Source organism: Rhinolophus ferrumequinum, chromosome 6 (assembly GCF_004115265.2).
Source record: "Rhinolophus ferrumequinum isolate MPI-CBG mRhiFer1 chromosome 6, mRhiFer1_v1.p, whole genome shotgun sequence".
NCBI lineage: Eukaryota > Metazoa > Chordata > Mammalia > Chiroptera > Rhinolophidae > Rhinolophus > Rhinolophus ferrumequinum.
In genome coordinates, this window is record NC_046289.1 from 55,908,958 (window position 1) to 55,968,721 (window position 59,764).

Sequence of the window (59,764 nt, forward strand, 5' to 3'; positions counted from 1 at the left end):
AATATAAATATTAGGACCACACAAAAACCTTTCTCTGTGTTTAGAACAATTTCCTAAGCAAAAAATCAATGAAATGTATATCAAATTAAAAAAAAAAATGCCAATAGAGCTAAGTACAAAAAGAACCTTTTAACTCCTAGAGTTTTAAAGTCATAATTAAATTAAAAGTTAAACAACAATCAGGCAAACTATGAGTGACAAATACAGCAAAAGGTAATACCTAAAGATATAAACATTAATATTAAATACAAAAAGCTCATATGGTTCAATAATAAAACAAATCCCTAAAAAATAAGGCAAATATATAAATTGACATATCACAGGAGGAAAAAAACAAATGGCCAATACCTGTGACAATTTTTATAACTTCTTTAAAAATCAGACACATGGAAATTAAAATGAAAAATAATTTTTTTGCCTGCAAATTAGCCAAGATTAAAAAGAGGATATATTCAATGCCATCAAAACTTGGGTGAGACTGGGTATCTATTATATCATACAAGCATTGGGGAAATCAACTTTGTATTGGCCATTATGAAAACTTTAAATATTACTACCATACAACTCAGAAATTGACTTTCTAGTAATGTACTCTAAGAAAATAAAAGAAATGCGAACAGAGATTGAAGTACAAACAGGTCTATCAAAATATTACGTATCATGATGGAAAATTATAATCATCCTAAATGACATACAATAGGGAAATGGTTAAATACATCATGATATAATCATAAAATGGAATATTATAGTTTTGATTATTATGTATGTTTACAAATAGTTTTAGTAATGAAAAATGGAAGATAGGTAATCTTAAGTCATCCTTCCACAAAGAGTTACGTAGCACCTACTATACACTTGGTACTGCTCTAGGCATTTGGGATACACACATCATTGAACAAAACTGACAAGATCCGGCCTTCTTGGACCTTACATTGAGAGTGTGAGAGAGAGACACACGATAAACAATAAACAGAAGAAATAAGAAAATTGTATAAGTTAAAGGTGATGTGTTGAAGAAAACAAGATGAGAACAGGATAGGGGAGCTGGAAGTGCTGAGGGGTGGGTGAGGGTAGGTGCAGGGCTACGGGGCTCTCAGACTTGAAGACATAGGGCTGAGCCACACTGCGGCCCAGAGGTGCACTACATCTACGTACAAAAATCTATCTATGACCTCACCTGTTAAATTCTGTGTTACATATGCAGCCTTACGGAGATTCTTTACATAGCTCATATATTTTCATAGAAAAAAATACACCAAAATAACAACAGTGACTCTCTGTGGAAGGTGAGATTGTGGTGATTTTTTATTTTATCTTTTTTATAGTTTGCTGTATTTGCTAAATTTTATAACATGAGTAGGCCAAGTTTTATTATCAAGAATAAAACAATATATGATGTTACATGTTTTAAAAAGCAGAGTTACTCCACCCTTTCAGCTCAGGAAAGGCTTTCCGAAAGGCGCGAGGTGTGGTTTAAAGGTGGTGTGGTGTCTGACCTGTCTGAGGAGACGGTGTTCTTCCACAAGGGGGCGCCTTGCCTTCAAGTAAGGAGCCACCTGAGCCCAGAGTTTGGAATCGGATTTTTTTTCCTCCATTTTATTTTTTTCCTTTATTTTATTTACTTACTTATTCATTCATTTATTTATTTGTATTATTAGTTTCAGGTGTCCAAAACAACATACTGATTAGACATTTATATACCTCACAAAGTGACAACTCCCCCAAGTCTACTACCCCTCTGATGCAGTTCATAGCTGTTATACCATTGACTATATTCCCTATGCTGTACTTTACACTCTTTGACTATATATTTTTTTGAATTATAGTTGACATTCAATATTATTTTATATTAGTTTCAGGTGTACCGCGTAGTGGTTAGGCATTTATATAATTTATGAAATGAATCCCTCATAATTTGGAATCGGATTTTAAGGAAGCAGTGTGTAAAGGCTAAATCTTGCACAATTCCACCTCCACACATAAGAATCATACTCAGAGTGGCTCAAGAAAGCTTCTAGCACCCTAACACTTGCCTCCTTGGTCAGTAATAATATAAAAGTTCATTTTCCCTTAAATCAATTAGCAAATACAGTTTAACGAGGCTTGAGCTCAGCAAATACAAGAAGGAAAAGCATGTTGCTTGTCGTTGGAGAATTAACCCAACCAGAGAGGCCAAAGTCAGTTACCTTTTCACAGTGTAAATGCTGGGTGGGGAGGAGGAGACAAGGGGGCAAGAGAAGATCTGGCAGAGATTAATCGCTGCAGAAGTAAATGTGAGTCAGCCAGCTGGATGTTATCACATGCTTGAAAGATGGACTCATAAAGGAGGGAAGGACCCAAAGGGAGGAAGGCAGGTAGAAAGGGAAAGAGGCAGAGGCCAGGGTGTATGCGGTAGTGCTGTGAAAAGCCTCTGACCTGGACAGTGCTGGGGATTTTGCACCCTAATGACCCCAAGCACCAGGTTACCAGGAATTGCAGTCCTGGCGCTGGTCTCCACAAACCTGACTTATATGAAACCAAAGAGACGTCTGTGGCTCATGGTGCTGACGCAGCCCCTCCAGGGCTGCTGGCCAGTTTGGCTTGCAAATGTTTACTTATCTGGTCAGAGGGAAGCTGGATGCACCCCTACTTCCATCAGCAGACTTGCTTCCCTGCATGCTTGGGAACACAGTGGGGCAGTCCCTGGCCAGAGGACTAGGGAACCAAGGCAGACACGACAGGCTCCTGGGGGGAAATGTACCTTATTCATCCCAACACACAATGCAATGGGAAGAAAGAAGAGGACTACCCAACCCAACCTGGGGATCAGGGAAGGCTTCCTGGAGGAGATGGTATTTAAACTAGTAAGTAAGAACATATGGCAGTTTGAAAGGAGGAAAAGGTTCCAGGGAGAGGGAACAGCACAGGAACGAGAGAGAATATGACATCTGTCCACGCAAACAGCTCAGCTAAGCTGGAGCCTGGGGTGAGTGGGTGGCAGTGGGGAGAGTTGATGCTAGAGTGAGGCCACTTTACCTGGAGGGCCCTGGGAAGCCTTGAGGGTTTTAAACAGTGACGTTACCTGATCACTGACATGGAAGTTTGTTAAAGTCACCAATAACCTTTGTGTTGCCGGATTCATTGGGTACTTCTCAATCTGTATCTTATGTGAATTCTCTCAGTAGCACTTGGTACTACTGTCTCTCCCACCATCCTGGAGCTTTCTCACGTCCTGACTTCTCAGTCACCATGTTCTGCTGGCTTTCTGTCTACCTCTCTGGTCCCTTTTCCTCCCCTCTCTGGCCCTGAATGTCGATGTTCCACAGGGCCCTGTCGTGGTCCCTTCTCACCATTCACCCTCGCTCTCCACCACCTCATTTATTCCCATGGCTTCACATGCTTCTATAATATACACTAGTGTCGGGAGAGCAGAGTATCCAGGAGCAAGCATAGGGTCACATCTCCCGGGGGTCAGTGCTGAGTGAGAATAGAATGTTCGTGCTGAATCCTGGGCACCCGTGGGACGAGTCCAGAAAGACAGGGTCAGAAGGAGGAGCTCGGGCATGAGCAGAGGCAAGTACCTGGAGTAAGAAGAGAACTGCTAATTAGTATAGTCAGTGTCCTGGATCTGAAAGAAAGCAGAATCCAGGGCTCACTGTTCCCAAGTGTGGAAGGAATGGTAAACACTCTGCTGTGTGTTGAAAGACCAAGTCCAAGGTCTGAGAAGAATGTGAATGCAGGGAGTTTCAGGAAAGATGGGTAGGTCTAACGGCAAGCTGACTCCAAAGTACAGGAAGTCACTGAAGGCCAGGATCCAGGCCACGAGAGCAAGGCCAGCAGACGGGGTAGAGGCCTCTGGCCTGGCTGGGATCTCTGCTGCAGTATAGGCAGGCAAGCATCCAAGATATGCTTCCAACCAGGGGAAAGGTTGAGGGGTGACGGTGGGCTCTGTGAGCTGTCCAGGCCACACTGGGAATCCTTGGTCATTTAGGCAAGTCATGAGCCATTCTTGGTCCCTCTGTTTTCCAACCTCACATGCCAACAGGACAAAGAATTTCTCAAGGCACCAACACTACTGCCACTGATAAAGCCAATTCTTTTGGTGTCTCATCAGGAGTAACGTTGCCATCAAAATTCAAAATGGACTAAAGAAGTTTTTGTGGCATTTGCAATTAGTAGGAACAAGTAGATTATTCAGTAATAATCTGGTGTTAGAACAATTGGCTATCTTTTTTATTTTTATAATTTAAGTTAGGGTCTTACGTTAACATCACCAAAATAAATCTGATAATTAGTAACTCATTAAAAACTTCCCACAAAGAAAAACCCAGATTCAGATGACTTCACTGATAAATGCTACCAAACATTAAAACAAAACAAAACAAAACTAATACTAATCCTTCACAAACTCTTCCAAAAAATATAAGAGGAAGGAATATTTCCCAATGCATTCCATAAAAAAACAATACACAGAATGGGAGAAAGTACTTGCAAATCACATATCTGATAAGGGATTTGTATCTAGAATATGTAAAGAACTCTTACGATTCAATAATAAAAAGACAAGCCAATTTAAAAATGGGCAAAGGATCTGAATAGACATTTCTCCAATGAAGACATACAAACAGCCAATCAATATACCCATGAAAATATCTCAACATCATTAGTCCTAAGCGAAATGGAAATCAAAATCACAATGAAACATTATTTCATATTTACTGGGATGGCTGGAATGAGTGTAAAACAGGCAATAACAAGTATAGGGAAGGATGTGGAGAAACTGGAACATTCGTACATTGCTGGTAGTAATGTAAAATGCTACAGCCACTGTGGAAGAGAAATTGGCAGTTCCTCAAAAAGTTAAACATATTACGTTGGTGTAAAAGTAATTGCAGTTTGAAAGGTTGAAAATAATTGCAAAAACCGCAATTACTTTTGCACCAACCTAATAGCGTTACCATACCCTCCTAGGTATATACCCAAAAGAAATGAAATCATACTTCCACACAAAAATCCTATGCCAAGGTATGTAGCAGCATCATTCGTAATAGGCAAAAGTAAAAACAAACCAAGTGTCTACCAAGTGATGAATGGATAACCAAATTGTGGTATATGTATACAATGGAATATTAACTATTCAACAGAAAAACAAATGAAGTACTGACACATGCTACAACACAGATGAAACTTAAAACCATTATGCTGGGGTGGGGGGGTGGGAGATGAGGGTAAGGGGGATCAAATATATGGTGATGGAAGGAGAACTGACTCCGGGTGGTGAACACACAATGGGATTTATAGATGATGTAATACAGAATTGTACACCTGAAATCTATGTAATTTTACTAACAATTGTCACCCGATAAATTAAAAACAAACAAACCATTATGCTAAATGAAAGAAGCCATTCACAAAAGACCACATATTGTATGAATCAATTATATGAGACGTCCAGAGTAGGCAAATCTAGAGACAAAAAGTAGAATAGTCCAACTCAGGGAAGATGTAGATGTCTGATCACTGCACTGTACACCTGAAGCTGAAGCGGAACAATAGTGAATGTCAACTACAAGTTTACATATATATATATATATATATATATATATAGAGAGAGAGAGAGAGAGAGAGAGAGATAGAGAGATAGATAGATAGATAGATAGATAGATAGATACATTTACATATATATTTATATAGTTACTATATATATAGTTACAAGAAGTGGAGTACAGCATTAAGAATAGAGACAGTGGAGATGTAATGGCTCTGTGCGATGTCAGAGGAATAGTGGATGGGGGAGGGGGATTGACACTGTGTGAGGGATATAAATGATAAATGTCTCATTACATTGTTTTGTGCACCTGAAACTAATAAATAAATAAATAAATATTTAAAGTAGGTCACAGCTGTCTGATTTCCTGTTGCTAAAATTATAATTTATAGTGGAATATTGTTCATAGAAGAAGCCACTTAAACTAATTCCTTGAATATAATAATCTTCATAAAACTCATAATTTAAAGCCACTGTTCATCGAAAAAAAAAAAAGTAGATTAGTGGTTGCGGGGGACTTGAGATACATTTGTATATACGTAAAAAAAAAAAAGAATTGAGAGAGGGTAAAGGTCAGAGAGTGACTACTAGTGAGCATATAGGGTTTCTGTAGGGGAGGTGAAAATGGTCTGAAATGAGAGTGTGGTGATGGTTGCACAAACCTACGAATATAGTAAAAAAGCATTTCGTTGTACAATTTTCAAAGGGTAAATTGTATGGTACGTAAATTATATCAAAATGAAGCTGCTAAACAAATAAATCTGAGGTGGATTAATTACTTCCCTAATGTAAAATAAACCTTAAAAATAAAAGGAAATATAGAATACTGGTTCAATAATTTTCATATGACGAAGGCCATGCTAAGTATGATACAAAACTCAGAATATATAAAGGATAATATTGACAGATTGAATACATTGAAATAATCTTCAATGTGAAAAGATGCTATACAATTTTTAAAAATGTATATGTAAATCCTGACTGACTTTTGCAACATATGTAACAAATATATTTAGAGAATGGTCTTTGAAATCATTATGAAAAAGATGAAGTCCCCAGTAGTACACAGCAGAGTGAGGGGTATGTGGCATCCATGTGGAGAAACAGTGAGTGTTAATTGGTGCAGCCCTTTGGTATCGAGGAGTTACCTGCAAAACATCTCCGATGTGTATGGCACAGTCCGCATCAGAAGCACCCGCTGAGAACTGGCCAGCCACACTGAGACAGACAGGCTGAACATCAGCCCTTGGGGGGATCTAGCGGCATATTCAAAGTACTCAGACTTTTGTCCCAGGATGTCTACTTCTAGAATTGTATCCTCAGAAGTGCTGCAAAGGCACACAAAGAATGTTTGCTACAGATATATTTGTAATAGTAAACAATTAATGTCTACTCATAGGAAAATGGTTATATAAATGACACATCCTCACCATTGGATGCGAGGCAGCCATTAAAAAGAAAAACATAGCTCAAAAACTACTGACATAAGAAGGTGCTTAAAATGTATTGTTAGAGAAAAGTAAGTTGCAGAACGGTATGTAAAATATGATCCCATATTTGAAAAAAACAATTGTATATATGTTTGTATATACGTAAAAAAAAATTCTGCATAAATGCACAACAAACTGTTAATAGCGGTTACCTGTGGGGATTGGAATATTTGAAGGGGAAAGAGAGTAGACAGAGGGGAAAAAAAGGAAATTATTTTATGAATCTTTGAATTATTTTTAAAATATTGTAGATACGGAAAAATATGCAATTAGCTTCAGAGAAAACAAGGAAGGAGAGAGGGAAGGTAAAATATATGAATAGTGATTAATTGTGATTATACCTATGAGATGGGATTATTTCCCCATTTTCTTATCTGCATTCCCTAATTTTTCAACAATGAGTTATTACTTGTTTAAAAATAAAAGTTAGAAATAACACCCTCATGCTTTTCTGCTCACCACTGGACAGATAAGGCTTGGTGATGTGGGTGCCAAAGGAGGCCGATTCTAAACAGTGAAGCCATTTAGAAGATAATGCTACGAGAATGAAAACATTTATAAGAATGAAATCCTAAGTCACAGATTTAGTAATCGTGAGTATGTCTCCTTGAGACATCAGGACTTTAAATTTTTAATGTATATTTTGGGAAACATGGACTCGAACCTCTAAAGTTCTATTACGCTAATTGATCATATGGACAACAGAACTCATAATATCTGAGTCTAGATGGTACATAAATTAACATTTTAATTTGTTAGAAGTCTTAGTACTCTTTTTTCTTTTCTTCTGTTGTGCATGAAGAGCTAAATCCATGAGTCAGGTAGGTTCCTTCTTAAAGCGTTATGTACAAGAAAGTTTATTCCAACAATGTGGCATTTTTAAAAACAATCATTTTTTAAACTCTAAAAAGTCTATATGCATGTGTGTGTGCATGTATATTATGTGTATATATATGTATATAAAATAGGAACACTATGTATGGATACATATGATTACCTGGTGTGTATGGTGAGGCTGAGAGGGAGAGGGAATACCGTGTGTCCCCGAAAATAAGACCTAGCCAGACCATCAGCTCTAATGCGTCTTTTGGAGCAAAAATTAATATAAGACCCGGTCTTATTTTACTATAATATAAGACCGGATCTTAAATAAGACGGGGTCTTATATTAATTTTTGCTCCAAAAGACGCATTAGAGCTGATGGTCCGGCTAGGTCTTATTCTTGGAGAAACAGGGTAGAGAACTGGGGAGAACTGAGCAAAGAAATTAAATGCACTAAAAATGTGTCAAATTACATTTATCCATTTGTATTCAATTAAAGATAGATTCAAGAAATATTTGAGGGTTCATGATGTGCTGGCCCTGTTCTAGGTGTTGAGGTACATCTGTGAACAACCCTGACAAAGATCCCTACTGTTGTGGAGCTTACATTCCAGAATAAACCATAGACATGGTAGTAAATCATGAATTACACAACTCTGGTGATATATAAGGAAATTCAGTAAGTAAAAACATTAAATGAATGTGTAGAAGACGTACACTTCTCCTGTCTCTCTCCTTTACTCTCACACCACTGCCACACTCACAACACTCTGACACCAGGTGTGTGGGTTTTTTTCCCACACCCAGCAATTGTGCAACACCAGCCGGCCATCCTCCTATTTAACGCAGTTCTGCGGTTATCTACCTGGAGACAGCCTCAGATCCCACAAGAGAGCCCCCCCACTTCACATGCCAATCGCAAATAGCAGGTCCCAGATTACTTACAACTTCTATCTGGCTTGGCTGCAAATCGGGGGTTCCCACGACCTCCTCCCCCTCGGATTTGAGTATTTGCTAGAACAGTGCACAGAACTCAGAGAAACGCTTATTTGCATTTACCAGTGTATTATATAATAAAGGGTATGATGAAGAATACCGATGAAAAGGTACACAGGGCAAGGTCTGGGAGGGTCCCAAGCACAGGAGCTTCTGTCCTGTGGAGTTGGGGTGCACCACCCTCCCAGAATGTGGATGTGCTCACCAACCTAGAAGCTCTCTGAACCCCACACTTTTGGGACTTTTTATGGAGGCTTCATCACATAGGTATGATCCATCATTAGCTCCATTTCCAGCCCCTCTCCCCTCTCTAGAGAATGAGGGGTGGGGCAGAAACTTTAAGTTTCTAATCATGGCTTGGTCTTTCTGGTGGCCAGATCCCATCCAGGAGCCCACCAAGAGTCACCTCATTAGAACAAAAGACACTGCTATCACTGAGGAAATTCCAAGGGATTTAGGAGCTCGGTGTTAGGAACTGAGGTCAAAGACCAAATATTAGAACAAAAGATGCTCCCGGGGCTCTTATCACTTAGGAAATTACAAGAGTTTTAGGAGTTTTGTGACAGAACCCGGGGCAGAGACCAATATATTTCTTCTATTATCTCATAATTAACAATAATTTTAAGAATTATAATTAATTGTAAAATAAATATTTACAATTTAAATTAATATACACACGTTTTTAAATTAAATATTAGACAATTCTAAATTAGTAATTTAAAATTTGACACCACCAACAAAAAAGAAATGTATTGAATGTTGTGACACTTGGCAGACATTTAGGTAAATCTTTATTCTAATAAAAAAAAAAAAAAAATCTGAAAAAACACCTAAGAATTAGGTGGCATGAATTCTAGTCTTGATTCCATCACTGCCCAAACTTGGGCAAGTTACTTAATTTCTCTGTTTATGTATCCTTAATTTGCAGGTGCGGGTAATAATATCTGAGCTACTTGACCTCTAAGGTTATGGTGAAAGTCACAATGAAGTATAATAAAAGTATGCTTTAAAAATCATAAACACTATACACAAGTCAAAAAATTGTGATTAATAAAGCTATAGATTGACCTGATGAACACAAGAGACAAGCCAGTGGCATCAATGTCTGGAGGACCCCAATGGGTCCTCTTGGCAAAGCAGTGCCCTCAGAATGGTCAACGGGTGACTAAAAAATAAGAGGAAAGAGATAGATTATTGCCACGTGTTGTAGGTAACTTTTGGGGACAATATCCAGCTAAAAACGACCCCCCTGCCTGCCTTCCATTCTCTATCAACAAGAGTGGGCTCCCAGCAGCAGTGTTTCATCAACATAACACTGCCACCTGGCCACAGGTACCTGGACTAGGGGTGGGCCAATATGGCTTCCTTCCAGAGAAACTTTGGGAGAAACAGACAGAGGGGTGGACAGCCAGACAGAATAACTGTACGTAACTGGGAGTTACATTTGAAGTTAAGAGCATGAGCAGCCATCTTTGGACCCCGAAGTCTGGTTGGTAGAGAAAGAATGAGGAAGAGATGAAAAACGGCCCAACCTTCCTTGAGCTGCCAGGGCTCTCCAGACTGGTTTTGGTTCTGTCTAAGGCTCAGTTCTTGGGCTGCATGAGTCACCCTTCAACCCTGATAAATCTCCTCTAGCATGAGATGGTTTCTCTTGCCAAAGGTCCTTAACTAAACATATAATCTAGGCCTGGCACATTTGGCAGAGTTAGGATTAACAGGAATAGTAAAGAGGCAGTTAAAAAACAAACTGCCTTGTACTCCTAACTGGGTCATGAACAGATCGTGCAAGCCTGACAGGTACAGTCATTCCAACACAGCGAACAGGAAGAGAGACAACCAGCTTAGGCAGGAGTAATAGTCATTAACCTAAACTGCACCCACCTTGGAAAAACATGATTCAGGATAATAAACCTGCCAGACCAGACTGTTCCCTGAGACTTTCTAACCGCTCTTAGGACTGCAACTTAGAGCTTGCTGGTTCTGAAGTCACACCTAAGGAACCCCAAAGTTAGAGTCCCCCTGTAAATTACAGAAAGTTGGAGAGCCATGCATATTATAACTTAACCTCAAAACTAATAGGCAAACCCCAGAACTATCAGAGCCTCTCTGCTCCATCAATCCAGAAGGAATTTAGAAAACAGCACTCATCATTAGTTTCTTTCATGCCTTCATTCATCTACCAAATGCTGAGTTTACTATGTGCCAAGCACTGTTAGGGGCTGGGGGTGCAGCAGTGGACAAAGCCAGTGAAGTTCCTGCCTCAAGGAGCTTATATTCTAAGTGGAGGAGAGAAACAATAAAATAAAGTAACACGTCAGTGTTGTGTGCTGGCAAGAACAATCAAGAAGGGCTGGTGTAGGAGTGATGGATATATTCCTCTACACAGACTGTCAGGCACAGCCCCTGCGGTGACAATTGAACAGACTTCTAAGAAGGGAGCTTGATGGTGATGGGGCTCTGGGCCATGAGCTTTGCAGGCAGAGGGAAGAGCTAGGAAACACCCTACGGTGCCGGAGGCAGTGGGCTCGGGCGTGAGCAGTGGAGGGGCCTCGTGGGCCTCGGTGGAGATTGGCACGTTTCCTCTGAGGGGTCAGATTTTTTTTTTTTTAACTTTATTTGTGTTTTCCCAGGACCCATCAGCTCCAGTTCAAGTAGTTGCTTCAATCTAGTTGTGGAGGGCGCCGCTCACAGTGGCCCGTGTGGGGATGGAAACGGCAACCCTGTTGTTAAGAGCACCGTGCTCTAACAGAGTAACCAGCTGCCCCAAAGGGGTCATTCAGATTTTGAGTAACTTGAGGAGTGACATGACTTATGATTTAGAAGGATCACTCTGGCCGCCGTAGTGAGAAGAAACTGTATGGGGCCAGAGAGACCGGTTTGGAGGCTATTGCCATAGTTCTGGCAGACACATGATGGTGGATTAGACCATACGGCAGCGGAGATGGTAAGACGTGGTCAGATCCCGACATTGCCACGATTCCCTGGAGGATGGGATGTGGGTTTTCAGAGGAAGGAGTACAGGATGACTTACAAGGCTTTGGCTTCCAAATGAAGATGCTTATTCGGGGGGGTGGCGGAGAGGGGGAGGCAATGCAGACTACTCACAGCAAACACAAAGTGCACACGAACTCAGTCTAGTCTTCAGGGATCTGAGAGCTGCTTACGCTGCAGTCGTTCAGGCACAGGCCTGGGCTGGTGAGGAAGACCAAAAACTGGCGCCAGGAGTTGGGCAGAGCTGATGAGCAGTATGGCCAGAACACAAAGCCATCTGTACGTCAGGGCCACAAGTTAAGATACTTAGATAAGGGGATGCAAAGCAAAGGTCAGAGTTTCAGTGCAATTTGGGAGGCGAGGACAACATTCAAACAGGACAAGAGCAATGATAATTTATGAAATCCCAGGCATTACGCTAAAAGGCTTTGTGTGCATCTCATTTAAGCCCTTTACAACAACTCCACAAATTGTCCATAGCCCTATTTTAAAGGAGGAAAATCAAGAGACTGAATAACCTATACAAGGCTGGTAAGCAGTAGAATGTAGTTTTAAGCTTAGTTTGGATCTGCTGATGAAGCATGTGTGCTCAAAGACTATGCAATACTGCAAAGGTCAATGTCTCAGTTGGCAGCTAATTTGAACTCTCAGGTTCAAATTAGATGGTTGTGGGAGTGGTAAGCACAGCTGGAAGCAGAGTCCAAGTATACAGGCAAATATGAATCCAAGTTTGTGGTTTACGTTGGGCATGAAGAAACAGGCCTGGACTGGAGTTTGAACCAGGAGCCCAGGATCTGGCACAGCACCACTCACTATCCTGCAGCAGCACGAGGAGCTAGGCAAGGCATTGCCGCCGGGGACAGTTGTAATGGAGGTAAGTATTCTGTTCAGCTAGATTTGTAACACCACCACTGCAATATACCAAGGCATCGAACAGAAACATGCCAATCCAATGGAATCTGCTTGTTAGACCTCTGCATTGGAACTGCGACAGTGCTCCAATAGGGGTGGTCAAACACCTCTTCAGTCAGACACTTGTTACATACCAACCATTGGAAGAGCTCACAAAGACTCTTCTCTTCACCTGGCTTATTTAAGGAAACTGCCCCAGCCACCATGAGGAACAAGCTTGGTGAGTTCACACTACTCTTTCAAAGGTAAACAATCTTGGGCTTCCAATACTTTTGTCTCTTCTTCCACCAGTCAAATGGTAAGGATGCATTGAACACAAAATTTCATTCTCAATCTGTTTAAAAGGCAGATTGCACCCAGTCCAATGTAGCTATTAGAGAAGTAAGATCTATAAGCAGTATATTGATAAAGTCTAATCACCATGGTCATTATAGTGGGTTAAATTCAACATGGCACCATCCTGTTCAGAAGTTCTCCCCGGGAGACTGTATTGTTATGGTCCAGTAATTTGCTTCTATTGGTTAATAAGGTACATAGAGATGTGACACCCAAATGACAGAGAGTAAGTGAAACTGGACCCAGAACTCAGATCTCCCAGTTCCTACTTTGTTCTTTTTCTTCTCTAGCCAGTTTTAATATGAGATACTACACCCAGCAATTCTACTTCTAGATATACGCCCTAAAGACGCACATGTTTTATGTTCACAAGAATTCTCACTGCAAACATGTTCGTAGGAGCAAAAGTTTGAAAGCAAATGTCATTTTAAAAACATAAATACATTGCAACACAGCAATTAAAATGCAATTAGAGCTACATGTTATCAACAGTTAAATTTCAGGGACATGTTGAGCAAAAAATGCAGACATGTTGAGCAAAAAATTACAAAGTACAAAAAGCTACAAATAATATGCCATGAGATTTTACAACATGCAAACTATTACATGTTTACTAAATCATATATAGTAAAAGCATAAAACTATGCATGAGAATTATTCAGAAAAGTGACTGCATCTGGGAGATTTAAATAGATTCAATTGTATCTGTAGGTGTTTATCTGATGCAAATCAACATTAGATGAATTGACAAAGCAATCCTAATATGAACAAGCAAAGGGTAAAACTACAATTGACTAATATTATATACCCATTTAGTGTTGAATTCAAAACTAACAGAGGCTCTACTACTAGTTTTGACTTCAATAGGAACCGAAAAAGCTGACATTAGGAAGTAATTCAGTCACAGAACATGAGGACCAGCCCACTAAATGAATATGCTATATAATAAACACCAAAGCAAGTGGTGTATACATTTTTTAAAAATTTTATACACTTTTTCTATACGCTTGCAACCAAGTAACAACCAAAAAGGGGGGTGAGGTGGGTAATGTACAGGCTCCAAATTAAGTCTAATTAATTCCAAGCTTCAAAAATAGTACTAAAAATTGTGATGCCGATCCATCGGTTAAGATATATAAAATCTGACACAGATCATCCCAAAAGTCTGAAAGCTACACAACAGCTGGAACATTCCTCTAAGTCAGAATGAGTCATTTCAAAAGTAAATTATTTTTTAACATAAGCAAGATGGCAGAATAGGAAGCCCAGACCTCACTATGCCCCACAGAAACACTGACCTAACTATGTATGGGCCAAAAACCCTTTGCGAGCTCCAAAAACCAATTAGGAAGTCACAGCAGTCCAGAAAACCTCAAAGCCAAGAACAGGTGCATAGAAATGGTTAAGAAATGCTGTTTCATTTCAACCATGTCAGCCCTTCTCCCAAGACTGCAGAACTCATGATTGGGAGGAAAAGCCCCCCACAAAACTTCTCCTTCGGGAGGGAAAGAGAAGAGGAGAACAACTGTCCTATGTTCCAAGCTTTTGGGGGCTGCTCAAGAGGCTAATTTCAGTCTGACTTGACTCAAAGCACCACTTTGGATGCCAGGGGGCCACTGAAAAGAAAAGCAAGCTCAGCTGAGTTGTTGTAGAGCCAGAGAACCTGCAGTACCTCAGACACACACCAAAAGGTGCAAAAGACTACAACCTCCAGAAAAAGAAACTGTCAAATGTGTTGAGGGGGCAGGGGGATTTCACACACAGAGATGACAAATCCCCATAAAAGGTTTGAGATGCTCCCAGAATCTCTAGCTGGGATGACTGGTGAATATCTTCCCCAGTACAAAGCCAGTCTGTATACAAAGACAGGCAGAGTGGCTTTTTTTCCCCAAATGCAAAAAATCACAACAAAAAAAAAGGCCCATGAAGAAACAGGGAAAATGCCCAAAGAAACAAAATCAATCTCCATAAACTGGCCAAAAATAAATGGAGATCTATGAATTACCTGACAGAATTCAAAATAACCATCTTAAAGAAGCTCAATGTGCTACAAGAGAACACAGACTGATAGTAGGTTGGTGCAAAAGTAATTGGGGTTTAAAACGTTAAAAATAATTTCAGAAACTGCATTTACTTTTGCACCAATCTAATAAAACTACAGAATATCAAGAGAACAATGCAGGAACAAAATAAGAATACAACAAAGATAGAGCAACTATTAAGGAAGGAAATAAAAATTAGAGCATAAATAAAAGAGAGAATAGAAATGATCAACAAACACTGAGCTATACTAAGCAAAAAAGAGAAAAGACTCAAATAACATAAATCAAAAATAAAAGAGATACTACTACTGATACAGAAATAAAAAGGGATCATAAGAGGCTATGATGAATAATTATATGCCAACAAGTTGGATAGTCTAGAAAAAAATGGATAAATTTCTAGAAACACGCAAACTACCAATAGTGAACTGTAAAGATATTAAAAATTTGAACCGGCCTATAACTATTAGTAAGAATGAATCAAAAACCTCCCAACAAAGTCCAGGACCATATGGTTTCACCACAGAAGTCTCCCAAACATTTAAAGAACACCAATCCTTCTCAAACTCTTCTAAAAAACTGAGAGGAGGGAACACTTCCAAACTCATTTTGTGAGGTCAGCATTATTCTGATAACAAAATTAGACAAAGATATTGTAAGAAAACTACAGACCAATACACCTGATGAATACTGATACTAAAATCCTCAATACTAGCAAACTGAATCCAACAGCACATTAAAAGGATTATACATCACAATCAAGTGGGAATCCTAGAATATAAGAATGATTCAACTTACAAAAATCAATCAATATAATATACCACATTACCAGAAAGGACAAAAACCACAATTATCTCAATTGATACAGAAAAAGCATTTGACAAAATACAACACCTTTTCATGATTTAAAAAACAAACAAAAACACCCAACAAACTAGGAACAGAATGAAATTACTTCAACATAATAAAGGGCATATATGAAAATTCGGAGCTAACATATCCAATGGTGAAAAACAGAAAGCTTCCCCTCCAGAGGCTTGCCTGTTTAAGGTAACTTGAGTACATATTTAAATCCACAACATGCAACAGTGACAGTCATCTAGAAAATATTTGCAGTTTTTAAAGCTTGTGTATCCAGATGAAATAAATGAATAGGTCATTGAGCAGGCAGAAGTCCAGATATTAATAGAGCTGGCTCTGTACAAAATAAGGATGGAAGACAAACAGAAAGTGAGGTTAAAGGAAAAATGGTTTACATAACTTTTGAAATAATAGTCATGTGCTGCATAAGGTTTCAGTCAACGACAGATGACGTATGAAACAGTGCTATACCATGTAGCCTAGGTGTGTAGTAAGCTGTACCATCTAGGTTTGTGTAAGTGCACGCTGTGATGTTTGCACAACAAAATCACCTACCGATACATTGATCAGAATGTACCCCTGTCCGTTAATCGGCCTATGCTATAAGGTAAGTCAACAAGAAATTTTTGTGTGGAGAAAAAAAGCCTTTTCCTTTTAAGCCTTTTAGCCTAACATAGTTTAAACTATAGCCACAATTCAAAGACGCTGAAAAGTGGAACTAAAGATTCTGCTAGTAAATTTCATTCCAGCAGGTAATTTTCATTACCTAAAGAGTTAAACAGGAGCCATATTTGCTGGCCATGTTTTATTTGTCCTTTTTCTTTAAACATGATAACCAAAGATACAGACAGTATTCAATAAAATAAAATAGATGAAACAAATTCTAAGAGACTGCAATGCCACATGCTACATTTAACCTAATTTTATTCATGCTTTGCCTCGGGATGGGGAAGAGATCATTCAGTAAAAACATACAATAAAAACAAAGTATGTCTTATCATGTACAACTTTTAAACTACAATAATGATGTACCTTAATTATTTCCATGCACACAAGTCTAACATTACAATTTTTTTTAAAAAATAAACACAATTAAGACTTCTAGGAGCATTTTATAATAAAGTAATTCCTAATTTTTCTTTATAGATAGATCAAGCACCTCCAAAATACAAATTCCTATACACAGTGAGCACTTTACTTAAAATGAATACTTAAGTAAATTAAGTACGTGGACAGCCTTAGGATAAGCTGACATTATATATTCAGCTAAGTAGGCAACAAATCAGTGCCAAATGGAAAAAGTGTATTTGCAAATAAATTTCAAAAACTAAGTTAACTTTTTATAATTAAATACAGAAAATATACTGATTTGCTAAAATAAATAAGATGTGATGTAGTAACACTTCACTATAAAGAATGTATAACAGAACATTTATAAATGGTGAGTGAATCTTATTAAGAATAGTTTACTACAATAAACGCTGGCTAAATAGAAGTGCATATCGTGAAGCACTATGGGTGGTATATGTTTTGCCACATACTTTTGTTACCTTGAGGTAGATAACACATGTGTACCAAATTCGGCATTCATTTGCAGTTGCTGCTGGTATCATGTGTTTTAAGAAATGTGTACAGTATGAAAAACTTGAAAATACTCATGAATGAAAAATGTTTTAGGAAAAAAAATAGATATTTTCATGCAATTATGTACAGTCTCACTGTGTAAATTTCAAGGCAAGATTTTTGTTTCCTGTAAAACAGATCATTGTTCTATGAGAGAATGTTTCTTGTCTTAGTGCATTTCTTTTGTCTCCTCCTGCATTGCATTATTTTGCTCTATCTTTATTTTTGTGTGCAAACGACATGCCAGTTAAAATGAAAACCATCTCACATGTAGAAAAAAAGTCTGGATTTTTAAAACCGAAAACTAATAAAATCCTTTCTAAATGACACCATCTGATTCAAGTAAAAAAAAAAAATGACTTAAACACTAGTAATAAAAAAGACAAACACATTTCATGAAGAATACAAAGAGAAATGTCTGCTGAGTGTTTTAGTTCAGATGTTTCAGAATGCTGCTGTATGTTTTATGAGGGATCTGAGGGGAAGATTTCATTGCAGAAGGTGTTAATGTGGCCTGTATTGACTTAAGTGGTGACCCCACTGGACTGTGAAACTGCGGGATGCCTATGGATTCAAGCTGCTTGTTAAAGAGGAACTCCCCACTGTTATCCAGAAATCCTTCCTCATTTCCTCTCTCCCCAAGCTTCCCATCCTCTACAGGCTCAGTTTCTAGCATCTCAGTATCTTCTTTCCTGCTAAAGAACTTGTCCAAGTAACTGGTGTAAGTGATTTCCTTCTCAATTTGTTCATCCTTCCTTACCTCACAACAAAACTGATTTATGAGAAAACAGTCTTCCCCACCACTTACAAACTGGCTATCCCAAGAAGACTGATACAAAGCTTCTAATTGAGCCAAATTTGCCATTCCTTTTTCCTGTTTTTCTCGGCTTACTGACTTCGATATCAAAGTTTTCAATTCTAGTTGGGACACTGAGCTATTCAAATCATTTAATTTATCAACAACATCAGTAGGCTCATGTTGTGAACTAAGCTGAATAGTTCCTGCAATAAAGGAATCAAAGTCAAATCCCTGGTTCTTTTCCCTTTCTTTTTCAGCCAGTTGCTGTGATGCTTCCTCTAGAGCTATCTGGGCTTTAACCAATCCATTCCTTTCACATTTTGACTTGCCTTTCTTATCTGATTTTTCTTTGCTTTGTTCCTTCCAATTGGAAAGATCTATAATAAGCTTGGGTTCATAGTAATGGTTAACTTCACTCTCTCTCCAAACTAAGTTATCTAAATATGATGATGACCTCATTTTGTAGTTACAAGTATGGCTACACTCCAGATCACAATATTTGTTTTCATGATGATCTGAGTACTGCCAACAAGGCTCAGTAGAGTAATTGGTATCAAAAGCAGGATCCTCCAAATACTTTTCCCGGTCTCCATCCAAATATTTTCGAGGATCAACTTGTACTTCTTCTTCATCAGTGACATCAGACAGAGCTCTCGGGTCAAGCTGAACTTCTTCAATATCAAAGTTGTTATGTATCGGCCAATCATGATCTGAAAATTGGCAATCATGGTACCTGAAAAAACAATCAGTACATTAGTGTTAGCCCAGGTGTATGATTTCATTTTCAAGTTTACTGAGTGCCCAGTATGTGAAAGCACTGTGATAGGTCTATGAGGGATAACAGGAGTGTTATCCCCTCACAGGAGCCTTCCCTGCCCTCCAGGAACTTATTATCTTAATAGATAGGTAAGACCTTTTACTATATAAAACAATATGAGGCAATATTTGGTAATTACTAATGAAGTATATATATAATTATAATAAAACTGAGTCCTCCATTCTTAAGACTAATTATCATTTCACACTTATTTTCTCTTTTCTCTATTCTATTTTCCATCCACCTCAAACACAACTGCCAACAAACATGTGAATGGCTGGCATGTCTACAGTTTAATTCTAACAGTTTCACACAGAGAAAAAATACTTTATGGCCACAAAATGCAGATCTCTAATCTCAATCAGGTCTCTTACAGATTTTCACTCTATCGGTAATAGGCAGACTAGAAAAAGTCAAGGTTGATGGAACTCATCACCACAAATAAGAAAAAAAAAACACCTCTCCATGTGTATGTGCTACAACTGAATATAGTGTCCTCTTACTGACACTTTACAGCAAGGTGAATACACCAGGCCCAAGCAGAAACTGATTGAGACACATGGTTGGGGGGTGGGAAGAAGGAAACAGAAAAGACTTAACTAAGTCTGACAGAAAATGTAGAGATTGGAAGACATTTTGGGTATGTGTGAAAAGAACTGTATGTAGGTGGTAGAAATGCTCATGTGGAGAAAAAAAGGTGATTGGTAGATGTGTGTAAACTTATTCACAATCCATATTTTAAGAGGAAAAATACAATGAGTAAACAAACAAATTTCAACATTAACTACTTCTTTAATTATTAATTGGCAATCATTTTTCTTTTAAACACAGAATACGTGAAATCTTGAAGTTTTAAGATTGTCATTAGTGATTCTCAAACCTGGCTAAACAATAAAATCACCTGAAGATTTTAAAGAATACTGATTTGTTATCATTATATGCTATCACCTGACTTTGAAGCAGAATTATATCCAAACTTCACCAAAAATTTAGAAATCCTAAAAGGAGGCCGAGGGAAGAAAGTCTTTAACTTAAATGTATAATATTATCCATTTTCATGTTTTATACAGTTCAGACTAGAAAAGTTTCTTATACTGAACCTATGTTATGCATCCCAAAATTAATTTTGTCACGAGAAAAACATATTTGAATATACATATTGCCATGAGTCAAAAATAATTTATATCCTAAGACATAATGGATTCTATGTAAAAATTTGAGACATTTATGGAGATACCTTATTGAATAAAGTTGAAACTTCTCATCCAACATCTTAAAAAATTTTGACATTCATAAAAGCTATAGTTTAAAATGGTTTACACCTCCAACCTTCAACCCTCACATTTAAAGGACCTTGTGATTTTAGTAACTAAACATGTCTAAATGGCTTTGTAAATGTTTCAAAATAGCATTTAACTTACATAAAGGCTATTCAAAGATATTGATAAGTTTAGCAGAAACCGAAAGAGACCATTACTAAATTTTTAAGAATTCTACATTGTATTATCATATATAATTTTAAAGTAAAACTCAATACATTATGGTTTATTGAAAACACAATAAATGATATTTTTCTAATTTAGGATCCATTTACCTTTCCCAGTTATAAATGTGACTATGAGTTTCATCCATAAGCAAAATATCATCAACTTCATCTTCAATATGAAAAGGATGACTTGATATTGGCTCATCCGTTGGAAAAGAATATATGCTCATGTAAGGATGGGAAAGCGCTTCTTCTGCTGTCAACCGATCCATTGGGCTAAATGTCAAAATTTGTTCCAGGAAATCCAGTGCTGCAAAAAAGGGATGAAATACCTTAACTATACTGGAGGTCCACGAACCCATACGGGGAAAAGGGACTATACAATTGAAAGGTAAGCTAACTTTTGTCAGAGAAATAAAACTAGCTTGTATGATTTATAAATTAAAAAAACATTTATTCAATAAACACAGTAAAAATGTGAAATGTACCCCAATCTCATTATTTGTCCAGTAAGAAAAGAAAAGGAATCTATTAATTTGAACCATATGCAACTTCCATTTTTGTCAGTCAAAAATGGTCAAACAGCAATTTCATGTGGCTCTGCAACTAACTTAACTGACTGACTAGGTTACTTAAGCTTGCTGAACTTCAGTTTCTTCATGTGTAAAAATGGATAAATGGATGGATAGATAAGTAGATAGACAGATGTAACATATAAGGTGTAAAAATTTAAAAACCTAGTGCCTAGTGCTTAATAAAAAGTCCTTTCCCTTTCCTTCCTTCATCTGACTAGCTGTTGTACTAATTCGTTCATCTCTGTTCACACCAGTCTCACGCCAGCATATCACACAATGCACTTGATCATTTTAGCATTCTGGTGGAGCTACCGTACACCCAACTGTTCCCACTCACGCAGTCTGCTAGGCCTTTCTAAGCTCCTCACCCAGCCTGAATCACACTACCACAAGCCTACAGGTCGCCCTTGTACCACCACAAATTCCTATGCCTTATGATTTATAACTGAATCTTCAACTCTGAATCATTTCCACCATCTCCTTTGTCTGCTCCCGTCAGAGTACTGATAAAAGCTTATGCGAAATCACTTACATATCTGGCTCACTACAAACTCATACTGTAGAATTTCAACTTAGCCTTTGCTAGTGCTCAGCACGGTTCCACACCACCTCTTTATGTCTCAATCTTCTCTATCATTCTCAACTGATAAACCCACTTCTCATTTATCCTAATTCTTACTTCTTCACTACGGTCTACCACACATCCTCTTACCCTTACCTTCCTGTCTCAAAGGAAAAGAAAATCCTTCTCTCTAAAACTGAGCTCTACTCTGGAAAAGACCCTATTCACATGATCTCAGTCAATCCTCAAATCAGTCTAATAAAGATTAAAGAGAAGAAACCTGAAGGCTCACTGCTATTCATGCCCTTCAGTGGCCCAGGGCTGAGGTTCCTTCCTGTGTGCCCCCTTCTTTTCCCCACTCCTCTGTATTATATTACCCTCGTCTAGAAAGTCATTCACAATACATCAGGCGGTTCTTGGCTCTCCTGCAAAAAACATCAGTCTTAATTAGCGCAGGGCCCATGTGTCTGAAGGCAAGAGAAACTCTAAGGCACAGAGTTATGGATGGTTGACCCAGCACAATCACCATGCTTAGAGGGAAAGAGGAGGTATATCTAACTACACAGAAGGAGTATACTCTAAAATCCCCAGCATCTGAGAACTGCAGGCAGCGGATGAAAAGAGGAAGAAATACGAAAGAAACTAGCCAGGCTGAGTGCCCAGGTGTATGCGTATATAGCATATTTCAATCATAATACATAGTTCTATTGGACAGCACTGCTCTGGAGGAAATCAGTCTATTTGCAACAATGGTTCTGAAGTGTGCTAAGATATAGAAAATTATGGTAAACTATAGAGAAAGGGAAGATGAGAGGTAAGTATGGAGGGAAATGAAAAAGAGGGTATTCGTCTAAAGACATTAACCAGAGTAGGGTTTCTAGTAGTCTAAATGTGTCAATTCATTTGGACTTAATCTTGTGTTTTTTCCTCTGAAAATCATGAACAGAGTATAAGAAAACATGTATTATTCTTACTAAGTCCCCAATGCCTCAGAATGTGCTCTGCCCAAAACTAAAACTCCAATTCTAATAAAGAAGAAACAGGTGTGGAGCATATCTACGTAGTAAATCTTTATAGTCAGGAATTTAAACCACCCTACATTGCACTTGTATGTGAGCAGTTCTGCCACTTGTGAATACCAAAGATCTTTGCCCAACGGTTAATTTAATCATTATCAAAGATTATCATTATCATTATCAAAGATATTCATCAACACATTATGAATAAATGCCAGCCATCAGCCAAATATTCAGGTTGGTTTATAGCTAAGATAAGACATGGTCCCCACCCTAATGAGGGAAGGAAAACAGAAGATTCAAATTTAGGTAGATTACAAATGCTGTGACAGCAATGTCCTGTATTTCTAGCATGTCTCTTCTGATAAGACACAGCAACAGAGCCAATGACTCACTCCCAAGCCGATCCATATTAAGCCTGAGCAGTGTCTTTCAACCTGACTGAGAAGCGTCATACCTGTAGACACCTGCCCTGCTCCCCACCTCACCTCTGCATTAGTCTGCATTTTTAAATAGCTCCCACAGACAACACTGACGCATAGTCAGGTGCTGCTTTCAGTTACGAATAGGGATGGCATGACAGTGACTACAAGGTTAGGAGCAAGAGAGCCAGCCATGGAATCTGATTGTGAAGACAGACTCCAAGACCGCTTAGAATACAGAACTACTGAAAAGGAAGCCCGCAAAAACCTGTTGAAATTAAATATAGCTGTTTTCTTTTTATTTAGGCATTTACTATGAGTTCCAAGCATATCTGATGGGAAGAAAACAGAAAATGTCATGATTTTGCTATCCAATGCCTAATTATTTCTCAAAACATTTGCTACTTTAAAACACTTTGACACACACTTACCTGAACCACATTTGATTGGAGTTGGTGACATGAATAATGGATGTATATAGTTCACAGAAAGTTTAGATGTTTAGGAAACTATGTATCATTAACTTTTTGATTCATGAGAACTATAAAATCCTGACAGTGATGTATTTTAATCCAGTATGATAATTGTTAAAGATATAAGGCACAATCAACCTTCTAAAAAAAATTTAATTTCAGGTGTACAAAACAATGTTAATAGTTAGATATTTTGCCCCTCATAAAGTGATAAACCCCCTCCCGAATCTATTGCCCCTCTGACATTATATATATATATATATATATATATATATAATTCTAAAGACGCTATTCCCTATGCTGTACTCCATATCCCATGACTATATATATATGTGTATATACACACACACACATATTTTATATAAAATATATATATATATAAAATTATAGTTGATACATAATATTATTCAACTTCAGCTTCAGGTGTACAGCGCAGTGGTCAAGCATCTGCACCGTCCATGAAGTGGTCTCCCTAATAAGACATGTGCCCATCTGATGCCCTAACAAAATCTTTACATTATTGATTATATTCCCCAAACTGTCTTTCAGATCCCTGGGGCAATATTGTGGTTACCAATTCATGCTGTCTGATCCCTTCCCCTTCTCCCTCATCCCCATCTAGCAACCATCAGTTTTTCCTCTATATCTTTGAGACTATTTCTATTTAGTTTTCAGTTCTTTAAATTCCACATATAAGTGAGATCATATGGTATTTGTCTTTCTCCAACTGACTTATTTCACTTAGCATAATGTTCTCTAGGTCCATCCATATCGTTGCAAGTGGTAAGATTTCATTCTTCTTTATAGCTGAGTAATACTCCATTGTATAAATGTACCACAGCTTCTAAGGCACAATCAACTTTTTAAAAAGGTATTTTCAACTCTAATGCTCGTCCTTAAAAAATGTTCTTATTACAGATAACTACTGCAAGAGTTAAAGACTTTTGGATCTTATTTATATCAACAAATCTAAAAATATGTCACTGTATATTTTGAGACATGATTGCTTTAGTGGTCAACAAAGTTATGATTCTCTCCAAGTTCCTACTACTGCCAAGTTTGCAGAAATTCTCACATTAGCACTTAATACTCCTAACGCCAATCCGCAAACTCTTACATGCTGTGTTTGCTCATATGGAGTTTTGCTCTTTCCTCCATCTCCTCCTTGCCCTGAAGACTTTGCTTTCCCTCCACTGCCTGACTCAATTCGCACTTTCATATCTAAATCACATTCATACTTATACCCACACTTATCACATAACCCTCACGGAACTCCATTCCAGCTTAGTGAGGGCCAATGATTCAATATGCTCATCTATGGTAGGTAACTTCCAGCTTACAGAGATGCTGTAAATGGAGTTAGAACCAGGAGAGAGGGATGCACTTTTTAGAATGGAAAATTATTCAGAGGAGCAAAGAAACAGATCCCAGCCTAAGTGCCAGGCCAAAAAAGGGAAAGTGAGAGTTTAAGTTTTAAGCATATTTTAAGTATCTAAAAGACTATTTGGGAGAAAGCCACATCTAAGGATAAAAAGCTAAAACTTCCCTACACAGATCCTGCTTGCTTACACTTACACACACACACACACACACACACACACAAACACACACACAAATTACATGATGGTTATTCTTGAGTCACAATACCTTCTCGACTAATTCCCGGAAGCAGCTGAGTTAAAGGTTTGTGTGGCTCAGTCATGTCATTTCTAATGTAAACTGGAATTACACTGAGAAGCTCCTGACGATCTTCCTCATGTACAACAGGAATAGATTCTAAAATCAGCTGCATCTGTTCAAGTTCATGTGCACCTGAGATTAAAAAAAATACCAAATACAACATAAATCAACACATTTCTCAATGTTTATTTATTTGACAATAAACATTGTAAAGCTATAAGAAACTAACTTAAATATTGTAATGACCACTGGGGGGAAATGGTTTTAACTGAATAATCAGCAGGTTTCATTGTTTTGAATATCATCAATCTTCTCAAAAATCCTATCTATTTCAATTTATACTCACTGATATATTTAGTTTTAGCTCTTTGTTTCCACTGTACCACTGGAACTAACTACCACTGTTAGCTGTACAACTAACTGGCTATAATTTTGGGAATATTTAACATGGTGATGACTTGATTTCATCATTGATAAAATGGAGGGTTGTACTAAATTTGTGAAACAAAAAGTTTTATAGTTATATGTTAGGCTCAGTTGACAGTTCAGGACCATTATTAACAGAGGAAACTACGCTACTGAAAAAAAACTTCAGTTTGCTTTTCCACTAATTTCTAGAAATTCATTCAACATTAGTATGTACTATAAGCAAGGCACTTTAGCATACAGCTGTGAAACAAAACAGACCAAGTCCCTACCTTCATGGAATTTACAATCTAGTGGAGGAAGACAGATAATAACTGTAAACATTTATGTTGAATGGTGACAAATGCTATGAAGTAGAGTAAACTTAAAGGGGCTAGAGAACAGTGTTGGGGCTACAGTTGTTAATATATATAAGTTGACCAAAGAAGGCCTCACTGAGAAGCAGAAAGTTCAGGAAATTAGGGAACACACCACACATTCATATGGAGGAAGGGAGTTCCAGGAAGATGGGGAAAAACCCAAAGGCGGGTCGAAGAAACAACAATTAGGCAAGTGTAGCTGAAATAGATGGCTGCGGGGAAGTAACAGGAGATGAGGTCAGAGTGGTACCACGACACAAAGAGTTTGCTTTATCCTGAACTGGATGAGAAGCCATTTTTGAGCAGAGAAATGACATAATCTGATTTATGTTTTCAGAGAACTACTATGGCTGCTATGTGGTAACTAGACTACAGATAGCAAATATTGAAGCAGGAAACCCAATTAGAAAGTCCTGCATTAGACCAGAAGAGACATAAGGGTTGACTGAACGGGGGGAGGGGAACAGTGATAGAGACTACTTATAAGCAGTTAGATTCCAGATATATTTTTAAGAAAAAGCCCACAGGATCTGTATTGACAAAAGTGAAGGACAACACCAAGATTTTGGCCTGAACAACTAAACAGCGGGTCTGGTTTACTACGATGAGGAAGACAGCAGGAAGAGAAAGTAAGAGGGAGAAATATCAGGAGTTCAGTTTTGGATAGGTTAAATTTGAGAAGCTATTAGACATCCAATGGACATATTAAGTAGTATCAAAAAATATGGCTAGGATACTTCCTGAAAGTTAAAAACACATATATTTCCAATGAATGCTCAGTCCTTGCCATTTATTGCTCTATGAGTTTGAGGCCTATACCTAGTAAACACTTAGATCTCGCTGGTGCTGTTTTTATTGAATGGTTCACAAACTTACCAATAAAGCAGGACAAGAAAACTACAGCTGGATCTTTCAAATAATTTCATAAACAACTGCCATTAATTAAATGTTTAAAGTTTACATGAGTTTAAGATCAAAATGATGTTATTTAAAAGTGGTTTTTTAATCCAATCATTTTTATTGCTGTATGTAAACAATGTGTGAATATGCCAAGTGAACTTTTAAAACTATATTACCTTTGTATAATCAATACAGCAGTCAATTTTGACCCCATTTCATACAACTTGGAGCATGATCTAATGATTTTAAATCAAACAAATTAAATTTTTGGTGCTTGCTTTGGCAGCACATATACTAAACAAATTATGTTCCTGGTAAAATATTCATTATTGTAGCAGCTTTAAAATGTCCACAAATGCTTTGATAGTCTTCACTTAAAAGGGTGGAATCCAATTCCACATCCCTTGAGTGTGAGGTGTACTTAGTGACTTGCTTCTAACACATAAAATACAGCTGAAGTGATAATGTCACTTCTGAGTATAGGTCACAAAAAGATATTTTGCATTCATGGTCACTGACTTTTGACAAGAGGGTCAAGGCAATTCAATGGAGAAAGAATAATCTTTTTCACAAATAATGGTGGATAACTGGATATCCACATGCAAAAGAATGAAGTCGGACCCCTACCTCACACCATACATAAAAATTAACTCAAAACAGATCACAGACCTAAATTTAAAAGCTTAAAATTAGGGGTTAGGCAATGGTTTCATAAATATGACACCAAAATTAGAAGTGACAAAAGAAAAAACATTAAAATTAGACTTCATCAAATTAAAATCGTCTAGAAAATGAAAAAGATAATCCACAAAATGGGAGAAAATAACTGCAAGTTATGTATCTGATAAGTGATTTCTATCCAGAATCTGTAAAGAACTCTTACACCTCAATTATACAAAGACAACCCAATTACAAAATAGGCAATGGATCAGGATAGATATTTCTCCAAAGAAGATGTGGCCAATGAGACACATGCTCAACATCATTAGTCATTAGGAAAATGCAAATCAAAACCACAATGAAATATCCAAAAAGATAGACAAATAAGACAGACTACACTTTAAACAAGTGTTGGTGAGAATGGGGAGAAACTGGAACTCTCATATGGTTGGTGGGAATGTAAGGAGGTAAAGTTTTGGAAAATGGTCTGGCATTTCTTCAAACAGTTAAACAACACAGATACTGCTAAAGGTTATAGGGTATCTTTTAGGAGGGACAAAAATGTTCTAAAATTAGATGGTTATACAATCCTATGAATATACTAAAAAAATACTGCACTGTACATTTTAAATGGGTGAATTGTAATGGTATGTGAGGTATATCTTGATGAAACTTTTTAAAACAAGGTATGTTAACTTTCTCCTTGCTCTCTCTTTTGTATCATTCATTCTTCTGTGGGAAGCCAGCTGCCATATTGTGAACTCTCAGGCAGTGCTATGGACACACCCACATGGGGAGGAACTGAGGCCTCTTGCTAAGAGTCATGTGAGCAAACTATCTAGAAGTGGATCCTCCTACCCAACACAAGCCCTCAGGTTAGCCCCAAACAACATCTTAACTAAGCATATCCACTAGAACCACCTACCTAAGCCACTCCCAAATTCCTGACTCACAGAAACTGAGATAATACCTGTTTATTGTATAAGCCACTAAGCTTTCAGACAAATTGTCACATAGCAACAAATAACACAATAATTATTTTATATATGCTAGAAGGTCCTTGAGTATCAGGAATATAACCTCCAATTACAGTATTGTTCCTCAGAAAAAGTTCAATCCAGAAATCACTAGTATTTTTCTCAGTTTTCTAAACTCAAATTCAATCACTATCACACATCATGGAAGAAATTTCAGATAAATTTAGAGAAAACAATTACAAAGGATTGGTTAACGTTACATAAGCTGAGTGCTGTAAGTATTGGCATTAAAAAAAAATTAAGGGCATTTATGCATACCATACTTTCATCAACAATGCTCTCCTATGTACCCTAATCTTTCTTTTATTAATCCTTCTTTTGTAATCAGACCCTGCTCCATTCCCTTCCTTCTGCTCTTAGCACAAACTGGGCGTGGTGGGAAGGCCCCTCTAAGATTGCTAGAGAGGGAAAAAGTGTCAAAAGAGAGAACAGATGTAAATCACCATCATATCACTTCTCTCAAAATATCTTCAGTATCTTACGATTGCCTAGTTTTTCAAATGGAAACTCCTCTGCCTACTTTCTAAGTATTTTGGCCCCATCTTAACTAGTCATAAATATCTTCATTATTATTTGACACCTTGCTTTCACCAAATTTTTCTAATTTATGAACATTCCAGGCTCATGCCGTTATTTTTAGATATCCTTAAGTAGATACCACTTTTCCTCTCTTTTTACCTATCAAAATTCTATTCCTATGCAGTGAAAAATCCTTTGATGCCCTTATGCCTTCAGCTGTCACTGACGTAGTAGTCCCTCGAAGTTTGCAGCTCTTATAGTTTGTACTAAGTAATTTTATACAAACTCATACTTTGCTTTATGGTAGCTGGTATTTTTTCATGGATTATTCACCTCTGCTCATCCTGACTCAATTCTCTCTCACACACTTCTTTGGAATCCCTCATTAACACCAAACTCAGCAAAAAATTACTTGTTTGGTTGTTTCCAAAAGGTCACAACAGTCAGGCAAAGGGATATGGCAGTTCAACAACAGGGATGACTGGGGGGCAGGCAAAGAAAGAATTATTGGATTTTTCAATGACAGCTAAAAAATTCCACTGGGAAGTAACAACCATTGACAGAACTAGGCAACTCAGGTGTCAGTTAACACAGATTACCAACAAGTAGTATGGATCTCTAAAATATGAAATTACATTTAAGAAACAAGATATATACAAAATAATACTATAATTCTGACTAAATTTACTAAGTAAACAATTCAGTGAATATGTGAATAAGATTTCTCAATTTTTAAATATTAAAAACACCATTTTCTCTTTAACATTTTAATATTCCAAACTATAATAAATTGTTTTAAATCTTATATAAATCTTACTTCACAGATACATGCAAAATTATTTCTCTGTGGGATTTTTTTTTCCTATGAATTTTAAATTTCTAACCTGCAAAGAGGGTTTTACCAGTCAGCATTTCAGCAAAGATACAGCCTGCAGCCCACATGTCAATGGCTTTAGTATAATTATTAGGAGAAAGTAAAAGACGTGGAGATCTGTACCATTTAGTAACCAATCCTTCAGAAAGATGACCCTGAAAAAAAAAAAAAAACATACTTTAGTTCTTTTTTTACCTTATCTGAAGAACAGTACATAAAACTTGATTCATTAAAGATTCCTTGGCCTACAGCAACAAAACAAAAAGAATCCGTAATTGTGAAATCTTAGTAACACTGATTTCTACGCCTATTTTCAAAGCTCTTGCACTTTTGAGGCTTGTATCTCCCTGGGATATACCATCTATAAGATGATGGTCACATGAAGTCTGCTGACCAAAACATACTATAAGAATTTAGTGCCAGCTCTCGGCCACACAATCAAAACGTGTTTCAGAAGAGGAATTATTTTTCACTTCAAGTCTTAAGTTAATTAAGGAGCAGTTATGCTTCAAACCAGTGAGAGAAAGGTAAGAAAGAGCACCGGCGGTGCTACTTATAAACCAAAGCCAATGTCCATACTGACAACCCAGCGGCCCTGGCTCTACTACATATCCCATTCCTCATCAATCTTACGACTTTACATTTATAAAGCGCTTCACAAAATCAGTTGTACATATATTGCCTTGTTTCATCCTCAAAACAACCCTGAGTAATTGTGAAGACAGATAGCTATTAACTCCATCTTACAGGAGCAATAACAAATAGATTTAGGAATCTGCTTAAAAGTCATATAGCTTAGTTGGATATAGAAATGGAACTCATTTTTAGATAGTGTAACTCTTAGTTCAATATTCTATCCACAGTAATTTACTGTTACCCATAAAGAGGATTGGTCATCCACTTTCAATACTCAATTTTTATGTAAACGTTTTTTAAATTAAGTTATATTATACTTAATGTGAAATGATACTTGTGAATGAAAAGATTTTAGACATGTGCTATGGGAAGCCAAACAAGCAGGGCTCCTAGGGGTTCCTAGGAGCAGCTCCGCTTCTGTATTTTAAACATTAGGGTCCTGTACACCATTTCATTTGAAAACTAAAAGACCAAGGTTTGGTTCAGAAAAAAGTAATGCCTTGTATGAAGGCAAGTTGTTATCTAACGCAAAGCTACTACGAATCCTTTTGGATATTCATATTGCCTATTTTATCTTTATGCAAATTTAAATTTCAAACTAAATTAAGTTTGCCTAAATACAGCATAACAGAATAGTCTTGACTCAAAGGAACAAAAGAAGACCTAAAGTTGAAATAGCATTCTCCCCTTACCTTCGGATAAGACAACACTTATGCCCTAAACACGTAAGACTATACCCCACTTTTAAATAAGGGAGAATTTCAGTTATAATAAGTGTATTATTCCATACATTTTTAGGAATTTGTGTTTCAATAGGATCCCACTCAACCTTCATTTCAAACACAGAGAGACTGTGAATGAAAAAGTAGATCTGTATCAGGAAAAAAAGGTACTATGTAAAGTTTAATACAATTAAGTAAAAATTCTGCCATAATATACGTATAAAGGAAATGCAAGGACCTATTCCTGACAATGAACATCAGGGAAGGGCTATCTCAGCAGGCTTTCCACGTACCTTATGGGAATAATGGGGATCCATGATCCGCGCAAGACCAAAGTCACCTATCTTCAGCACCAAGTCTTCAGTATTAATGAAAAGATTAGCTGGTTTAAGATCTCTGTGCAGTACGTTTGCAGAGTGAATGTATTTGAGCCCACGTAGCAGCTGATACATGAAAAGCCGGGCATGCTCTTCCAGTAAAGGGCCCTGCTCCAGCACGTTAGCCAAGTCTGTCTCCATGTACTCCTGAACAATGTAAACACTGTTCAGCTCCGTGAGGGAGCCCACATCGTCTGTCAACTGGCTGCCACTAGGACCAAGAATTTCAAACACTTTCACAATGTTATCATGGTCAAGTCTTCTAATAATTTTGATTTCACGTAGAGCATGTTTGACACTCTGGGGATCAGTAAGGACAATTTTCTTGATGGCTACTCTTTTGTCACAGTCATTGTCTACAGCAGAAAAAACCAAGCCGTTGCCTCCACAACCCAATGGTTTTAAGTCCATGTACCTAGAGCCCAGATCAAAACCATGAATGTTCATGAGACTTTCAAATTTCTCTGCCATTTTGAAACCCTTACTATTATTGCCTTTTCCTTTCCAACTGTTGAACTTGTGTAAACAAGGAAGAAAACTGGCATCAAAAGGAAAGATCTTTCAAAAAGGGAGAAGAAAAATAATTTTGCTTCCACAGCAAGATGGTTTCTTGATGTTCATTGCATAAGCCAACCAGGCCTGTTGAGTTCCCCTTTGATTTATTTAAAGCTCAAAAAGCTCTCCTCATACTGAGAATTAAAAAGATTGCAGTACTCATAGTTCAAGAAAGGGGCAGCAACTCTGCAGACATTTAAAGAAAACACTCAAGAAACTCAAACGGAATGAAATGACATACTATGCACTCAGATTTACTGTGCTAAACGATTTAACATTTAACAAAAATGTGAATAAATATGCACACGACAGGCTTCTATGAACATTCTCCTCACAGTGCAGATACATTCAGTGTTGGACTGGTCCTGAGCAGCATCGTTCTAAGGTGCTGGTGAGCACTATTTCCGTTTTGCTTCTTTTCTTCCTTTGTTGCTGTATTTTTCAACAGGAAGCGCTGGCAGCTGTTCGTTAACAGAAGATGGCTTTTGTTAGTGATCAGGTGGCTCCAGCTCACCACAATCACAATCAAAGCTACCGTCCATCTTAATCCGATACAACCTGCAGAATGAGAAAAAAGAAGGAACAGAGTCACCACTGCAGGAAATGCTCTTTTCTTCAACTTTGTGAAAGGACACAAATGGAGCATTCAGCTATAAACTACTACTGGTACAGTAAACTTATTTACTTATAGTCACTAAATGGAAAGATTACCATCAATCAAAAATAGCTATCCATGTTGTAAGCAATTCATAAGTGTTGGCTCAGATTCCTGATCTCACCACTAGATTCTTTATAATACTAAGGCTCATTAGGTTGTATCATTTCTTAAATGTCACTGAGTGATGGAAGGAAAGTTCGCAATATTTTTATAGAATTCTTTAAAATTTTTTGAGGGGTAAAACATTAGTAACATAAAAGAATAAATAAATAGCATAACGATGAACTTGGCAATTTTTCTTCAAGGAATACTCCCTACAGAAATGCTTGAAAATTAATATACAAATGTCACTTTTTTTGTAAATACTAAAAACAGCAAAATTTTCAACAAGAGAACATATGAGTTATATTCATTTAGTAGTAAAAATGAGTAGAGATGGTTGAAATCACGAAATACACACTACATTTAAAAAGCAAATTGCAGCTAGAAATGTGCATGCTGAGACTAGTTATATCAGGTTCACAAATACGCAAAATAATGCCATACTATGTAGCAAAAGTATAAAAAACATGAGATTGATAACAAATTCATGATAATAATTTCCTTAAGGAATGAGGGAAGGGGTTAGGGTCAGGGTGAGGTTACACAATATTCTTCAACTATATCTTTAATGTGTTATTTCTTTTTAAAAAACTGAAGTATGACAAATTATTAGAATCTTATGGAGCTGGGTGGTATTTATACGGAGAGCTCATAGTATAGTGGGGGAAGACAGGCCAATAAATAAGCCAAACACACAGATGTCAGATGGCCTAAGTGGTGTGAAAAAATAAAACAGACAAGGGGACAAGGAGGGTGGTTAGGGAATGCGTGTCTGATAAGGCGGTACTGGAGCAAAGTTCTGAAGGAAGAAGTAATGGATGGGTGGGCCTCTAGGGATGCTACGTGGGAGTAACTGCTCCAGACAGAGGGGCTGGCAGTGAGAGTGAGTGTGAGCCTCAAGTCTGAGAAACTAGGAGGCCACTGTAATAGTTCATTTAAATGTATATGCAAGTAATACAGCCTAACCCTTAAATGGAAAAGCTTCCTGTTGCTGACTTTTGATCTAAAAGCTGGTATAGGTGTATATATTGTTATTTTCTGAATGGATCTGAAGGGATTGGAAGTGGGACAGGTATAATATTCCTTTAATTCAAAGGGCTAATCATTAAAGGCAACAAGAAACTTTATCAGTGTATGAAATAAAGCAACCCATTCTGAACAAGAAGATTGACAACTTTCAATCACTTTCAGGTATGGCCTAAGAGAACTGCTAGGACTTTCAAACACATCAGCTATTTCACACTAGTAAAGCTCTTATACAATAGCGAATCTGCCTTTATTTCCTGCCTGCTTCACAGTCCTACATACTTCATATGTGGAAATACAAGATTCTAAAAAGTATACAGTTAACAGCACTTGCCTCAATAGGAGCAAATCTTCAATTCTGAGAAATCAACAAGCATGAAAAGTAATGTGTGAAAGAGAAACTAATGATACTAATAAATAAATGGCCCTTATGTTCTATTGACATAAGAACAAAAATTAATATGTACTATCCCTGAATTCTTTTAATAAATCTGAGACTTCTTGCATCCGCTTAATATTATAAAGGACAATAACAGCAAAATAGCTTTGTTTTACTATAACAGAGGTGGTTTCTTCTGTTTGCAAGTTTTTGTCTGCTTCTCAGAAATCAGGGGGGAAAAAACACAAACAAGCAGACTCCTAAAAATTCTGTAGCTTACCAGTCTATTTGTAGTTAAACATTTAAAAGTTAAAGTCTGCAAATAAACTTTTGAGTTAAAAAAAATTCTTCACATTTTTAAAGGCTTTAATTAATACTGTGTGTCCCCTGTCAATTTTTTCTATTTGTTTACATGTTGACACTTCCTGTTACCTATCAAATATCCTAGAAAAACAGTATTTTTCAAAGGCTCCAGTATTTCTGAAATTTTACATTTCTAGTCTCCACCTGAAATAAAATGGTTGTTCACTTACCTTCTTGCCCTAACATAGACAATTCCTTAAAGTTCAGTCGAGTTTTAAGTTTTTGATAAATGTGTATTTTTAATTCAGTTCGACAGACTTGACATAAGAACAAAATCTCTAAGTACTTTCAAGCTTCTATTTCACTAGCAGAGCAATCATAAGCAAGCGTAAATAATGCTTTTTCAAAAACACCCCACTATTATCTCACAAAACAGCAGCACAGTAGAAACTGCAGCCATGAGAATGAGAGATCGCTACTCAAGACCCCCACATCCACATCTGTCCCCTTCAAATTTTAATAAGACCAAGAAGCATCACAGACCAGAAACAAGTAAAAGTAGGGTTTCCAGGAGGGAATTCCTGCCCATTCTCAGGAATTTTTTTCGCTTTCCCGTTCCCGAATTCCTAGAAAAGTTGGTCAGGAAATCAGGAAAACTGGCTCCTTGAGCCCAGGTGGTTGGTAGTATTGGCCGTCACTTTGTGGAAACGATTCATCGTGGAGAACAGAAAAGTTTGCATCTCGGGATTCGGGAACGGAAAAGCGAAAAACATTCCTGAGAACGGGCGGGAATTCCCGCCTGGAAACCCTAAGTAAAAGGATGAAAACACTTTTTCAGAAATATCAGTGACTGATCAGCACTTAAGGGGCAGACAGTGGGTAAAATTCATCTTAAGGAAGGTAGGAGCTTGTGCCCAGTCTGAGAACTGCCGAGTCCTCATTATAGATTCAGATGATGACTCTATTGAAAGCCTTGAACAGACTTTTCAGAAATACGAGACCATTCTAAAGAGAGAAGGTAATATTCATCAACAATGGTAATTCTACTAGACAGTGAGGATTGCACCAATAAAAAATTGGGGGGGGGAACACCTCTTATTTACAATAACAGTGCTTGCCCAATGATCTGCTTCATTGCTCTGTGAGCAGTATCCTTCAGAGTCCATTAGTATCCATTAGGCCAAAAGCTATTGGAGCACCTTTTCATCCAGGGGCTTGGAAAGTAAGCCCACCTTAATCAGTAAGTTGGAGGTAATGTCATACCTCTGTATGATACAGTGGATCCAGTAAATGTTTTCAATTCAGTCACAATCCATTCAGCAAGTATTAATTATATATTATGTACCTGTCAATATACATACTAGGCCCTGGGATAAAATGGTAAATAAAAATAGACTTGAGCCCTGACCTCATGGAGTTTACAGTACAGGTGGAGACGAACAATAATAAAATAACATAGGAAAAAGGGAGATGCAAAGGGGACAAATGGTACCAAGAAATGGCACCAGATGCTATCAGCCTACACAGGGGGATCTGACCTATTCAGGGAGGTTAAGATATATGCCTCTGGGAACCACAAAAAGGCAGAGGCTTCCCATGCTCCCTCTTAGTGACCATGAAAACAGCTTTGTCCTTATCAGCCTGACCCCTTAGGACAGTTACGTGCCAAAGCCTGATCTCTCCAACCACCTCCATCTTTCACATCAATCATGGAGCTTCTTGTCCTGACTAAAGTATGGAGTTACAATTCAACTGGACCAGTGGATTACTGGTCAGGGCGTCCTCCACCCACATAAACGACCCCTACAAATGTCCCATTTATACCATTTTCTCCACCATCTTTCATGTTTAACTTCATAAAAGCAAAGTTCAAGGCTTAGACTCAAGAAAGATCTGGGGTTCCATATTCCAAACACTTCAAAGGAGGAAAAGGAAAACTAAGGCGGGACAGTAACTTAACATGACTCTTCCTAGCATCCTTCTAATTTCTCTGTCTACAAATATTACTCATTCTGGCCAACCTCAATGCTGATGCTGTGTTGCTTAGAGAGGGATCAGTAGTTCTAATTAGCTGGGTCAACGTTGTTTTATTTTTAACAATTTGGTAGATAAGTTTGGTGGAAGTAGAGAAAATGATTTATAAGAGTGAATTTGGCTTTATACTTTACTTGTGGTAGTCCTTCAGTGATCCACCGTAATATGGAAGTAAAAGCGCTCTACGTAGGCCAGGCTGGGTACCAGCTTCCTATGTTTATAAGACAGTTCCCTGACAGTGCATTAGCCACAGCTGTCTCCTCAAATACTACTTTCTTCCCTTAGTTACCTACTGCTTTCTGTCATTTAGCCTACCCCGATACCAAGAGAAACATAGGTACTCTGAATCAAGCCTAAGTGCATGAAATAAAGTTGTAAAAAGCAAAAGAAAGAAATAAAAGACAGTACAATAATTTCACTCTGCCCACCCCATACCCATTCTACAGAAACTGGTTTTTCTTTCCCTTCTTATCCAGTAACAACTTGGCCTGTGTCAGAAAGGGAGTCTGAATGTGCAAAACAAGTTTGAGAGGCGGGCCTTAAACATAAAGGTTACTTTTTGGGTTTTTTTCTTCCATCTTCCACTCTGCAGCTCCTCCGGTTAAATGCTGACATGGGTCATCTGGCCTGATCACACTCACAGACAGCTCTTATCCTCCACCCTCTTCGACAGCTCTTGCCTATTTTGCTCTTCTCCAGGGTCAAGTGAGTAACTTGAGTTGATTGGAATCTAGCCAGCCTCACATCTTCTCAGCCAAAACCCAGTTGCGTTTGGAGAGAAGGGAAAGGTTGATCTCTACTTATATTCACCTAGGACGGTCTCCTAACCCTGGCACAGAGAGTTGTTGTTATAGCAAATTCACCCTTCCCTAAAATCATGTCTCAAGTTCTCATCAAAGCTGCTAAGTTTCTAGGGTAGAGAAAGCCAAAAGCTACAACTTAACTGCTTGCTCATATGCATTCTTGACAAAGCTCTTGTCCCTAATGTAGGGTAGTCCTAAGAGTTATCAGGTACCTCTCTCAGGCAGAGTGCAAATTAGTGTCAGTGAATGATCTTAGGAACCTGGGATGGGAGAGAGGACCGTAAAACTAAAACAGCAAAACCTAACAAGCTTTACCTGCTATCAAGTCAAAGGCAGATGATTACATAGCTTCAAACAAAGTATCCAATTTTTTTAAAAACTCCTCTTCTACTCCCAATTTCTGTTCTTAAATTGTCTGAACCTTTGCCTAAATACATTTTAACACCTGGGACTTTCACTTGCCTTTGATCTCAAAACTAGAAAATAAATGCCATTATGTTTATTTTGATGCTCATCTCTAGTTGCCATTTACTCTAGGGTATCCATATTGGAATATCAGAACTTCACAGACCAGATCAACTAGTCGGAGACTCTCTAAAGATCCTTCCAATTCTAAAAGTCTATGATCTATAAAAGCACAGTATAAGTCTTTTACTTCACTGGGTTTTGTTCCTAAGTACTTACTGTATTTCCCCGAAAATAAGACCTAGCCGGACCATCAGCTCTAACGCGTCTTTTGGAGCAAAAATACTAACGCGTCTTTTGGAGCAAAAATTAATGTAAGACTACATTAATTTTTGCTCCAAAAGACGCGTTAGAGCTGATGGTCCGGCTAGGTCTTATTTTCGGGGAAACACGTTTTTATGGTGGTACACCCAGAATAGGTAAAATGTGATTGAAATTGCTGTATATTGAATATTAAACACAATCCCTTCTACAAACTTGTGGCTAGAAATTTAAAAATAATTATAATAACTCTTCATCACCTCTCCTATCTTCCTCCTACCCAAGCCCTCATTTCTGACTCCTCTCCTAACATTAAGGAAATGTTGGAGCAAATATACAAGCAGAAGACATGTAGGCAACCTCCTTCTTCAAGTAACTTTGGACATCTAAGGATCCCAACAAGATGAAAATTAATATAAATTTCAATAGCAGTCAGGACAGGTAAGTAACAAATAACCCCAAAATTTAAGTCTTGCTCATGTAACAAGTCTCACATAGTTGTCATCCAAGCTGTCGAGGTAGCTACCTTCTTCTCTACCACTGTCACTCGTGTTTCAGAGCAAAAGAGAAAGTGGAAATATTAATATCTCACTGGTACCTAAAGCTTCCATCTAAAAATGATACACTTCACTTCTAACCTATGGTCATACCTACTTCAAGGGAGTAGGGAAATGCAAACCCAACACTGTCCCAAAAAGGACCGAGACGTTTTGAACAGTTTTGCATAAAATAACTTTAATTCTTCCACCTGTCAACTACTTTTTTGCTCAACAAAATCTTATTGAGTGCTTACTATATATATATATACTTACTATATATATACTTACTATATATATACTTACTATATATATAGTAAGTATATATATATATAGTAAGTATATATACTTACTATATATATATATATATATCAGGCATTGTTTTAGGCATTAACATACAGGAGTCAAAATAGATTTTTTAAAAATCTAACCTCATGGAGTACATACATACACGCCTAGAGCATTCTTGTAATTCCTCCTTATCCCACTAGCATTTCTTTCTCCTTTCTTTTCTAACAGCATTCTCCTTCCTTTGTCTTTTGCCATCTTCCCCAATCTAATTTAATCTCTATTCTTCAGATCTTTTCTACTCTTTATTTTCAAGGGCACCATTCCCCTGCCCTTTGTTGTAACTCTATTTCACAATAAAAGGTTTGGAACTAAGTAGTTTTACTAACAGTTTCTGAGCATAATACCTGGTATTTAGTAGGCACCTTGAAAACTATACTGAATAAATTAATGTAAATAGCATATTCCACTTAATAGTAGGAAGTTTTGGAGAAGACAAACTCAAACCTCAGTTTGTTTAGAATCTGATCACTTTCTAACCTACCCTGAGGGAACACCAGTAATGACTCCTAGATATGGTGTTTTCCTTTCCAGGCATTCCCCCAGGAGGCTCACCCAACAGTGAACACACAGGTCTGCCAAAACATTAAGAAAGCAATTGATTTCAACACACTCAGACTGAAGAAACAAAAACACTTCAGTTTTGTTATAGCTCCTATTTTGTTTTGTTGAGAAGTCGGGAGGGATTGTGCCACTGAAATAAGTGTCCTATATAACCAGACGAGCAGGATTCTGTACAAAAGTCGTATTAGTTCATGTAATATCAAACAGGTATCATGAAGCTATGTAAGACCTTGACATTACTGATTTTACTCTTCTTCAGTACATCCTAGTAGGGTCTATGGCATCTGTCACCACAGCTTTCCAGGTTGCATATCCAGTATAACTACTCTCATTTTTTCGCTAACCCTAGTGAGGAGATGAAGAAGGCTACGTTGTGCAAGGCCAAACAAAATATTTCTGGACTCTGATCAAATGGAGAGAACAACCATGCTTGGTTGGAGAATCCCCAGTTTTAAAAACATGACTCAGAATGGCATATAACTTTTCTGGAATATCCTTTTTCCTTTGTTTCTCCTTTTCTCCAAAACTGAACAAAGTTTGCAAGATTTAAAAAAAAAAAAAGTGTATAAGTTTCCTATCAGGTTTACACTAGAGATTGGCACTTTGAAAAATTCCTACCTAATTACACTAAGCCCATATTAAAAGAAAACAAAACAAAACATGTAAGCGATAGACATCTGGGGTCTAGTCCAGGATCCATACTAATTAGCTGGCAATCAAAGCATTTTCACATTTCTAAGTCTCAGTTCCTCATCAGGTATATGATGGAGCTAAACTATCTGATTTCTATAGTCTCCTGCAGCTCTAAAATTTTATAATTTTAGTGAAAGGCTCAGGATTTCCATTTGTAATTAGAATGCAGAAAGATGCAAGACACCATTATTCTTACACCATGACATGATGGATAAGCTACAAAATCAGGGTGTTTAAAAAAAAAAACCACATCAAAACGTTAAGAATGCAAAATCTAAGTACATTAAATTCCAGAAAATGGCAAGCCCTTCATAAGAGAAGAGAACACAGCTATTCTCATTCCTGGCAAAGTGGCAGAAGAACAAGGAATTTTCCACTAACAGGATTAAGAAGAAACCAGCCAAATTTACAACTAAGTTTAATGGCTACATGTGAATTCAGATAACAGATTACAGTTCAGAGGAGGCCTAGGTACAAGCCCTACCTACTAATTCTTCCCCATGGGTATTCACTGAGTGCAAAAATCTACAGGCAAAAGACAGGTAAACTGAGAAAAAATCTCATGAAGCATATGGGTCTCCCCGTGTCCAAGACAGCTGCCCTCTGAAGACAGGGAACAAGACAAGGAAGCATTAGATAACCACCCCCAAAGCATTCTCAGAGTAAGGCAAAGAAATAGGGCAAAAACAGGAGGCAAAGAAAACCTGAGCTGGGAATGGAAAGCAAAGAAAACATCCAAGTAGTCTTAGCAGGCAGCCAGGCTGAAAAGCAGAGAGCCCCAAGGTTCAGAAAGCTGATAGGGCAGAAGAATATAAAGAGATAATGGACAAAAACTTTCGAAAACTGATAAAGGACACCAACACACAGATCCAGAAGCTCAATGAACGACAAGCAGGGTAAATACAAAGACACTCATACCTAGGCACACCACAAACTGTTGAAAATGGGGACAATGGGGAGCAACTCCTAAAAGCAACCAGGGAAAAGAGAAGTTTGTACTAGGGAAAGACAACAGGAATGATGGCTGATTTATTACAAGAAACAGTGAAAGCCAGAAGACAACAGAACTTCATCTTTAGAGTGTCAAAAGAAAAAGAAACTATCAACCCAGAATTCTATACCTAGGGAAATATATTTCAAAAATGAGGATGAAATAAAGACATTTTCAAATAGACAAAAGCAGCAAGAATTTGTCTCCAGCAGACTTTCACTATAAGAAATGCTAAAAGAAGTTATTTAGGCTGAAGGGAAATAACACCAAATGGAACCCCAAATCTTCAGAAAGGAACAAAATCCCAAAAAAGGGTAAATAACCGGATATATTAAAAGCCTTAAAAAAAAAATCTATCCACATGTTTAAGTATCTCTAAAACACTGTTTTAAGACAAAAAATAATGTATCATGTGTTTATAGCACACGTAGAAATATACGACAATAAGAGCACAAACTGAATCATGCAATCATAAGATTTACAGTATTGGTAAAGTAGTTTATATTATTTAAAATAGATAACTAATGAAAGGCTGATTGGTCATCTTTAAACACATGCATTTTTTATCATTCTGTTTACTTAATAACATATCCATAAATGAAAAGAGAAGAGAGAAAACTAAATAAATCACCAATTGTAAGCAATGATTTATTTTGCCAAGCAGTTTTTGTGTACTTTTATTTTTACATCAACAACAATACAAACTAACACATTAACAAACCACAGATTCATTGACAATTCCAAAGGAAATGGAAATTAACGTATCAAGACAAATATAATGACATTTAATTGAAATAATTTCAAGGGAGCTCTACTTTCTGTTTTAAAAGTATACAATTTTAAGGTATTCAAAAATTACATTACAGAATATGGTCCAAAAATTCTAACTTGAGGACATAAATAATATGTTTGGTACATATTTATCCCACTTCATCAACTATTATAAAAGCAATTGATTTTTTAATAACTGTTTTGTTTTTCAATTACAGTTGACCTACAATATTATATTAGTTTCAGGTGTACAACATATTGATTAGATTGTGATACAAATTATGAAGTGATCGCCCCGATAAATCTAGTACCCATCTGACACCATACAGTTACTACATTATTGACTATATTCCTTATGCTATACTTTATATCCCCATGACCAGTTTGTAACTACCAATTTGTACTTCTTAATCCCTTCCCCTTTTCACCTATCCTCCCAACCCCCTCCCATCTGGTAACCATCAAAATGTTCTCTGTGTATATGAGTTTGTTTCTGTTGTTAGTTTATTTTGCTCTTTAGATTCCACATATAAGTGAAATCATATGACATTTGTCTTTCTCTATCTGACTTACTCCACTCAGAACAATACCCCTAGGTCCATGTTGTTGCAGATAGCAAGATTTCACTTTTATGACTGAGTAATAATCCATTGTAAATATGTACCACCTCTTCTTTATCCATTCATTCATTGATGGACACTCAGGTTGCCTCCATATCCTGGCTATTGTAAATAATATTGTAATGAACATATGGATGCCCATGTCCCTTTGAAGAAGTGTTTTGGATTTCTTTGGATAAACACCTAGAAGTGGGATTACTGGGTCCTTGTCTCTTGTTGTAGCCTTTTTTTTAGTCTATTTTGTCTGGTATAAGTATTGCTACCCCAGCCCTTTGTTTCCGTTTCATGAAATATCTTTTTCCATCCCTTTACTTTAGTCTATGTGTGTCTTTCAATCTGAAGTGAGTCTCTTGTAGGCAGCATACATAAGGGTCTTGTTTTCTTATCCAGTCAGTGCCCCTATCTTTTGATTGGAGCATTTAATCCATTTAAAAGAATTGTTGATAGAGATATAGTTATTGCACTTTATTACTCATATTTTTTATCTTTTTTCTTCTTCTTAAAGAAGTACCTTTAACATTTCTTGTAATACTGGTTTAGTGTTGATGAACTCCTTTAGCTTTTTCTTATCTAGGAAGCTCTTTATCTCTCCTTCAATTCTAAATGATAGGTATGCTTGGGAATCTTGGCTGTAAGGTCCTTACTTTTCATCACCTTGAATATTCCATGCCAATCCATTCTGGCCTGCAAAGTTTCTGTTGAGAAATCAGCTGACAGTCTTATGGGAGCTCTCTTGTATGTAACTAACTGCTTTTTCACTTGCTTTTAAGATTCTCTCCTTGTCTTTAACCTTTGGCATTTTAATTAAGATGTGTCTTGGTGTGGGCCTCTTTAGGTTTATCTTGCACTTCCTGGGCTTGTATGTCTATTTCCTTCGCCAGGTTAGGGAAGTTTTATGTTACTATGTCTTCAAGTAGGTTTTCAATTCCTTACTCTCTTCTCCTTCTGGTACCCCAGTGATGTGAATATTGGTACACTTGATGTTGTCCCAGATGTCCTGTACTCTCTTTTTTGGATTTTTTCTTTTTGCTGTTCTGAATGGGTGTTTTCTGCTACTTTAACTTTTAAATCGCTGATTCGATCCTCTGCTTCATCTAATCTACTGTTGATTTTATGAAACAATGCATTATTTCAGTTATTGTATTCTTCATTTCTGACTGGTTCTTTTCTGTTTTCTATCTCCATTTTTACGTTTCCTAACGCTTTGTTAATGTTCTCACTGAATTCATCTACCCTTCCCCTAAGTTCAATGATCATCCTTATAACCAGTGTTTTAAACTCTGCGTCTGGTAGATTGCTTGCCTCCATTGTTTAGTTCTTTTTCTGGAGCTTTGTTCTGTTCTTTTATTTGGGACATGTTTCTTTGTCTCCCCATTTTGGCTGCCTCCCTGTGTTTGCTTCTATGTATTATGTAGGGCTGGAATGTCTTCCAGTGTTAGCAGAGCGGCCTTATGCAGTAGGTATCTGTGGGGCAACAGTGGCACAGTCTCCCTGGTCACCCTGAGCTGGGTGCTCCAGGTGTGTCCCCTGTGTGGGTTCTGTGTGCCCTCCTACTGTAGTTGAGCTTTGTTTGCTGTTTACACATCAATGGGAGTGACTGACCCTAGAGCTGACTGGTTGTAAAGACTAGCCGCAACTACAGTGGAGGAACTGTTGTGCAGGGACTGATCCTACTGAGGAGGATTTGCTTTAACAGTACTCCGGTGCCTGCCCAGTCTGCCCTTTGGATTTGTCGCCCTGGAGGCAGCTGGGTGGTGCTCCAGCTCAGGTTTGAAGCTGGCATGCGGGTGTGCCAGTCCCAGGGCCTCTTGGGAGGGGCTTTGCCACAGGCCAAGTTCAGCCACAGCCTGTGCCCTGCCCTGAGCCACCTGGCATTCGCCACAAAGCAATCCACAGATGGCAGCCACCCACGCTGGGCTTGGAGGTACGTGAAAGAGGCCAAGCCACAAAACAACACTGGCTGCCACCTAGTGCTGGGCTTCAGGCTATTCAGCATGAGGTACAGGGCACACCAAAGCCAGATGCTGCTTGTTTGGGTTTTGTGAACCTTTGAGAGATTTTAGGAAAGTCTGAAACATGAGCCAAGACAGGCCGTTTGTATGGAACTGGAAGAGGCTTGGTGAGGCCACAAGTTGTGTGGGGCAGGGTCTCAAGGAATCACCAAGGTGAGAAGAACAGTACTAGCCAGGTTGACGGAGACTCAGATATGGCGGCTGCCTGCATCTGCACACTGGGTGGTGGTGGGGGCTCTACAAAGAAATAATGCCTTCTACCAGCACTTCTGTCTAGGAGAAGGCTGCCCCTCCAGCTCTCACTCTAAAGTCAAACATTCAGTTTCTCCCCATATGTCCCTTGTGCAGTTCAAGCTGCTGCCCCAGCGAGTGAGCCCATCAGCGAGTAAATCCACGTACAGGCCCTTTAAGAGGAGCACCTGGGACTCCAGCTGCCCTCCTTCTCACTGAGCCACAATCTCTGCTGGTTTTCAGTCAGAAGTTGTGGGAACTTCTCTTCCAAGCACTGGAACCCTGGGCTGGGGAGCCTGGTGTGGAGCTGGGACCCCTTACTCCTACACGGGGACCACCACAGCTGAGATAGCCTCCCAATTTTTAACGGCCACACATGGGTGTGAAACCAGCCCGTTCTGCATCTCTGCCCCTCCGACCAGTCTCGAGGTGGCTTATTTTGTATGTTCTTAGTTGTAGGACTTCTGGTTCAGCTAGACTTCAGGCTATTTTTAATGATGGTTGTTCTGTAATTTAGTTGTAATTCTGATGTGGTCGTGACAGGAGGCAAGCAGTTTACCTACTCCGCCATCTTGACCAGAAATCCCAAAAGCAATTAATTTTTAAAAGTATTTGTTTATATTACAAAGGAAGTCATAGCACTAAACATCAGAATAAATTTTTTTAATATTTATTTTTTAAAAGAATATAATAGCAAGCTTCATTAAGAACATGTTATGTGTGACGCATTGTGCCGGGCATATACTCTTACACTAAATCCTCCTAACAACATTACAAAATGGGTCTTAGGATCTTTAGTTTAGAGAATTTAAATAATGCATTCAATATCACACATCAGTGACAGAGCCAGGATTTTGAACCAGGTTTATAAACCGAAGTCCATGATCTTCTCTCAAATAATGTAATGTTTTTATTGATAAATACATTACACACACACACACACACACACACACATCTGAGAGTAGACTGCATTTCCTGCAGACAGGGCATTCTTCTGCATAACCAAATATAATCATCAAAATCTGGAAAGTAACACTGGTACAGTACTACCATCTAATATTCTGTTTAAGTTTCTGCAACTACCGATAATGTACTTGAGCTAAAGGACCCAATGCAGAATCACATTAACTACAATGCAATCTTTAACATATGTTCTCCCTTTAGAAGTTTAAAGGAATCAAACAAATATTTCACACAATCCACAGAAGTTTACTGAGCACTTGGTACGTGCCAGGCACTGTTTGACGGTACAGTGAAGAATAAGACAGTTAAGGTTCTTCTGTTTCCAAAGAGTTTAGTGAGGAAAGTCTAACAAACAGATAAACTAATAACATAACTTCAGATTTGACCAAGTGCTATGAGTGGGTGGCTGGGAAATGGCCATCTAAGGAGCTGAAACCTGAATGAGGAGAAGATACCAGCGTTGCTAAGAGCTGGGAGAAGAGCATTCCAAAAAGAGAAAACAGCAAATACAACCTAAAGCAAGACAGAACTTGGTATTTCGAAGGAAATGAAAAGATGCCAGTATAGCCACAGCATCTTGATCAAAGGGAGCAACAGCTCATGTAGAGATAAGATTAGATAGGTGGAAAGGAACACATGAGGCAAGGTTCTGAATTTTATAACTACGAGATAAGGAAAACTAACGAAGGGTTTTAAGCAGACAATTGACATGACTTCCTTTACATTTTAAAAAGATGGTTCTGGCTACTGGGAGGGGAATAAACTGAAGAAGATAGTTCAGTGAAAGCAGAGAACAGTTAAAAGCTATTTCAGTAGGCCATGTGAGATTATGGTAGCTGAGACTAAACTGGTAGAAATTAAGATGTCAAATAGGAGACGGATTCAAATGATATTTTAGAGACTAAGAAAACTTGGTGATGGACTAGATATGAGGGATAAGGGAACAAGAGGATTCAAAAATAACTCCTAGGTGCCAATTACTGAGATGGGGAAGACTGGGAGAAGAATGATATGGGAGAAAGAGTTCTATTTTAGAAATGTTAAATCTATTTAGATAATGTCTATTTAGATAACCGAGTGGCAGTATCAAGCAGGCAATTGGATAATGCATCTGGAGCTCAAGCAAGAAGTCTAAGCCAAAAACATGAATTTGAGAATTATTCACATGTAGATTGTATTTAAACAATAAGCTGAATGAGACCACCTAGGGAAAGAATTTAGAAAGAGAAGGGGGAAATAAGGCCCAGAACTACACTCTGGGATATGCCAAAACTTAGAGGCAGATAGAGGAGAGAAGCCAGTAAAAAAATAGGACAAAGTATGAGGTAGAAGAAAAACAAGAAGACTATGTGTCTCATAAGCTAAGAGAGAAGCAAGTGACTAGGCAGAAAACAGAGGTCAACTATACTGAATGCTGCTACAAGAAGATCCTGTAATATGGATTTGGTAAATGTAACTCACTGGTAACCCTAGCCAGAACAATTTCAGTGGTGAGATGGTTCTAGAAGCCAGTCTGAAGCAGGTTTGAAGAGCAAAGGAAAATGAAGGGAGCACACAAAGACAACTCTTGAAAATTTGCTTGAAACAGGATCAGGAGAAGAATGTGGAATCAGGAGAGGATTTATAAGAGCTTACTGTAGCTCCACTGTCCAGTATGATAGCCAATAGCCACCTGTGGCTACTGAACAACTGAAATGTGGGTACCACATTGGACAGTATAGATGTAGAGCACATCTATAGAATAAAGATGACGCAATAGAAAAGGAAAAACTCATGAGGCAGACAAGAGATGGGTCATTGAAAAGAGAAGGAATCCAGAGCACAAGTGGAGGCACCTATAAGGAATGTACCATGAATGAAGCCAGGCATAAAATTAACCAGTGGGAACCAACAAGACCTAAAACCAGACTGTCTTCAGCCTGCCTTGGAATCTTCAGCATAAGACTAAATTACAGAAGGCTATAAAAGCTAAGCAGGAGGGGAAAGGAAGGTAATTTATATTTACTGAGTATTAAGCACTAGCTAAGCATTTTCTAAGTGACAAATTATTTCTGTTATTTAGAACCACTACCTTGTAAGTCTCATTTTACAAACAAGAGCACTGATGCCCAGAGAGGTAAAGCAACTTCACTGAAATCACACACATACCAAATGTCAAGATTTGGACACAGGCCAGTCTGACTTACTCTAGAGTTAGAATTTTCCCACTGCATAAGATGGGAGGTTAAGAACCACTCAATATTTCTGCACCTGGAAATAAATAACGTAACAAACAACAGATCAATCTGGCAGCTATCAACAAGTGCCAGCAAGCCTGGAGATATGAGGCTAAAGGCAAAACTGTTCCCTCCTCAATCCATCCACAAGATAATTAAGAAATGCTTATTTAACAGCTATTTTTATTTTTTTTAATCCAAGTGAAAATACCTTTATTAAGAAAAGGGAAAATGTACATTCTTGGAACTTAGATTATCTACTTTACTAAACACAGGAGTATCAATCAGAAAATTGCCATTGCTTTATAATAACTACTAAAATAATATCTGGGCATACAGAAAAGTGGGTAGTTAAAAATCTACCATCTCAAAACAAACAAACCCTACCATCTCTCCAATTTGTAAATGAAAAGGGAAATTATTAAACTGAGCTTAATCAATTATTAGAGCTTAGATTATTTTAAATTAAGTATGGGCAATAAGCATTTAGATCTGCGCTGTCCAATATGTTAGCCACTAGATACATGCAGCTATTTAAATATAAACTAATTTAAATAAAATTAAAAATTCAGTTCCTCAGGTGCACTCGCCACTTTCCAAGTGCTCGACGGTGTGGCTAGTGGCTACCGCACTGGACAGCACAGAACAGAACACTTTCATCATCACAGAAAGCTCTACTGGACAGTGATTAGACCCTCAGTTTTCCTTTTGACTTTTTTCAAGAGGGCCAATGGCAACTAGAAGACCTGAGTTTTCCAAATCAGTCACTAATCAGCTGAGCAACAATGTGTACATCACTTAGTAGGGCTTCTAGGCATGAATGTACATTTGAATCACCTGCAAATATTGTGAAAACAGATTCTAATAAATTCTCATGTGATGCTAATACTACTGATCCAGAAATCACACTTTGAGAACCAAGGTTAAGGTTAGATCTCTCTGGACCTCAGTTTCCTTAGCTGTCAAATGATGTACCTGGAGCAAGATAATGTCCATGACCCCTCTGTAAACACTAACATTTTATAATTTTATGGTTGTACAGAATTAAATGCACAGAGATTTCACACTCTCTGCAGAGGCACAATCTCTTCCTTGTAGTAAATGCTAGGATTCTAACAAACAATTTTTGATATTTTTTTCTGTGAAAAGACATGTAACATTTAAATGAAAATCAATGGGAAAAATGAGATTTGCTAAATAAACATTCGAACTTTTCAGAAATGGATTTAAAAGGCTAACATGTATGAAAGACAAACCTTTTAAAAACTATCAGAGGAGCACACTATATTTTCCAAATATGCAGTTCATGGAGGAAAAAAAACAATGCTGGACTCAGCCTATACCTTAAAAGCATCAGCTCCACGTGAAAAACAACTCCCTGTAAAAAGCCATTAACGACAATAACATTATTGTTGTTTTAGTAAAGTCTCAGTCAGGGCTGAGCAATAAAACTGACCAAAATCCCGATACCACTAGCAGGATGCAATGTGTAACAGCCCACAAAACAGGCAGAAGGAGCTGACAGGAGGCAGCCAACAATGCCACAAAGAATTTACTCTTGAAGCATCTTCTTTCTATTTTAACAGGGGCCCTAGAGAAACACATGATTCAAGTGGGCAATGTGAACAAGGAACTGGATAGCAGTTGGTAAGGCTCACCATTTCATAAGAGATGGGGTTAAGATATCCAGTTGGTTTATAAATTCTGAATTATGCACGACAGCTAATTACCTATATTCACACACACACACACACACACACATACACACACACACCCAGTGTACTGGAAGTACATGTTTAACCTCTAAGTGATAGGATGCTTTGAAAATCTATAATACTTTTATATTTGAATTTTATGTTTCCTTTCATTTTAAAGTTTGAATTAAACTTTAAGTTCCTTTATATAAATCATGCAACACTCTTCCAAAATCTCTCCCAAGATTTAATTCACATTAACAATATATTCATTGCTCATAAAGCTCTTCAAATAAGGCACTTTGAGTATCTCAGTTTTTATTTTTTTATTTTTATTTTTTTAAGGATGGGGTATCTCACAGTGGCCCATGCAGGGATTGAACTGGCAACCTTGGTGTTATCAGCACCATGCTCTAACCAACTGAGCTACTAACCAGCCACCCCCAAATAAGTCACTTTGAGAAGATAAATAGTATACAAAGAAAAATGAGGGAATGGGGAATTTTTTCTTCTCACTTTTAAAACAACCTGTTACTCTCAATCTTCCTTTTTTTAAATCTTATTTTAAGCCACAATGCTACATGATAGCTTTTTAAAATCAGCCAAAATATCTTAATTACCAAACATCAGTCAGTGCATGTCCTAAATTTGGAACTATACATTCAGCTTATCTTTAAAATAAAAATACTGATGGAAAACAGTGCCTATAACAATACCTATTTCAAGTTGTCTTTATTAAAGCAGAAAACTCATATAGATCAGGAAAAAGCACTATGTATGTAATTCCATCAGAATGAAATGCTCATGCTCAAAGCAATATATGATTACATATTTCTGCACCTTTACAGACTGATTTAAACTAGCTTCCAGATATTATAAAAATAACTTTTACATTACCAATGAAGATATAAGGTTAATTTCTACCCACATCATAAAAGTACTATCTGTCCTTTGTAAATACTCTGTAATAAACCTCAATCATAACCGAAGAACTGCTAGTATGAAACATTTAACTGTAGGCACTGACCAGCAATTTTACCTTTCCTCTCAACAAATGCTACAAAATTCCACCTGTAGGATATATGATAGCCTTCTAAAATGCAATTTAAGAAGCCATTACTTTTTTAGAGAAACTGTGGTTCTGAGACAGGGAGAGGGAGGGAGAGAGAGAGAGAGAATGTGGATTATAATGCGGACAGAAATATTTTAGCCTATCATTTTAAAAAAATACAGTGTATAAAAAAAAGGCCACGTAGCAGTGTGGGCAGGATGAGTCATCACCCAACTCAAAACTTGCAGCACTTCAAGCTTCCTCCTACCCGACCCTATCCCCTTCAGCAATGTACCCTGAGTCAGCAAACCTTACCATTTTGTCAGTTATGAATTCTCACGATGCTTAAATGAACTTATGTAAAATGCTACAACACTTTTAGTACTAACACTTGTCATTAGAACAGGTGCTTTTTCTATTGCAAAATTAATTGCTCTTCAATCTTCTCTAGATTCTTTAATCACAGAAGGTAGTCAAACACTGCTTTTCATCTTCTTTTGCAAATAACTGAACTCCAAAATGTGGTCATACACAGAGGGTGCCAAAACAATGTATACACATTTTAAGAAAGGAAAAAACTGTATTAAAGTTGTAACACTCAATATATACTGATCACAAAAGATGAATGCAAATCATGTGTATACATTTTTTTGGCACCCCCAGTTATAAAGGTTTTTATAAATAATTCTCCATTTCCCACAGTTTTTTTCTGAATAGCAGTATCTGGGTGATAAAACATGTTTTACTCAAATTTGGCATTTCCTAGATGACAGCAATTACTGAATTTAGGACACCAATAAGCAATTTTACAAGTTTCACAAGGCAATCCTTATTAAGTGATGTAACATATATGAAAGGACTTTACACAACTTGGCACATAGCAAGACCTTCATACACATGTTTGAACAACGAATCGTTCAAGATATGTTAAGTTTCTTCCACCCAATTATTTTTCTAACGTTAAAATCTGACATTTCTAAGAGAAACTCTAGAGGCAGTGCCCTCTTTGGACCCTACATTCATCTAGTCAGATTACTCTTTCCATCTCAGTTTTCCAACGTTGGAGAGACGCTATGTCCAACCAGACCTTTAAAATATAACAAGAATCAAGCAATCAGAAAATTACTCTGAAGCAGCCTGCGTTCCATTTTGTCCCCTGTTAATTTTTTTTTTTTCCCTCTCAACGAATCACCTTGTATCCGTAATAGAAGTTAATACTGAGACTGACTTTTAAGGGCATTTTTTTGCACTGAAGGAAAGAACATGAATTTCGCTACAAATTCAGTAGGTTTCTAATTCCACATCACCAGTTTTCTTCACTGGACCTTTTCCAATAACAAGCAAGAGAGAAAAAATAAGACAGAAAAGAAATCAAAAAGATCCTGCTTCACAGAGCTCCCACATAACACCTGAACCAGACGAGTCTTACTAAATAAAACAAGGAACAAAAGGCGGCCAAAACACCTTTACTTTTCAACGCACCACACCAAATCAGATAAAAATGCATAGCGAAGTCAGAAGGCCCTTTTTAGTGAACGGACAAAACAAGTTTTCATTTGGGTACTTTCACCCACCACCGCTCAACGTCCCGAAAGCGGCTAAGGCAAGGCTGCAGGAGAGCGGAGGGAGGAAATTAGGAATTCCCACTCAGACCAGTTTTCTGTACCTCATTTATGGCTAGACTCAAAACTTGGGCAGAGGACTTCATGGCTCTGAGACGAGCCGGGTGAGTGGTGCGCGCTACGCAATTTGCCGAGTCCACTGGAGACTTTGCCCGGCCGGAGTCAGCTGAGGCCGAGTCACCGGAATGGGATGGGGGAGGAGACCCGAGAGCATTTCGAAAGGCACCGTGCCAGGAAGGCGAGACTCCGCGCCACCTCACGCTCCCCGCCCGGGCCGCCCCTCCCGGCCGCCGCCCCTAGTCTGCCGGCCGGGCTTCGAACCTGAGAAGCCCGGGGCCCGCAGCAGCGCCGCAGCCGGCACGCGGGGTCCCCGGGGCTGGCGGGCGCGGCCCGGCCGAGCTGTCGGCGAGGGGCGTGCCGGGTGGGAGGGGCGCGCCGGCCGCTCTGACGGCCCCACGCGGGGACCCCGGCCCGCCGCCCGCCGGCCCGCGAGGGGACGCGCCGGCCAGGCCCGGGCTGGCGGGCCGGCGGGCGGGCAGGGGGCGGGCGGGAGACGGAACAAAAGCGCCTTTGTTGAGCGGCGGCCGCCGGAGGGTCACACACAATGGAGCGAGCCGGCTCCGCCGCCGCCGCCGCCGGGCCCGCCGCGGCGCCCTCCCGAGCCGCCCCGCCGGCGCGCCCCGCACACGTACACACACGCACTTACGGGACTTCTCCGAGTCATCGAGGGAGTGCGGGACCCGCGGACAGCCCCCAGGGTCGGCTCAGGTCTCCGGCTGTGCTGGCGGCACCGGTGTCTCCGAGGCTCTCGCTTTGCCGCAGTCGCCGCCATGTAACCCCGACCCGCGAGAGAGGGCGAGGGAGAGGGGGCGCGGCCTCGTGAAGCTACGCCCCTCACGTCACAGGCTCACTCCACGGGTTCCCCCGCCCCCGGCCGGCCCCGCGCGCCTGCACGCGTCGGAATTTCCAACGCTTGTGACTGGGGGCCGCGCGCCGCGGGGGTGGCCCGAGAAGCACGCGGGCTCATCAGCCGCCTCCGTGTGCTGGGCTGGGCTGGGCTGGGCTGGGCTGGGCGGCCGGCGGGGAGGTGGCCAGACGGGCCTTCTCTGCTCGGCTACTTGCTCTAGCACTAGACACAAAGTGGCTAAAACTCCTAGCGTTTACTGCGCACCTACTACATGCAAGGCACTAGGCAGTCCAAAATGAAAAGGCCTTCATCCCTGTCTCCCGGATGAGCCGGAAACAAGAAAGCCGGACCTGAAGATGGATTGGCTAGAAGGCAACAGCCGATTTACAAGGCAATCGCGTTAGAGGCCAAGTGCTAAGAAGGCCATTAATTCTGCCTGAGGGGGTGGAGAAAGGCTTCTAAGTGAGGTCGACACAGGTGACCTTTCAGCTGGATCGGAAGAAACCGATATAACCAGAGGAGGTGAGAGGGAGGGTGTTCCTGCGGAAGAAACAGCAGAGAAAGAGGGAAAGCACCTGGCTTGTTGCAGGCACTGGGACCAGGCCAGTTTTACAGAAGCGTAGAATTTGGGAAGAGCTACACTGGGACATGTAGTGGGAAATGTGGATTGGTGCCTATTTAGATGAAAGGCAAACTTATTTTATTTATCCTGGCTTATTAAGTCCAAGGAGCCTTTCCAGTGTTTATGTGAAATTTATGTAGGTATTTATTTATGAAATGAGAGACGCTGGCCAGCATATTTTTTCAATGACTTAATTCCATTCCTGATGAGAACCAAACGTTTGGCAGCCTTTATCCATTATTGTGCTCATCTTCAAGCGTGAGGCAAAGACCACTTCAAAGATCACATAGTGGCTTGAAGTTAAGTGATTTGGAGGGAACTTGAATGTTTTGTATTTAAAACAATACCATCTGAGTACCAGGTGTGAAGAGGAGATTGTGAGTAGATAAAACCGAGAGAAAGGGGAGGCTTGTTCCAACCCCAGGATTTCTAATTTGTGGATGCAGCCTCTACAACAAGAGTTCCTTACCTGCAACCACTATACATCCCTTACTGATCCAACTCTAGTCTCCCATCAGATTCGTAAGACACCTTTCCTCCCCATCCATCAATGTTGGATCACCAGGAGGAAGAGGGGAGGAAAATAAATAACAAGCACTGTGTCATCCCTGGTGGAGTTTAAAATGTAGTGTCAGCTCCTGACTTCCAGCAAGGACCACCCAAATAACCTGTTAAGCAAGCAAAGCCAAGTTCATTGCTTACAGCAGTAAGAGATCATTATGTTGGTAGTTAGAAGATTCGGAGGATCTGGTTTAAGACAGGTCTTTCAGTGAAAGAGCATGATTGAGATTGAGCTAAATTCATGAGATAATCATTTAGGATGAGTGGACACGGGAGAGTTTTGAAGCAAGCCTAGAAAAGTAAACAGTTGGTTGCTAAACCTAACAGAGTAATCCTGTTGAAGAGGGAGCTATTTACCCTGATGAAAGTGAGATCAGTCAATAGTCTTGTTCAGGAAAATGGACTTTTTTTTTTTTTTTTTTGAGGAAGTTCCTGAAACTGCAATTAAGTTAACTGTAACTTCTTCTTGGGCAAGAATTTCTTGAAATTAAAGTCGTTTATGCAGACAGTTGAGTTGTAAAGTCAGGTTAATGTAGTCAGCCTTAGTTTTTAATCCCATTGTGTAGCTGTAAAGTGTCAGTTTTCTGTAGTTTTTCTCTACTTCCTAAGTGAGTAGTGAAATGATTTTGGTGATTATAATCTGCATTTTTTAATAATGAAATAGAATGAAAGACTAGGGAGCCTCACCCATAACAAATGGTAAACATTGTTTTGTGAAACTTTTGTTTCAGTTCTGTACCATATTTCAACAAATCTATGTCATCAATTATGACATGCCATTACTTTATGTACTATTAAGAAAGTGAAAACTCTACCAAAATATGATAGCCTATTGCTACATCTTGATTGCAGAGATATTAAAATGGAGGAAATGCTTCTTTAAATTGATGAAATGTATATATAAGTGTGCATACAACATAAAATGTATTTTCACTCTTACTGTTTATTATTGCTATGAGCCATGCTATTGTTAAAAGAGTTTGAAAGCCCTTGTAGTGAAGGAATACAGGAGAGGAACAGGTAAGTGTACACCATCAGGTAGCATGAGATGCTTCCTAAGCAAAGATGCAAATTACCTGCGTTTGTTGGAAGTAACAATTAATAATGATTGTAAACATCCGGAAAGCTTCAGTTGGAAGAGACAATATTTGATACTTCCATCAGGAAGTATCAGGAAAAAGACATTTCTGGATGAAAGAGCAGAATGTACAAAGGCATGAATGTGCCTGGCACACTTTGGAAAATGGGAAGAGTCTGACAGGCCCCAGGGAAATGAAGACAAGTTAGCACTAGAATGAGAAAGCCTTGATTAGATGCCAAAACTTCTGGATTTATGTAAAGGTAGTAGGAGAAGAATTTAGATGATACAACTAGTTTTTTAGAACAATAATTCTGGCATGGATGGGAAGGATAGATTAAATGAACAAGAGATTGGAGATAGGGAGAGAGTAGGAAAATCCATCGTTTTTTCTGTCCTGCATCCAGCCTACTTTACTATGGTAACAATATGCTGATGTTCTTTAAGGAGCCACCCTTTCTTGTGTACAGTTCTCTCTCCCTTATCCATGGTTTCATTTTCCATGGGTTCAGTTACCCATGGTCAACCATGGTCCAAAAACATTAAATGGAAAATTCCAGAAATAAACATTCATAAGTTATAAATTGTGCGCGGTTCTGAGAAGCGTGGTAAAAATCTCCAGCTGTCCTCCTCCATCCCACCAGGAATGTGAATCAATACCTTATCCAGTATATCAAGCTGTATGTGGCTACCAGCTACTCATGCTTTAGTCACTTAGTAGCCATCCAGGTTAGCATAGGACTGTTGAGGTATCATAGTGTTTGTGTTCAAGTAACCCTTATTTTAGTAAATAATGGCCCCAAAGCCATTCACGTAACTTTAATTACAGTATATTGTTATAATTGTTGTTTTATTATTGCTGTTGTTAATCTCTTACTCTACCTAATTTACAAATTAAACTATCATAGGTATGTGTGTATAATTTAAAAACATAGTATGTATAAGGTTCAGTATTATCTGTGGTTTTAGGCATCCACAGGGGAGTCTTGGAACATATCCCCTGCGGGTAAGGGGAGGACCACTTTGTGAGCTACAAAATAGGAATTGTGTGATTTCACAAAGGAGTTAAATGCTGTTATATTTGTATTTCAAACTGGCATTGTACAAAAATTAAGTCTAAAATTCATGCTAATTTTTAATTTTCCTTACTTAGAATGATATTAAATCGTTATAATAGTTAACTCTAAATTTAAAACACTATAACACATCAAGAGAGAGAGACTAGAAGAAAGGAAATAAGCTTTGTATTTTAATACCTTTAGCTGCTTTTTTCCCCTACTTTTGAACAAGGGACCCCAGAAATTATGTAGCTGGCTTTGAATCACCCCCAAAAGAGTCCCAACAGCCCTACTCTGAAGAAGGTGGGTCAGGGAAAGACTCCCCAACTCCCCTCAACTCCCCTCACTGACAAGGCTAGGGCAGGAGAGGCAGAGAATGGTGGATAAGGCGTCCAAGGTCACAGGCCCAGCCACCTACACTCAGAAGTTGCATTTCCTGTAGTAAACACACTCATGGAGGTAGGAAGTGGAGGAGGAAGGAAGACCTTGCTCTGCTGCTGAGGCATCTTTTCCGGTGGAAACAATGTTATGGGTCACAGTTCTCACCCTCATGGTTGAGCTGCATGTGGGCTAACTGGGCTTTTAAGAGTTGTCCTGAGAACCAACCGGTATTTATCCCATTGCCTCTCTGGGGAAAATCATTTTCAGTTTCAAACAACCAAGTTAGAAATCAACTTTTGGTAGCATAACTCAGTCATACAGAGACTCTCTGTACCATCCTAGCTCAGAAATGCTGAGACCATAGAAAATGATGCTGTTTGTAAAACCCAGGTAAATAAATGTTACTGAGAAGGTTATTAAAAGTCATAACTTCACTTTATCCTCTGGGTGGTATGAAGAATCCAGTCCTTAAGATTTACAGCTTGAAGAACTTGATTGCGGGTTCACCAGGGTTGATTGGTCTCTGGCAACCAACACACCAAACAAACCCCAGAGAGTGTACACTGGAAACCAGATGCCAATCCATTAAGAACACAAGAAAAGCTGTGCTGAGTTGGAAGATTCATCCAGTCTGGCATGCTCAGACAATGACTGTGAACTTCTGTATTTATTCATTGTAAACTAGTATTGAGCACAGTACCTGCATACAGTGTTCTTTCAATAAATGTTTGTTGAAAATGAACTGTTTTTGAATATTGCAATTGCCCTCTATGACATAAACTTCAGAAAGGTAAGGCTTTCCTCCATATAGTCGTTTATTTTTAAAGCAACTTTCTCTTTAGGGAATCTATTTGGTTATTTTAGTTGCCCTTTTCTATGACCAGGTATATCTACTAGGCTCTTTTTTAAGGTTTTGGGGTAGAATTAGATGAATGATTCCAGGTATAGTTTCATCACCATTTTGTCAAATGTAGGACAAAATTTTGTTAAAACCTTTTAGTTTTGTTTTCCATGTTCTTACCAACAAGTTCTAGCATTTTATTGTTATATGACTTTAAGAAACAGTCAACAATAACTCATAGTTCTTTTTCTTGGAATAAAACATAGCTCCAAGCTCATCTTCTTTTAAGTGTACTTCAGACTAACAATCCTAAATGCATTATCTAAAATCAGTACGGAATGAAACTCATTTGCTGTAGTTTGTCCATTCACATAGCTTTGTGCAATTTATCTCTTCAATTTAGATCCATCTGTTTGGAGTTTACTACCCTGGAGAGCATAAGGACATCTCAGCCCAGTGACTTTTTCTTCTATGAGCCCACTTTCAGATAGTCCATAAAAGTTTTAAATAAGACAAGTCCCCCAGCAGTAACCCTTGAGGGCTCCACTCTGAAATTGGAAGAATCCATCTGGTACCCTGGCAACAACAGTAGTCAGCAGACCTGGGAACTGGCCCCAGTTCTGCCATCTACTAGCTGTTAGACTCCAGGGAAGTCATTTAATCTTATCTTTAAAATGGTATAAATAACACTTGCCTTCTCTCCTTTGCAGGGTTGGTCCAGGGATTACATGAGATGGTATCTGTGAAAACACTCTGAAAATGCTAAATGACTGTACTGTATAAATAAGGGGTGTTGTTAATATCTCCATCCAGAAGCTTGCCTGTTTAAATCATGGTTTCCTGAAGTTAAGCCAGCACACTCTTCTTTCATTCAATTCATTCCACAGATGTTCTTTAAGTGCCTATTTTATCCAAAGTAGAACTTGCTCCCCACTTTCTTGGTAACTTAGTTGGGTAGGGCTTTTTGTCACTGTTTAATGTGTAAAGTGGTAGAAACTTTTTTAAAAGTGTAGCATTTCCCAATTCCATGCTTCTTTATCCCTCAAAGAAATGTGGTCAAATAGGGAAGCATGAGACACGCTCAAGCATGTTGCTGCAAAGGTAGAAGGCCAGACCACAGTCTGCCTGCATCCCCCCAAAAAGCAGGAGTGCCTACTAGTCTCTGCCTAAGAGAGACAGAAGGGCAAGTCCAGAGGCAGGCATAGCTGAGGAAACAGTGAGACATGAATGAGGAGTAACTAGATAACCTCTCAGATCCCAACAATCAGGATTATAATAAATAGATTTACTTACATGACAGCAGTTTAAGGCAATCTCTTTTCATTTAGCCTGTGGCCCATTCAGCAAAGAAAAATTTCTTCCATTTTTAGAACCCTCTAATGAAGGTTTATAGATACTATGCCAAAGGAAAAATGAAAGGCAAATGATTCTTGGGGAAGAGGGAAAAAGAATTTTTAAAAAATGAGTTAACTGTACAG

The 59,764-nt window shown here is 38.5% G+C and overlaps 1 protein-coding gene across 2 annotated transcripts; it reads right to left on the bottom strand.

Moving 5' to 3' along the window:
* Positions 1 to 16,765: 16,765 nt before the first annotated feature.
* Positions 16,766 to 53,715, bottom strand: MAPK6 (mitogen-activated protein kinase 6). Of its 2 annotated transcripts, none has more exons than XM_033108540.1 (6): positions 53,545 to 53,715; positions 31,857 to 33,053; positions 30,216 to 30,360; positions 25,398 to 25,562; positions 20,811 to 21,012; positions 16,766 to 19,132 (listed from the first exon to the last, which is right to left on the bottom strand). In XM_033108540.1, exons 2-6 carry the CDS (start codon positions 32,409 to 32,411, stop codon positions 18,031 to 18,033), a joined length of 2,169 nt encoding a protein of 722 aa, XP_032964431.1. In that variant the 5' UTR covers positions 32,412 to 33,053; positions 53,545 to 53,715; the 3' UTR covers positions 16,766 to 18,030. The 2 variants fall into 2 exon arrangements, with proteins under 2 accessions (XP_032964431.1, XP_032964432.1); XM_033108541.1 differs by lacking the exon at positions 53,545 to 53,715 and adding an exon at positions 52,883 to 53,030.
* Positions 53,716 to 59,764: the final 6,049 nt, after the last annotated feature.

Coding starts and splice junctions, on each gene's coding strand:
- MAPK6 (XM_033108540.1), bottom strand. CDS start 32,411: ATGGCAGAGAAATTTGAAAGTCTCATGAACATTCATGGTTTTGATCTG. Junction 25,563..30,215: donor TGGTAAAACCCTCTTTGCAG/GTTAGAAATTTA, acceptor TTTTAATCTCAG/GTGCACATGAACTTGAACAG. Junction 21,013..25,397: donor TCCGGGAATTAGTCGAGAAG/GTATTGTGACTC, acceptor CCTTTTTTGCAG/CACTGGATTTCCTGGAACAA.